The sequence below is a fragment of the Cylas formicarius genome, unplaced genomic scaffold, assembly GCF_029955315.1.
Source record: "Cylas formicarius isolate icCylForm1 unplaced genomic scaffold, icCylForm1.1 PGA_scaffold_4__25_contigs__length_36172078, whole genome shotgun sequence".
NCBI classification, from domain to species: Eukaryota; Metazoa; Arthropoda; class Insecta; order Coleoptera; family Brentidae; genus Cylas; species Cylas formicarius.
The window spans coordinates 27,557,327-27,623,366 of NW_026844334.1; the positions used below are offsets into that span (position 1 = coordinate 27,557,327).

The window sequence follows — 66,040 nt, forward strand, 5'->3', positions numbered from 1 at the left end:
TATAGTACGCAACACTTTTGATAAACTTTTTAAGTCATTCGGGCATTAAGCGCTCGTTCCTTTCGCGCCAAATAAACTCGTGACTCACATGCCGTTACCACACTTGTTGCATAATATACTATTAACTAATTCTGGTGGTAAAAATTTCTTCAATTCAATTACATATGGAGGTCATGTAGGTTCATGAAAACGATATATTTCAAACATCACTATATGATGTTAATGTTAATATAATATCGTGGACTTTCTATATTAATCCGGACCATTTTTTAAATAATTACGTTTTGGTTATTTATTGCGAAGAGACTCGAAACTATCAAACTGCGGCAACGCTGCGTGTAAGGTGGCCGCTGACCGGAAGTGATAAGAACTACTTATTACTCACCCTCTGAGCTTAACCGAGCGAGTTCCGCTGCCCGACACAGTTCATCTTTGTTAAAACGTTTTAATTTGATATGTAGATGCCTTCCGACTGGGAAATTTATTGCCCCGATATTAATTTTGGTTTGTTTGCAAGGACGAAACTGTTTAATATTCGGGGAGTTACCGCGACGGTCAATATTAATGGATTGTCTAATGGGTTTATAAGCGGATAAATTGGGCCATTCCTATGGGTCGGTTAGTACGGAAGGACGACAACAGAGAGAATAAGCTTAGATATTAAGTTTGTATGAGGATTTTCTTCGTGTGTTCTAGTAAATCGCACGAAGTCCAGAGAAGCTTCTAAGCAAAACCCCAGCCGGGATCTAACACCAACAGACCCGCCAAACCCTTGATATAATATTCTAAATGCACATCACTACCACTGGCGTATGTTACTACGATGCGTAAACATTTTCCACCATATGAGGAGATGTCTTTTGGATATTTGACATTTTGAATTTAAATGCCTAATTTGGTTGTTTGCTGTGTGTAAATGCGCCATTTTTCCAAATAATTATTAACAATTTGTTTAAAATTATTTTGCGCTATGTAGTGTGGAGTACTCAGTTACTCTTTCACATGACCAAATGTAAAACTTCATTTATTCTTCTTGTTGTATCACTGTCATCATTCTGAACAATTCGGCTGACGTTTTGGCGGTTCATTGTTTTAAGTTTTTGAAGCATGACATGCAACGTCTTCTGGGTCCTCTCCTTCCGTTTATTTTACCTTGTATAATCAGTTTTAGCATGTGATATTTGAAATTTCTCATATGACCGTTTTAAAAAACTATTGATTGTCTTCTTCTATTCAATACCTCTTCGTTTATAACACAATATGGCCAGAATTTTGTATGTTTAAGCGGACATTACGCACGATATTTTTCGTATGGAAGAAAATACTGCTCGCTTTCTCAATACAAACTCGAATTTCGTGATTTTCTGAACCAAATCAACGAAAAGATGTTCTACTGCGAATGCTAGTTTTGTAGTTGCAGTTTCGACTGATTTTATGAATTTATTGTCGTGTCTGCTTTGGATAATTTATTTGGACATAATTTCCAAAACAGCTAGAGCAATTTGGTGACACTCTTTAACATTTAGTGCAAAGTGCGAAGGAATGATATTGAAGAAAAAAGAAAATTTTAAGTTTTCCAAGGGGTAATAAAGGTAGATAAGCTAAATGTCAATATCACGCATTATTCATTGCTTCTATTGGCCCTGTTTAGTAAATATGTACCCAAAACTAACGCTTTTTAAGATAGAGTAATGTTGCTGATTTTCTGATATTTGCGAGGTTATAAAATGATACCACATAGGAATATCCGAAATCGTAGATAGTATATACAAAATCTCTACCATTCGAGTACAGAGTGTTAAAAAATAAATTTTCAATTTGTTTTGTTTTGTGGTTGTTTTTCTTTTGAGTGTCAAATTGAATTTTTGAATTTTTTAATTCTTCATTAGAAATGCTCTTCAAATATGATGCGTACAACATGTTTATATTTAGTCATAATTTAAAACAATATGTCCTCTATATCACTCAAATAAATTCTTTATTTATTTACTTACAGCAGCTTCGTTTTAATGGTTTTTAGTAAAGAACCTAATTAGTAATTCAAAAGGGAAAGGAAAAACTAAAACAATATAAGCAAATAACTGAAGAACAAATCGCGCGCAAATTCCGAGATTTGCTCGGGCGCATATTGAATATACGTCCTCAACATTTTTTGATACTGTTTACAAATTATGCTGATTCCTCTTGTGGCGGTTGTTGATTAATAGAACATGTTGATGTTTTTTCAATCATCTCGTTGCCTTCTTCAGGTCTTAAATGAAACTGGTTTGCATTCTCAAATAGAATTTGAGAAAGGCGTAGCTAAAGAAGGGACATGAACATTGTGTCGGATGATTGATTCCCATATTGGTAAAATGTGTCGATTTAAGTCGCTGCTACGATTTTTGTAACAAAAATCTGAAAACCCATAGAAATCTCTAATTAACTAAACGATGTTAACCGCGGTTAAAAAAATATTATACGAGATAATCTGCACTCTTCTTCTTCCAGTGCCTTCTCTCTTTCATTGGAGGTTGGCGACCACTACTCCAAACGCTTCTCTATCCCTCGCAACATGAAACAATTCCCCCACATTCAACCCTGTCCAGTCCCTGACATTTCTTAGCCAGGATTTCTTTTTTCTTCCGATACCCCTTCTTCCATCCAGTCTTCGCTGCATAATAGTTTGTAGTAGACGGTATTTATCATTTCTTAAGATGTGCCCCAGATATGCGGCTTTGCGTCTTTTTATTCAAGTTATTAATTTTCTACCGCGGCCAGTTCTTCGTAAGACCTCTTCGTTTGAGATTCTATCCGTCCAGGGAATTTTTAGTATCCTTCTATACAGCCACATCTCGAAGGCTTCCAGTTTTTTGATGATCTGTGCTTTTAGTGTCCAGGTTTCTACCCCATATAATAATTGTGACCTTATATAGCATTCGACGAACCTCAATCGCAAACTGAGACACAAGTTTTTATTACAGAGTATCTTCCTGTAACCAAGAAATGATTGTCTTGCTATTTCGATTCTGACCTTTATTTCTTGATCTTGATCTAGGCCAGAGGTGATGTGCACTCCCAAATATTTGTATTTTTCGACTTGTTCAACAGCTCGTTCTTCTATGTATAACTGATGTTGCCTGGCCGGGTTCTTTGAGACAACCATAAATTTAGTTTTTTCTATGTTAATTGTGAGCCCCATTGCATGACTTTCGTTGTAAACTCTATCCACCAGCAATATTGTTGATAATTTCTCCTTCAATCCTAACTCCCTTTTCTCTGTTCGAAAGAGCCTATTGAAAGATTACCTGAGAGTATAAATTAAAGAGTGCCGGTGAGAGTACACATCCCTGTCTAACGCCTCGCTGGATTCGTACCTCATCCATCTCCAAGTTGTTGACCATTACTTTGGCTGTCTGGTGCCAATATATACTTTTAATTATGTTTATATCATTTTGGTCTAGTTGCACCTTATCGAACGCTTTTTGGTAATCTATAAATAATCTATATATATATATATATATATATATATATATATATATATATATATATATATATATATATATATATATATATATATATATATATATATATATACTTTTGTTGTATTCTCGGCTCTTCTGGAGAAATACTGTCATTGCAAACAACGCTTCTCTTGTCCCCATTCCTCCTCTAAAGCCAAATTGCGAGTTGTCCAGCTGTTCTTCGCATTTCTTATAAATTCTGTTCTGGACAATCTTCAGCAAGACCTTCAAAGGGTGGCACATGAGGCTGATAAGTCTGTAATCATGGCCTGACATTGGGTTGTTCTTTTTAGGTAATGGAACAAAAGTTGATTTTAGTCATTCTGTTGGGATGTTTCCGGAATTGTACACATCATTAAAAATTTGTGTTAGCTTGATTATGTTCTCTTCATCGAGTGCTTTCAGGAGTTCGATTGGCATCCTGTCATGGCCTGCGGCTTTTTTATTATTACTGTTTTTTAGAACATACTTGAGTTCGGAAGGAAGTATTTCAAGACAGTCGTTTCGCTGGTTTGCTGTTGTTATTTCTATGTTGTCTCGGTCGTCGTGGAATAGTTGTCGAATGTAATTCTCCCATTAGTGCTTTATTTCCTCCTCGTCTAATATTATATGACCTTGCTCATTCCTTGTTATGCAAGTTGTGTTATTCCTAGTTTTCCTAGATAGTTCTTTTAGTTTCCTGTGTAAATTATATGTGTCGTGTTTGGTCTGAAGTTCTTCCAATTCGTGGCACTCGCGTGTCAGCCAATCTTCTTTAGCTCTCTTGATGTCGCGTTTTATTTGTCTATTTATGTTGTTATATCTTTTTCTGTCTTTATTCTTATGCTTCCTTCTATGTTCCATAAATATAAGAATTTCGGGGGTCATCCATTCTTTTTTTGGTTTCACTGGGATGTTTCCGAGGACTTCTTCCCCAGCTTTTAATATTGCATTTTTCATATCGTTCCAGTTACTCCCTTCGTGTAGTGTTTCATGGAGGTTCTTGTTGAATAATTGTTTATATTGTTCGGTTCGAAGTTTTTCTACGTTTAGCTTGAGTGGCGGTTTATATTTACTTTGCTTCTTTAGGCGGAATTTTATATTGGCTAGCAAAAGGTTATGATCTGTGTTGCCGTCTGCGCTTGGATATGTTTTTACGCTTTATATTCCATTTATAAAACGTTTATTAATCATTATAAATTCGATCTGATTTCTTATTCGTCTAAGATCATTATCGCCCGGCGCCGTCCAAGTATACAATCTTCTAGGGTGTAGCTTATAGAATGTATTTGTGAATGTTGGGTTTTTCTCCTGACAATACTCCACCAATCTGTCTCCACGTTCATTTCTCGCACCCAATCCGAAATTACCAACACAGTCTTGAACCTTACCATTTCCAATCTTTGCATTGAAGTCGCCCATTATAATCAGCACTTCCTCTTTCTTAATATTTATTGTTAGTTCTTCTAGATCTGAGTAGAACTTTTCTATGTCCGCTTCGCTACTCCCACTTGTAGGCGCGTAGATCTGTACCAGATTTGTATTTAAGGGATGTGCTCTAATTTGTAGTAGCATCATGCGGTTGTTATAGGGGATGAAATTTATCACTGAGTGTCTTAGTTCTTTCCTTAGGATTATGCCGACTCCATTACTGTGATCACCATTGTCTGCACCAGAATAGTAGAAGATTGCTTCATCTTGATAGCAAATGCCTGAGCCAGGCCAGCGTACTTCCGATAGTCCCAGTATCTGTATCTGTAGTCTTTGCATTTCTCCTATTGTTGTTGCACGCTTTCCGGTCTGAAACAGGGTTCTAATATTCCATGTTGCGATACGCTTTAATACAGTTTTTGACTTCCGCCCGGGGATTCTTCGCACCCCTGTCCCATCTAAGGGACGCTGGGGACTCGGGGCCGTTTCTTGACTAGTACTTATATCCATAGTGGCTATTCTTGAGAACATAATGCAGTGGTTTCTCCTTGCCTTCTGCATCGCAGTTTAATATCCGATACTGTCGATTATTTGACAGTCGCACATTAATATCCAGTAGCAAATCGTACCGAAGTATCTCTTCCCCGCTTTACCCTGGTGTTGGAGTTGCTGCTGCCCAACTCCAGTCTGCCTTCATTCTACCCCCTGAGGGCTGGGGTGCTACCTACGCCGGATCCACCTTTCTTCTCCGCCTTCACCGCTGGTGTGGTTTTCGCCCGTATCCCCGGGCAAGGGGACAGCGTTATACCCCGCTATACTGGGTCCCCAGCAGAACTTAGCCACCGACTCATACGCGTGTCGGGCCCACCCCCGCGACGTGGACGCGCCTGCTGAGAGTTGCCTGAGTGAATTCAAAGAAGACAGCTCTGGTTTTCATCAGGCCGGGTTAATGCTCATGTATGTATCCATGAGCAAGGGCACAATCTGCAGAGTAGGGCGGAAACCATTTTTAGTTAAGCCCTGAAGAAGTTAAATGAATGGCGAAACATCAGCAAGTTTGATTTGACACACCGATTGCTCTTCTATAACAGTCAGGAAGTGCAAAACCCTTTTATTTTTATTTATTAACTACCACGTGTATTGCGATATGAGGTTAGGCAATAAACAGTCTAATTTTATCACGTTGGCAATATGAACTACTACATTGTGGTTGCAATGTGAAATGATTTTGATGAAGAGTTTGTCGAAAATGCTACAAAACGATTTGATGATTTGAAGCGCCCATTTTACTAGTTATTTTCAGAACAACCTTTTGAAGAAAACTGCAAAAAATGGACCAGGAACATTTCAGCGGCTACTTCTACGAGTTGGATATACTATATACCTACATACTATATACCAAACATTGCAAAATTGGGTTTTTGAAAACATCACTATCAAAAAAGGAGTATAGAAACTAATAGAGATAGACAGAAATAAGTTATGCAGTACAAAAATTGTTATCAAAATAAAAAAAGCAAGCGAAGACACAAGATACCCGACCGACATTTAAAAAGTGCACACTTTCGCATATGCAGGTTTATGAAATTCGGTACACCCCTTTTGCTCAAAATGCATTTTCTGCTGTAATTATTTTTTTAAAATCTACGGCAGAGGCGTTGGTGTTAAGAAAATAATCAATTTGCATAAAAAGAATGTCGAAGAGAAAAAGATCTTTCACAATAAATGTTCTGCCAAATGAGCCCAATGCATAGGCATGATTAATGTTTTTTAACGGATTTTTTTAATGTATAAGTAAAATTTTAATTTTTATTACAAATGAAAAAAGAACGTCTCACTCAGAGTAACTTGGTGAGAAGTATAAACAATAAAATTTTGGTCCTGCCTAACATTATCAACAATTGTATGTGTTCCTCGTTTTGGAAAGTCAGCTAATAAAAAGTATCCTCCTTGGTTTAATTCAAATAAAAAAGAAATCTGGATGTCACAAAAGGTTCAGAAGTATGGGTAGCCTTAGGTCAAACATAAAATCTGAAATTAGCAACTCTTATAAAAACTATCTACTGAAAATTGAATGACATTAAAAAAGATGTACGGCAAGATATACTCAACTGTAATGCACTGTGGTATAGATCGTTATTTTTTAAATTCGGTTCTTTCAACAAGTTCAGAATTTCTTTTTTCGAACATGAGGTAGAAAAATTGGGGCTATTCCATTATTATTGCAATTTCTATAAAGTTTCTATAAAGAAGTGCTCCAACCAAATAGTCCCTCAACAACATGAATTTAATAAAGGGAGATCCCCCATTAACAATTTAACTACTATGTGTCAGTATATTTCCAGTATTTAGACGATTGTTTCTCTCCAGAGTAGTGTGGAGCAAATCAACAATTGGTTTCTAAATAATAACTTAAAGCTCAATACAGCCAAGTAGTAAGAGTAGCTGTTAAATATGACTATTATCTTTTTGATAAAACTCCCTCCCGTTCTAACACTTTTTGTTACTTGGCAGTAACATTCGACTCGAAATTATCCTTTGTTCCTCATGTTAATGAGGTACTGGCATATCCCTGAAAAAGTTAAGGATTTATTGTACGTTGTACTAGAAATTTTAAAAATACAGAATTAATAAAAATATATAACTCATAAGTCAAGTCAAAGTTAGAGTATGCATCAGTAGTTTGGTCCTCTAGGTACGATTGTAACATTAATAGCCTCGAACAAATTCAGCGTAAATTTGTGAAATATATATGGTTTAAATTGGACGGAGTATATTTGACATGTGCTCCATATATTAGAGTTAATGCTTATGTTAGGTTAGATTGTAGGTTAAGCTTTGTGATGTAATTATCCCATCCAATCCATCCAACCTACCTGTTAGTTGGGCATCATGCCTGTTAGGTAGGCTTAAAAAAAGAAATGGATGAATAAGAAGCTATAAGTCAATTTGTGTTTGCACATTAATGTATAAGTGGAAGTTTTAGTTTTGTTGCCAATTAAAAGTAGTACGCTACTTTGCTTTAATTGCAAGTGATCGCTTTGGGAGATTGCATTGCATTTTACTGCAGTGCAATTTCTAAACAAGTACGAAGCCATTGGAAATGTGCCTGTTAAAATTTCTTTAAAAAATTAACACTTCTTATGTTTGTTACGAAAGTGCTTGTATTATCAACATATAAAGGTCTCCATAAATCTATAGCACACAAATTACATCTGACGTGAACTAAGTTGAAACTTCTATAGATCCTGGTCATCATACTATGAAAAACATAGTTGTTTTGGCGCATCTGCACGTAAACTTATTTTGATGTCTTGAACTTTGTGCAAAAGTCCAATAGGCTTAGTAAAAACACATTTGTTGTGATGAGTGATTCCAAAGTTCTGTTGGCCCAGAATTATTCAATCGAACACTATACGTGTAATATTTTCATGGACTAACGTAGGTGAGGTAAGTTAGTCCTAGGCTGTCGTTAAAAATAAACTTCTGCTGATAGGTCCCCCGGTTATGGTACTTAACAATGGGTATGAAAATTTTCACCCATCGATTTTTTTACGTTGTTCTTAAAGTTCGCGTGAAGTAGATTCTCCAAAATAAAATTTTCTATTAAAATATTCGTTTTGGCCGATCTTTAAGCCATTGTACGGCATACGCCAGATAGTCACTCTTCCTCCTTCGCAATACAAGCAATTTTGCAGCATGTGAATAAATTTTCTGTGGTCGCTTTAATTTAAAACCGCCTTTACATTAAAATACATCATTTTCCTAACCCGAACGGGGGCCTCATTTTATTTTGCTCTGCGGGCCTTTGGCGACCTTAGTTCGCCACTGCTGAGAGGGTCTATTTTTTTATAGGTTGCGCTATTCGTGTACGGCATGACAATATGTTTTTACGATTTTTTTTATATCTTCTCAAGAGTTTATTTCATAGAAAGATCTTCATGCAGTGAAAGTAGTTTCTAACTTCCTTATTTTAAACTGAACACCCGGAATATTATTTTGTTTTTTAATTATATAGCAGGTTCCTTCAAAAATATTTTAACTCGTGGTTAATCATTTGTATAGTAAATAGTTTTATAGCTTGCAGGGTGCGGAAGATTACCAATTACATCATTCTTGGTTGGTTAGTCAAATACGATACCCTGTATGTGCAATGGATATTTCTACATTGATTGGCTTTGCCCTCTACGCATTTTCAACGATTTTCATGCTATTTCGTATTTTCTAACGTAAGTACATTCAAACCCAAAGTTTTTTCAAGTTGGCATTGGTGTTGGCATGATTTCTTTTTATGTACTTCAAAAGAGTTAATGAACTCCGAAATTGGCTATCCAGATCACCCATTTTCTAGAACTCGGATTCTCTACTTCATGTATAAACGAACTAGTGCACTCTTTTCAGGTCTTTACAAACTAAAACTAAAGAGAAATTATTGAATTTTCTTTTTTCTTTACTCATTTCGATCCACCCACTTAACAAGAACACTATAATTTATTAAATATCGTCATATGGAAGCATTTATTGTAATGAATTCGTGGTCCTCCATTTTGTTTTCCTTGGTTCTTTCGTTCTAAACATTTTATGTTTGTAATCCATTATTACTTTGTAAATTTAATTTTATCGTTGATGGTGGTGTAAGGACATTGTTCCACTGGCCACGGATTTAGGTTTAATACGGAAAACAATTGCACAATAGCCTGTTCAATTAATCCAAACCACTTATGAATTGTTTTTTTGATATTTTTTAAAGATTTTGAGATACAGTATCATCTTACTCTGTACAAATAATGGTAAAAAAAGAAGGGTTCATAGAAAATAAAACCAAGAGAGGGTAAAAAATTGGGACTTTTATTCACACTGTTAAGGCATGGTTATATGAAAGTTCGTGATTAATTCGAAAAGAAACCAACGCAAAAAAAATCCTTAAGTAATTACCAAGTATGGGAAATAAAATAATTATTATTTACCGTTACTAAAGAAGTTAAACCAAAAAATAACAAAATGGACAAATGTATACAGAACAGATATTCGCACCAATTAAATTTTACCAGTATCTAAAATGTAAGATTTGCAATTAGCAATTTCTTAATATTGGAAGAAAAGGTAAGTTTTCAAATTTTATTTAGTCCATTATTTCAGAAACTAAAGATTCTATTCGATTCTAAAGCTACAAAGTTTATAGTTTCTGGTATTTGTTGCGTTAGGCGATTGTAAATGAATTTTGTCGACACTTTTGATGTTTATCGCGGCGCAAGTAATAAGAAATTCAGAGGATTCCAAAACGAAGAAAGTACTCGTCCCGAATGTGTCACGAAATGGAATCAGAAAAATAGATTGAGTTGGCGAGGAATAATCAATTTAAAATTTATACATTTGTTATCTTCAAAGTGATGGATAGCATCTGGAATTCGATTCCCTCAATCGTCTAGACGCCGGATTTGATTTTTTACCGGATTGATGATACGGAAATTCTTGACTTGTGCAGTCTGGTGGACGATCTTATCGTGTTGGCATAATGTGGTAGCATCATCGGAATTTTTAGTGGTGTACAACAAGAAAATTTAATTTTAGGTTGATTTTGAATCATCAAATAATTATGAACTTCATAACCTTAAGTTTTAGTGTTCATTGATATTTTGTTGTTTCAGTTTTTTCGAAGAAGTTGTGTTGCAATTTAGTTGCAGTTATTTGTTAAATAGTCCACGATGACGGAGTTGAATAAATTAACGTTTATTAGTGATTATACCGATGTGTTTCGATAATCTAAAATGAACATCATTAAGCTGTTCGTTTGAACAATCACTACCTCTTATATACATTACACTTCCCGCTAATAAATTTTGTTTAAAAATACGCCTTTTTATCTTAGATTTGCAGCAGTTAAGCCTCGGACGCTCTAATCCCTTTTACTCTGTAAGCATCCTGCTACATTTATTCAAATACACGCAAAGATCTTTGGCTAACAACTTCTAATATTGAGACCTCACCGGTTTGTTTTTAATAATACTGTCATATTTGGCGGCTGCTGATATATGTTGTTCAGATGATATCTAAGCAACATATATCACGAGGTTCAAACTGAAGAAGACTCCTCTCAGATTCTTCAAAAATATTTGTAAAGGTTTTATGCACATTTTTTGTACAATTTTTTGGAACTGGGAAATTTTTTAAATTGTCAACATTATTTGATTTTTTTTATTTATTGGCTTAAAAGTTTTCTTACTGACCGAAAACAAAGAGTAGTCATTAGGAAAGATGGCCAGAGTTACTTGCCTAGTTATGAAAATGCGATTCGCGGAGTTCCAGAAAACAATTACGTTGGTCTGTTTGCTAGTGATACTGTAGCAGTCTCTTGTGGTTCTTACTCGAATGCGTTAAGCTTTAAAGCTAAAGCTGTCGTTAAAAATGTAGCCGATTACTGTGAGATAAATAGATTGATTTTATCACGACAAAACGGACCTCATATATTTCTCTCAGAGACTCAAACCATAGTTTGATAGTGCATCTCTAACAAAAATCTCCTGAAACAAAACTTTCTTTAAGTTTTAGGGTAGTAGACTGCAGTGGTCAAATTAAGACGACAATGTGCTAAAGAAACTGGCTAATCACTGTTTTGTTCTATGACAGCTAAGACATAAAGTCGATTTGCCTCGGTTACGGCTTACTGTACTTACACCCAGTGTCAGCTTAAGGTATGAGGTAATTGCTCTAGAATCATAGAAATATTTGTCCAACAAAAAGAAAATAATAAGGACCATATTATTCACACTCATAAGTATTCCTGCGGGATCTCTTTATTCAGTAGGATCTGCAGACATTTCCTTGACTTTTTATTCTAAACAGCATACTAAGCTCATAACCTAGGACCTAATCTTAATATTAATATACCACCCCATCAACTAACCACTGTAGTCAATACCGCACTTGTTTTACCCTTCGAACTTCACAACAAGTTAAATGTCAAGCAAATATCAAAAATCAATGAATTCAAGTATACAGTCTGCAATAAACCTTTTTATTCAATTGACGAGTATTTAAATTCAAATTTAAATTTTTAAATTATGTTATAATCTGTGTTCCGGTTTATTATTAATGGTATATTAATGTAATATGTTTTTTACGTTCCATACACTTTTTATAATGTTGTTTGTCCAAGATAATTCGTACACAATATTCTCAATTTTCAATAGATGCAGACGAGCTTACTATCACTGACAAATTCGTTTTAAATCTAAAAAAAGTATAAAAAGCGAAACACTCAAGACTTATCTTGATCAAATCGGCTAACCTCTTTGTTATCCTGTGACAAGGCAGTACCAACCCGTAGCAGGTCGTTTGTCTTTGAAGTGACCAATCTTGTAATAATTGTGGTCAATTAGCATCTTGGTAATTAATATGTTCAATTGATACCTATTTTCAAAATTTAGTTCAATCATTACCAATCTAGTCGTTTGCTATGGCACATATATGCAACGTGTTGGTTAGCCTTGTGAATTGGTTTATTTCCATTTTTAGAAATTCTCTTGTTCTCATTTTATTATTTAATTAGTTAAGGGTTCCCTTAGAACGTTAACTCGAGGAACACCGAATAAATTTCATCATCAGGTCGTTTGTTTCAGGTGATTTTTTACTGTCGCTTGTATAAAATTTATGCGATTTATGCTGAAAGTGGCAAAGACGCTGTTAACAACAACGTCTTCGTCAAATATTATTAATGATTAAGACTTGTCCATCTATTGAAGTTCACATACTTTAACCTCAATGAAGTGATTATTATTTTTTCAAAGAAATTTCCACAGGCTACTGTAATAATTTTTATAAAACATCTTCGATCCATCACAGGCAAAATTCCATTTGAGATGCTAGGAGTTTGCAGCATTCCACGGCAAAGAATACATTGGAGAGAGCGGACGAAAAATATCAACTAGGCTCAAAAAACATGAAATACCTTCAAGACTAAGATAAATAAACTCATCAGCAGTTGCCGAATACAACGATGAAACCGGACATAAAATTTTATTCGATAAAAATAAAATTCTTGCATGTAATTCATTCTTCTACCAACAAAAAATCCGAGAGTCTATAGAAATGTATAAGCAATCTAACAATCTTAACGGCGACTCAGGTCTTTACGTGTCACCAATATGGGACGAGACGGCGTTTATGCTCCTAATACACCTCCGCCCCCCTCAAACAATATATCAGCAGGTACAAAGTAAAATGGCAGCCAGTCAGCCAGTTTCAATGAAACTCTGATGAAACCAACAGTTTTATAAAAATAAATGATTGTTATACCTTACATAGAACTGTTTGGTATTTAATAGTAGTTTGTTCGAGCTATCTTAGCTTATCGTTATAATTGATAGCATTCATCATTTTCTTCGGATGATTGGTGTTTTTGGTTAATGTATCTCGCTTTTGTTTAATGTATTTGACTGCTTCTTTTAAGGAGCACAGTTTCGATGAGCTTACTTTCTGTGGGTTTTATGAAATTTATGGTATTAGTTAAAGCAGATGTTAATGTTAAAAAAAAAGTTAAAATAATGGGAACATCGCACCAATGTTGGCGTCCTAGCGAAACGCTGTAGTCTAGTATATAAGCCTAGTAGCCTCAGAGTTAAAATTATTCTGCACTTGATAAAGGGTAGATAAAGTTCGACAATCTCTTAGTATTTCTACTGAATCATTGTTTATCAACTTCAAGCAAATCTATGTTCATTACCCACCTGAAATTTTGCCTAAATTATATAATTTTTGGCACTTAAACTTGGGCGTACTGTGTGCCACGTTTTATTATTCTGCAACATTTAGAAGCAGACTTTAGTAAGTCAGAGTGAGGGTGAAGGACAATATGCATGTCAGGTATCGTAAAATGAATAATAATAAAAATAGAAACTAGGGCCCGGTTCTGATGGCGAGCCAGTCAACATAGGGTTGGACTTCTGGGACATATACATATAACACAGTGCTTACATAAAATGAATAATCTAATCACTTAATTGATTATGAAAGTGGATCCAACGATCCGCGACCCTGTAGATCAACTACGAAATAGTCAATCAAAAACAAACTATAGGAGCTACTCAGAATCCGACCCAACGAGTGCTTCTATCAACTGTTTAGGCTAGACCGATAAATAATGCGAGTCAAAAATAAACATTAAACCAACCAAAATAAAATATGAGAGAGTATCCGACCACATAAAACTGACTAGTGCACTTCCTCGGGCACCCGGTGGTCATTCAGATCTCGGATAGCTTTACTTTCACACGTCTATCCTGACTAACCAAAAAAAAAAAATGCTATGCAATTCTCCGTTATTGTTATTATTATCATTAAGCAATATACACATCTTCACTAAGACTCTTCTTACTGGATAATATAAATTAGGCAACACTACGCCTCTACTTTGGCGACACACGCCCGTGCAATAACACAATGTTTATCGGGCGATATACTCCTCTCCAATCCACATCGGCGACACACGCCATATATGGTACACCGTTTACCTTCATGTAAACCAAACCAGGCAACAACACATCTCCAAATTTGAAACACGTACTTTTGCACTTACTTGTGGTTAAATGACTTGACAAAGGTAATTTTTTAAAACTGCAGCAATTTTAATTGGAGCTCGGCATTTTAAGATATGCGAAATAGCCCCCTGAAAAGGTTTTTACAATAGCTTTTTTCTACTTTTCTTTTATTTTCGCTTTTTTTTAACCCATTGCAACTTCCCAAATCTCAGAGTCAACAACAACAAAAAAAACAAAATACTTCACGGCTAGCAACCGGTGCTCCCAAAGGGAATTCGTACCAATCAATATAGAAAGAATATAAAAAAGCATACAATTTTAGACGCTATCCACGCATCTTCGGTCTACTCGCTGCGCTACGAGATGGCGTTAGGATGGCAAAAAGAAAAAAAAAGGAAACGTACGGGGACCTTTGGTTTGAATAAAAGGAAAATACAAATGATTTTTGGGTAGGCGCTTACGAACAAAGGGAACAAAAGAAAATAATGGCAGCATTTAGTGTACTAATTTGCGACAGAGGAGTGTGTGTACACGAGGAGTTCACAAATATTAGGCGTAATTAAACCTTCAATTATTTTATATTATCTGCTGCGCGCGTTAAAAAAAAGAACAGTACTTATAGATTAAGCGCACTCTTTTCTACAGTACAGTTCCGTATTCACTGAACCAAAGGCTATCCCAAAAGATCGGCACTTACGGTACGGTTGATAACCGATCTAAAGTTTAATAAATTATAATACATTAGAAAGAAAAGAAAACAACACAGAAACACTTAAAATTAAACGAATGGCTTATCTGCTCTCCTTGCGTTGGAGACCTCACAGGTAGGCGAGATGCAGGTCTCTGCCGGTACAAAGTCATGCCGGTGCGGGATCCGAGCAGATTATTCGGCGCTCGCCACCAAGGCAGAACAGGAACACGAGCAGTAAGAACAAGAAGATGGCGAAGAAGAAGGAACACAAAAAAAACCGTGCGAACATTAAATAACCACTTAAATAAGAGCCAAAAATTACCTAGAATACATTACCTCCAATCCGGAGGGTTCTTCAAAAATAAATGGTCGAAGGTAAAGTTAGCGGAAACGTGCTTCAACAAAATCCCACAAAAATGGGCTAGGAAACTAAATACGGACACCACAATCTACTCAGCCACATCCAGATCTCTAATTTATTATTTCCCAGGAAAAACAGATCACCAACAAGAGTAAATTTCTTCCCTGGAAAACCAAAAGCACGAAGACTTCCGCTCGCTCACTATACACGCGCCATCTGACAAGGGAGGACATTCCATCCACTCCTTTTTTACACTCAATACGTCCCATGCACACCAGCCAAAAAACTACGAGAATCATCATTATAGTATATAAACAAAACATCGGGCAGCACTGCTTAATGAAGTCTTGTATCGTGTGTGCTAGGCTTAAGAAGTTCAGAAGGGTTCGCAAGGTCACAAGGTTCTTCATTGCTTTACCTCAGAAGCGAATTGTTACGGCAGGTCAAGGATGTGACGTCATCATCCAGAATTTATTCAAAATTCAAAAGTTTGATGTGCGAACGGAAAGGCAGTAAATTTCAATTCAAGTTAAAGAGTGTAATACATTACAAATAAATATTTCATGAAGATAGTGATTTTCGAAGTGCAACCGCACTTGGAACCTGAGATAAAGACGTTGCGCACGCCTATGATGATTTCCGGAACCCTGTTGCCCGCAGGCTCCACGTGTCACTTCCTCTTAATAAATAACAAAACGGACGTTCGGGCGCGCTACACCGTGTTTACATTTGTTAAATAATAAAATATATATTTGAGTAACGAAGTAACTTTCGATCATATGAACTGCAAATCCCAAGAATACTGAACGGAAAGTAGATAGAGTTGTAAACCTTGGGGTTAAAAAGTAATCAATAATTGATGATTTTATCTACTAATCCACGGCTTTGGTTATAGATCTGATAACTCCGACCAACGGTTTTAGGGCCCTTCTAGGGACACACAGATACACACACAGGAAGGACACCCCTCTCTTAGCCCTTCACTGGTCCTAGAACGATAACAATGGCGGTACCAAACTTTGATTTTTTTTTAGACAACTAATCACACGGAGATTTCTCGGACATATTAGAAGAATGCACAAAACAATGATCAAAATGAATGAATAATCTAATCACTTAATTGATTATGAAAGGGAATCCAACAATCCGCGATCCGCTAGATCAACTACAAAATAATTAATCAAAAATAAACTATCGAAGTTACTCAAAATCTGACCTAACCAGTGCTTCTAAAAATCCAGACTATCTATGCCGGCTAGCGTTGCGTTCACTTCGAAAAAATACCAAAATACTATTAAAACAACCAAAACGAAATATGAAAGAGCATCGACCACTTAAAGCTTCGTGCATAATTAAATGATGAATAAGATTTAGGAAAATCACTTTAATTTTCAACGAACGAAACATTCTAGTATTTTTTTGTTTTTTTTAAATATCCTGAATTATCTCAACGCAACGTGAGTGAGACACTCTAATGTATGCATCGTATTATTCAGCTTTAACGATATGATTTATGTAAGGCTTTTGAATTGACCGGGTTAAAGTATAGCCCATGTCCCTCCCGATGCAGGTCTCAAATAGAGCACTATCAACTTCGCATCGGTTCTCATTGTGTAGTCAACACGCGATTTTGTCATACAATGACTGTCATACACTTCTCGGTGGAATATTGTGATCGAAGTCACCGGCCGCCTACGGAATGGGACTCGAATGTATGCAAGTAGCGAGCTCATTGTCAGGCGATCCATTATTGAGCGGCCATATTGGGTTTACATTGTGCCAGGTATACAGTTTGAAGAATCACTACTTTATTTTTTACGGCTAACGCAGGAATGGCATTGTTCAGAAGAATTCTAGCAATTTATTATGCTTTATACTAGAAATTTTCTATAAATAACAATATCTATTGTTTCTATTACTAAGGATACAGATGTTTAACTATAGGCTGTTCTATCTCAATGTCGGTGTCGACTATTTTTTTGTTAAAACTATTTTTGGTGAGACTTTAATGATAGAGAAATGAATAGATACTTACGGAAGCGCCTTCCTAAGTATTTTTGTTTAGCTTAGGCCATCAGTCGTATAACATAAGTAATAAAATGGCTACATCCGCACCAACAAAACATATTTCAATAATTCTCAAGTGAGTGAAATATGTATTATTTTGAAAGCGAACGAGTTTAAACGTGGCCTTACATCCACAAAAGATGAGTGCAGTTCCGAATGTCCTGTGGTAGTGTCTACTCCCGAAATGACAAAATTCATGCGAAATTGTTGAGGTCACAGACTTGTCGTAACGTACAGTGCCTTCAATTTTGGTTGTGAAAAAAAAATCTCGGGAATGTGGGTGTCCCGTTTGCTTAGAACAGTTTTAACGCTTTTCCGTCGCAATCCTGATGAATTTCTGCGTCTGTTTCTACGTGTTGATAATATACGGATACATTGCTACACGCACAGGATACAAAAGAATGGTAAAGACAGTGGATTTTTGATTGCGAATGGGCTAAAAAAAAAGGTCAAGCCGGCTGGGATGTTAGTGGATTACTTGAGAAAGGGAACATCGGCTACAGGAGAGTATTATGCGTCATCAATGAGCAAATCAAGAAAAAGAAAACGATCCTGATTCATCAAGAAAATGGCCTGGGCAATTGCCATCGCCAAAATTATAGAATTGTAGTTACATTTATTATTATATCCTCCGTATTTACCAGATTTGTCTCCCAGTCACTATTTATTGTTTTTTGTTCCAAGGACAAATGCCTAAAGAGGAAATAATCGACCAAACAAATGCCTAATTTGATGAGCTCTCAAAATTTCACAAGCTCTCAAAAAGGCTGGGAAAAATATATAGAATTAAAAGAAGTTTATGTTGAAAACTAAAAGAAAATTATTGAACGACGCTCCAAAGGAATAAAAATAGACCATATTGGAAGTGAAGAGGGATTTTTGTTTCAGTCGTGCCATACAATAGATGGCCATTAATACAGATGTTTTTGAAGGTTGTTTTAGTGAAATGATAAAATATCTTCCGGCAGATTGATTTAGTAATAATAAATAAAAAAATAAAATAATAATTAAAATAAATAAAATAATAAACGATTAATAACAATAAAATTGACAAAATTATATCTCGAATTAAAATTTGGTAGCAAAGGGCTAAGAAAGTCGGGCATCAGATAATGTTACAGCCCAAAATTTAGCAATCCTCACCTCACCGAAAATGCAATTATAAAATTGTTTTTCAGTGAAAATACCGTCCAAGAAAAGTCTATTAAGAAGATATTTATTATTCATATTTTAAAATATGGTACAAGAAAGACCTTTTCAAACCGTCCGAAATCTAGTTTTGTTGTACAGATAAGGCAACTCAATACGGTTTTCAACATGCTAAAAATACAATGACCGGCAGCATTGATAGAAGTGATGGACGTAGGAGGGTGCCCTGCTTGTATTTATTGTGAACTCAGTAGGGCTTTTCGTCCCTTAGGTCGTTTGCAGTGGTTGGAAAGCCCTTGGAATGGATTAAATCTTCTCAACAAAATAGTATGTAACTATAAAAAATAACGACTATCAAAATAACATACAAAATTAGGTTCCGTTATCTCTCCAATTCTATTTTTTTTGTATATATACAGACTGGATGAAGTAGAGCAAGCTGTGTTTTTTGCAAAGTTCGCAGATGACTGCATGTCTCTCATCCGAGATACGGGCGATGTGGATTTGCAAAACATTTGTAACATATTTATGGAGAAGCTAAATACTTGGTTCTCTAACTATAGCTTGTAACTCAATCCCTCAAAATCGGTAGCTTTCAGATTCTATCACCTACAAAAATATGCACAAAAGTAGAAAGTAAATAACATCATCACAACTACTGAAAAAATTAAATTTCCAATTCTTATCTTCGATCATAACCCAAACTTCAAATATAACTGCCATCATCTAGTCTCAAAATTACATTCAGCAGCCTTTTGAAAAAGTTAAGTTAAAACATATATTTAACCAAAAAAAAAATTCGAAACTTACCAATCTAATGTAGAATCTAGAATATGATACGCAGTGCCTTTTTGAGTGAAAGTGCCAAGTCACTGGGAAGGTGTCCTCAAGAGGCAGCTGCAAACCTTATTTTAAAAAATTTAAAATTCTGAGCCTGCCATGTCTGTATATCTTAGATGTATGTTTCTGTGTTCCAAAATAAAAACTCACTCTAGAGAAACTCAGACTAAATTTAACGTCTGTGTAAATATTAGTAGGTGGAACGTTTCATCTCGTTTTGTGATAATTCCTACACAAATTGTAAATTTGTTTTATGGAAATAAACTGAACTGAACTGATTTTGAAATAGAATGCATATCGATTGAACATATTTAATAAGCCTAACCTAACCAGATATGGTGAAATATGAGTTCTGCACTTTTAGACTGGGGTTAAGAACTTTTTGAATAATATGTTAGTTAGACATGACATGAATAGGTCTCTGAAATTAATTTGAGATTATTGTAAGCAATCTCTAACTTTATTTTAATGTGATCTCAAAATTTTAGACGAGAATCTAGAGTGTCTCACAAAAAAAGTACAGTTTAGAAACCTAAAATACTGCCCTGGTTAACAGCCAAAGGTCTGATTCGTTAAGTATTACTTTTTGTATTCAGTCATTTACAAGACACTACATTGAATCCTATATAGCCAAGAATTGAATTGTGGATGTCATGATTTATCCTGTTAAAGGCTTTGATAAAATCAAGTAAAACCTGGGCAGTAATTTTGTTATCATAAGCCTATTGCATATGCAAGAGTACTTTTAAAATGATAACCATACCTAAAAACCTGATTGTTTGGGGACAAAATACTATAAATATTGAAAAATGCTTTTATTTAGAGTACATACGCAGAATATAAATTGAACTCTACTTGTGCTTATGGCTGTTTCTACAGTACAGGAAAATAAGAAGACAAAATACATTCATTAGTTGTTTCGTAGTATGAACTCTGGTAGTTTAATACAGGGTGACACTTATTTATTTTGGAATAGGAGGTAAAATTTGTAAAGCATAGTTTAATTTCAACAAGTTTATTGAAATCCCTCCGTATATATAGGTTTTGTTTGTCAATTATCAAATAGGGTTAGATCGTTGCGTGGGTTTTGGAGTCCCAATCCATTTTATTTCACATGCTTCGGACTGAATTGATCAACTTTTATGGTTGGGGAACTTGGAGGAAATAAATTCAATCACGGCTTCAAAGGCAGGGAGCGCCACTTGGAAAGTTTGTAAAGGAATTTGAGTTTTTCACGTATTTGCACTTATTGTACTTCGGAATATAGAAAAACGGCAAAAATATGTAGTTACCTTTCTTTTTTAATTTTTCAAAGAAACTTCCACAGACTACTTTAATACTATTTACAAAAGTTCAGGATTCCTCCTGCGTCGGTTTTTGCTGAGACGGACTTGCTCGTTCGAACAGCAAATTCGACTCAGCAAAAACGACGCACGAGGAATCCAGAAGTTTTGTAAAAAATTATTTTTCCCATATCATACCCTAATCTATAGGGGTAAACTTGTCTTTCGAAATAGCCATTTTCTGATACAGTTTTTTTCCTTTTTTCTTTAGTACCGCCGTAAACGTGTATCGATTGTGATGTTCCAAATGTGTTTCAAGTAGTCCTCGTTACGATTTGTTGCCTTAATCAACAGTATTTTGCTTTCTTCGTTTAGATTTCTTAAATTTTATTGATTTCCCCTATATTATGCTCATTTTTTTTATACAAGTTTTGATCTAGAAAATATTTTATTTTCATTATTGATTTTGTCCCTCTTTCTAGCTGCTGACGCCTACTTATATGTTTGTCTTTTTCTCTCCATATTTTTGTTAATTCCGCTTAGTAAAAAAAAAACAATCTTAATAACTCTTATCAGTATTGTATCTGCATTTGAATATAGACAATTACTACCTATACTGTGCGCGCTTTATGAATACTGGAGGTTACTGAAAGCTACTAGCCTTCAACACGAAAATACACATATAAGTTTAGTTATAATAATATATAATATAGTATAATATAATTTTATATTATTATAAAAGTTAATTATTTTAATATCTAAAGACCGACGCTTGTTTGTACAGGGTGGTCGTAATTGGAGTGTTTTAACAGGAAAAACCTATTTCTGAACTAGATATAGCAAAATCGACTTACATGTCAAGGGCCCAATTTTTGAGAAACATTTAACGGTTAAAATCGTATGGCGATATCTTCACTGCCAATCGAGATATAGGGCGTTTTTCAAATTTCGACCTTTTTGAAAATTGCCAAAAAATCTGAGTACGCCACTCATGCCTAAAAATGTTTTTAACAAATCATAGTTTTCATAAATAAAAAAGAAATGTGACTTAATAATATAATTACGTTAGGTAGGTAATAATATTAATCTTAAGATATTAACATCTCTTAAATCTACCATACATTACAACATAACAACATTTGTAACAGTATATTGTGCGACAAGTTTGATAAACGTCACGTTAGTCATATGTTTGATTAGTTTTGGTTAGTTTTAGTTAGTTTGTACCATACAAGCGGAGCACAGCTAACCAACTTGTAAAAATTTGCTGTTGTTTCTGCAGATTATATTTAATTTTGCTTTTACAATTTTAGTTTTTAAATATTCGTGTTTTGTTTTTCGCAAATTTGACGGTTCTTGTATATCCTCAAAACAGTCCTCACGACTAAAAAGAACTATATCTTTTTACAAATGAAAAAATTAAATTAACACCCCAAAAATGTTTTATAGTTGAGATAAATATAAAAAATTCGATTTCCATTCTTAGGTGGTACTAATTTTAATCTCAGGCTCCGTCATTTCTTTCTTATGAATCAAAAATAAATTTGAGTAACATGGCTATATATTTTTTAATTTTATAACATAAACCTAAAAAATTTTATAATTGTTTTTTATCCGCATCGTTAGTGCAGCAATTGATATAGTTTTCTACAGTATACATGCCGTTGTTTTACAATGATATATTGACAACGTAGAACGTTTGATTCGAATTGGCCGTAAAACTTGAACTGTCCGCGGCAAACCTCACCTCAAAACGTCACAAAGGATCAAACCCCGTCCATATTGGACGGTTTCCAACATCATCCCCGTCCGGATAGTAAAGTTTCCGAACAGAGGATTGTGTATGTGAGTTTACGAGACTATTTTGGCCCCCTTTCATACTACCCGATTCATCACATCCTTAGATAATGCCAAGTATAAATTTAAAATTGATTATACGTCTGCAACAAAAGACGCTGCATTTTGTCCAGGTTTACGATCTTGCTACGAAAAAGCCTTTTTGTTAAAGTTTTATTTTTATGCATTCTAACGTGTATCACAAACAACGATAAAATCCTTCGCCAAAAATAAAATATGGATGGGGATGTTCGTCTGCCTTATTTCATTCGTTCCCTTTTTACACACCCTCTGCTTTCGTCTGCTATAGAATTCCTAAGATCGTAAATATACCAAGAATCGGATTAATCCGCTCAGGTTAAAAATTTCAACATTACAGTGACAGCAAACTAATTGGAAACGATAGCTTACAATAATTTTTATTATTGGTACTAAGAAATTTGATCCAGATATTTTAAATATTATATCATTGTTTCTCTTGCCAGCATTTATATTTATTATTTTCCCATTAAGCTTAATCATAAATTTAAACAACGATTTTATTCGCTAGTTTATTAAAACAAAAGCTCTATTTTTAAAAGGCAAACCAGTTGGAAACGTATTTTTAGTCAGCATTTTATAACAACACATAAGGTTTTGTCTCAATTTAAGACCTAACATGTAGTTGGGCATCCATTCCCTTCAATTACTTTCAAACACGTCCTAGGCACTGTATTAGATGTCTGTATATCCCTAGTGGAATGTTGGTTCAAGTTTTTCTCGGATAGTTCTTCGAAATATTCGAACATTCTTTTGTTTATATTTCTTCTGCCTATGGTGGCACGACAGTATTTCTAATATATTCATATCGACAGTTATTCTCCACACCATTCCAGGAGAAACAGACTCATACCATGATTCAACCGATATAGCTACTAGAGATATAGAGGCCCTGTGTATGCCGATAGTATAGGAACTTTTGAAGCAAGTGTGATTTTTTTTGAGAAGGTTCATTCAATATGTGCATGCTCGAGATTTAAGATCTTGTTGTAGCCAATGACCTATGTCATTTCAACAACCATTCTGGCCCCTGACAGATGACCAATAAGTTTGAATGTGGCATTTTTAAAGCAGTATTTTCTCAAAAGAGCTAAGCTTGTGAAACTCGCTGTTTAGAAAGAAAATGGAGAAAAGTGCAGGTTAGTGGGCGGAATGTAGAGGTATGCGTGGAAAATAATTCTTTAGCTATATGATACAATCACCTCCAAATTTCGGTGTCATTGGACGTTTCCAAGTAAGATGATACCTATCAAATTCCCAACATCTTCTTCGATTCGCTTCTTCCTTGGTAACCCTGCCAAAGAGTTGTGTCTAGTGGTTAATAGCTTTTTTGGAACGACTAAACATTTTTGAAATATATTGATAGAAATATGAAGAATAATACAAATTTGCAGATAAATATATAATAATATAATAATAATAAATTACTTGGAACTGCAAAAATTCGAAGGCAGATTAACAATCAATTATTGATAGGACTGGAAGTTGACAATCCGCCAAATCTCTGGGGTAACGATATTCAATCTCATAATAAGCCTACTGTAGCGCTGTCAATTAGTTTGTCGTTTAACAATGTAATCTTATAAAATAGATTATGATTGTGCTCAATGTGAATAATAAATATTCACCCTAGCAATAGTAATTAAGATATAATTTTATAAATTTGTTGAACAAATTTCTTAGTACCAACGACTAAAATTATCGTAAGCGGTTGTATATATCTTGAGAAACTATCATCGTCAATGTTAAACTCCCTAACAGCTATTAAAAGTGGAGGTAAAGTGAAATTTTGATTCTCAACATTGTGTTACATAAAATTAAATTTCAACCGCTTGGTTTGAATATCGGTTTTCTAAGTAGAAATAATTTTTTTTTCTAAAAAAAAAGTCCTAACTTCCAACGTATTCTGGATTGAGAGTGTCAAAGTTTTAACAAAATGTTTTTTATTTCATTAATTATTTAAAAGCGTTTTGACCAATTTTCATTAAATTTTGCAAGTTTATTTAATCACTCACTCAATTTAGAGGACGTTTTAATGTAATATTTGAACGCCACTGTTTTTTGTGCCTATTTCATTTTTTTAGCAATTCAAGAGACAATTTTTTGTCTTTTGGGGTTTCTGGCCATATCAATTTATTGAGGACAAAATTAAAAACCATCGCATCTCCTTGCAAACTAGAGATTTCTGGAACCAGAATGTCACTGAAAACAAACGAGCCCCTTGCTACAGCGAATAAGTGTACCAAATCAGACAAAATAGTCACGGATAAAGGAAGCTACTATTCACGATTCATGGAGAAAACTCCCACTTTATAATGGAGAAAACAAGAAATAATCGGGTGATTAACTACCAAAAATATTGAATTTGAGAATAATTTGCCAAAGAAGGAACTAATATATATAGCAATTTTACACAAATACCATTTTTTGAAATACGAGGTGGAATATATTGCAGAAAATTATAGTGTCTAAATAGCGAACTAAGGCCTATAAAAGTTTTATGGGTTCAAGGAAATAAAGTTGTAGGGCGGCGCTTACAAGGATTTAGTTAGTCAAGCATGTCAAGAAGAGAAAAACCTGTGGGATCTTGACTAGGTGGATTTGACAGTCGACACCAAAACTGATGATGATTATATTATTATTTCTTATAATTTAGTTTCTGAATAGTGTGTTTTATGTAGGTATATTGTTCAATAAAAATGAGGGTACCTAATAATATGCATATATTGTCAAATAATGTGGCTTAGGTATGCGTTGTAGTCCCTTGGCATACTTGATGAGGTTTGATCATAGTTATCTCCATAGGAACTCGGATTCTTAATAATAAAGATAAAAGTGGATTCATGTTTGATGGTTGTTGTTGTTAGCACTGTGGCGCATCAAACTTGTGTTATTTTAAGCCTAGCACTAGAAAAAGACACAAAATACCTAAATTATTAGCCGAAAACTTGACGTTCCCTGAATTGTTTAACTTTTTTCAACACGGGCTGATGCGGATAGATTTTGAAAGCCCTTAAACTACTTTACAACTTCAAGAGAGGGTAGGAATGTAAAGCTCTCAACTTTTTGTTTTTCAAAGTCTTTCGCGCATTTCAGCATCGACGTAGGTTTCGAATGCTTTGAATGAAAAGCCGATTGAAAAAACTGGAATATATTTCGGGTTTTTCGAATATTTGCATTCTATTCCCGCTTTACGTTGCGGCGAATATTTTATCGATCGAGCTCAATAGAGGTGTATTCTACCATCTATGACGCCATTAAACTGAAACCCCTTTAGCGAACTACAAATGAAAGTATAGGTATGGTTTTAGGGATATGTATGTACGAATCTTGTTCGGTTTCTATGTTTTCTTCCATTAAGCTGTACAGTCTGTTCGAAGTGCGTTGTCATTGCGGGATATATTATGATTAAAACTCGAGGCTTGCGGTTTGCAGGTCATTGTGCAATTTTTTTGTAAAACGTAAAATGCCGTCAACAGAATTTTCTTAAACCATTACGGTTCTGAGCTACAGGGAGATTTAAAAAAAATCGCGATTAGCAGCTCTACTCGTATGTCCGTTGATATTTAAGATCTCAAAAAAATTAAAATAAGTCTATAGAGATTTTTTTACGTAGAATCCATTGCACTAGCTAGTATTTTTGGATTTTTTTTTTATTATGACATAGAGTTGTGACTTTTTAAGTGGCACATACATCATTGTATTGTATTCGCTATAGGCTTTAACTTAAGAGGTTCTTCAAGAAGTATTGTTAAATAATAATAATTTAATTAAATAATACAGTTATCAAATAAAATATTTAGTGCTGATAATAATAATATTAATAATTTATTTGCATTTAATAGCGTATTATAAGAAGTGTACATATATATATATATATATATATATATATATATATATATATATATATATATATATATATATATATATATATATATATATATATATTCACGGACGGAAAAATGTGATGACATATATATTCGTATTGTGACAGCCTTTAGTGGATGCAATACAAAGACGTAAAATCATTTACGATTTAAAAATATACTTTATAATTCCAAAAATAAAAACTGAAAAATACTATAATACTACAAATACTATAAATAAATACTATAAATAAAAAATATTTCATAGGAAATTTTCAAAATCACCCTATAGCTTAGAAACTCAATGGGATAAGGAAAGTCTGTCGACGACATCTTTCGTTTCACAATATTTGCACAATGACCTAAAAATGAATGTGTTGTAATGAGGCTAAATAATACCAGAAATTGAGATGAAGTAGCGTAATTAATTATAAGAATTTCAAAAGCTAACAAGTTATGTTGAAGTTAGCACTAAAAATAGTCCATTCTCTCCAAACCGGAACTAAAGTGCTGCTGTCAAATTTGAAATAACATTATTAACAAATTTGCACCATCGACTTTACTGCAAGCACTAATTTCGATTTTGATTCTCAGTTCGCCACTGCAATACTTCCCTTTAAAGTGTCACCAATCATATACCCTAAAAATAAAACATCAACACCAGATTTCCTTTTTTGAAATAAATCTAAGGGATTTTCCTAATACTTATTTATACACGCCACTAAAATTAATCAGCCCTCGATGTGAACTCTCTTTTTTATTTGAAAATTCATGCTTATCCTATGTTCTTCAATTTGAATTTCACGATAACTCTTCAGTATAGTTAACTCCACCGATTGGCAAGTTATAATAGATTCATATGTTCCATTCTTATAATTTATAACTTGTAAATACACTGTTTGCAATATTTTACGAATAAAACAACTCATCAAACTGGTGTTTGCATAACAACTTTGCCGCCAATATGTTGCGAATGTGGAACATCTACAATTTCTGCTCTAAAAGAAGATCAGTACATAATTCGGGTCGTTATATTGCCCTTAAGTATCGATTTTTATTCCACAAAATTGCACATTAGAGATTTTTACCAGAGGAGGAACATTTCCTGAAATTTATATTACGGGTAAAATTTTCCCTATTAATTTCGCGCCAACAGGCAGCGGGGGTGTTCATTGTTACGGCTTTCGGCATTAAGCCGAACAAATACGAAAACTTCGCCAGCAGCAGGCGGTAAATATTGTAATCTGGATATTAATCAAGGCATGACAAGACCAAAAGAAAAAATTCAGATCATAACAAGACAATGAGAACGCCTGGTGTTAAAGTTCAGGAGCGCAGGTGATTTATCCGTTTGAGGCAAAAAATTAATCTTAACGTAATTCGATTATAATATTGATACCATGACCCCTAACAGAGGCATGGAGTGATAATTTTGGTTACTGATAGAACAGTGACTCAATAAAAAACCTAGCAGCATAATCGGATATAACTTCGCGACGTTTTCAGATTACTGAAAACACATGAAATGAATATTACAGCAGACGACTTTAATGCGAAAGAAAGTATTAAAAAACCGAAGGTGTCACTGGTTCTCATGGATCGGCCGACCGTAGTGATAGAGGAAATACGATAATACAGTTTTGTAAAGAAGAGGCTTTAGTCATTAAGAATAGTTTTTTCGACCAACGAGACAGACGACCTGGAAGTTTCCACCCCCTAACAAACAGCGCACAGTAAGAAACCAAATAGATTATATACTTATCAACAGAAGATGTCAGAATAAATCAGAATAATATAACAGTAGTAGCTGCTAATCTTTAAATGAAATGAAATCCTAAAATCAGGTAAAGAAATACCAAAAACGTCGTGGATGACGATGATGAAATGATTTTCTACGTAATGGAAAAAGGAAGACAAGCGAATATTAGAAATGACCATGACTGTATAACGGGCCGGTGTAAAGAGATCAAACACTTACACCACGTACAGGACTCACACCACTCCCATAAACGATATTCCGTTCCGAATCTTATACTTACCAGATAGAAGCTAGACGATGGGCTGGAAGGAAACAACAATCCTCATCAAAATGAAATCATGAAATTCTGCGCTCTTATTATAGTTTGCCCACTGGCATCCAAGCAATGTTGCTGACTACCCAAAACTAACTTAACTTCTTTTTCTTTTTGTTCCACACACGCTGCACAGCGTGTAGGAAATCAGCCACTGATGACAATTTACTATGGCGATCCCGCACCATTTTGGTTTGTTTCTCATCCACGAGTGTTGTTTTCTTCCAATATATTTTTGTGGCATATAATTTAAGAGAAACGTTCACAACATTTGTATCTGCTAAATTGCTTCATTGCATTGTCAAGCAAGTTGTTGAGAACCTGCAGCAGATGATTGTGATATTTTTATTACAAAACTGTGACTCGCAGTTAGTGCAATTTCATTTTTTTCTTTATTGATTTATTGCGTCCAGATATGTGGTGGTACCCAAAATATTGAAAACAAATTGTAGCTCGTAAAAGGAGCTATTTGAATTTGTGATATAGAACCTGCACCACCCAGTAAATATTATAAAAAAATGTCGGAATTTAAAATTTTCGTTAGGCTATATCCTTGAGATGACAAAAAACTATATTAATACCTACAGTATACGGCTGTATACGATGTGGTAAATGGTAGCTGTAAGTCGGTAACAGATTATTTTGATGTGTTGCGTTGTCGAGCTAAATAAATAAGAGACAGTAATTTTCGAGTGTATTTAAATCAGCAGGATGTACATTCATTGGACATTCCACCCGCTGCAGTTTCAAATAATCCTGATTGAAGATTCTTCTTTCTAGCGTTCTCGAAATAGAATTTGCTGAGGCGTGATTGGAAGCTGCTTCAGTGTCTAGGAAAGTGGCCGTGACTATCTGTTTGTCTTATATTGCCTTGAAAAGCAGCCTGTTTAGGTCATCCAAAGGTTGCTGATTTTATCGATTGGTAAGCATATGGACACATACTTTGTGCACCAACCCTTCACCATTAATGCAGATAGCCTTGTGGTGGATGGACTTTGGGGTGTGGCCCGACATTCTGCTTACTTCTGGCTAACCTGGTTCCTGGTTTTTTGTTACAACTTATTCATTTCTAAAAACTGATAGTCTCTCAAGTTATTCTTTTGTGGTGCTAATTAGAATACGATTTTACAAATTTTACATATTAAGTTTCAGTTTTAAACATTGCGGATACTTTCTAAATCTGCAGAAATGTTTCCGCTGTAATATTAATATTTATTTGAGATCCGCACACATTCCCCTTCAATAAAATATTTGCTTCCGCTACTGATAAGAAAATAGAACAATAAAAGAGAGCGGCGCGCAGAAAAAAACAACCGCTCAGACATTGAAGAATAGTTTTCAAGACGGAGGCAGAATAAAATGGTGGCCTGTCTGCCAGCTCTCTTGTGCATACGAAAAACTTAAATAAGAAATGCACCTAATATTTTATAAGGACCAATGGGTCAGACAAGCTGGGTATACGATAGCGTGGCAGTTTCGGCGCCTATTGCGGGGTATCTATGTTATTTTTATAGATAGAAAGTTGCGGTTTTCATATTGGACATCAGCATTTAACTTAACATTTAATGATATGTCATTTAATTAAAGTTTTTCAAAATGTTACATAATAACTTATAAAATAAATTATGAAGAGATAAGCTATTTTTTAAAATTAGATTTTTCTACTCTCTACTGTAAAATACCTAATTATACGCTAGCGTCACTTTACCACGAGATTTTCTTATCCCACTTAATTGAGTCAATTCGGAAATTTCCGGAATATTACCGCACGGATTTGGGAACAATCGGAAACTTTTTAAGTCACTCGTTTATTAAATAAACACTCGGCCAGCTGCGCTCTGCTTGTGTCACAAACTCGTGACTCAAATAAATGCCGTTTACCGCATTTGTTGCACAGTATACTATTAAATGTGTTAAATGTTCTAGGTATCTGTAACTTCAGAAACAAAATAGTTTTTATTTTTGGTTAATTTGTTATAATCTAATGAATACACGTAAAATATTAGCTATAATTATTATAACATGAAACTGATAAATAATCAGCCAAATGTTATAGTATACAATTGAAATTAAATAACTAAAAATAATTTCAAATTACGTTCAGCCGATTTACTAAACTACATATCCCGCGATAATTCAATTTCCTTTGAAATGATGTATACCTAAGTGGTGAAATTTTGGAAATAATCGCCATAATTCGTAATTATTGTTTCAACCCGGAAGCCAAAGTTTTATGGGGTTTTAATTCATATTTATTTAAAAATAAATTAAAATGGAGCAAAATAATAAATGATAAATCTTCTTATTACCTTTTTAAGCTTAAGCTTAAGTTTTAAATTCTAATAGAGCGTGTAATATCCGGGAATAATTTTTATGTTACAATGTTCCCGAAAAAGCAATGAAATATATCACTATTTGGAAAACATTAAAGAATCTCTTTCTAGCTCTCGGTCTCGTTAAACAACAGATTACTCACCAGAAATACCAAATTTGTAGGGCATACAATATGGTTCTTAAAAACTCCAGAGATTGAAAAATATAACAAGGAGGAAGAGAATTAGGGCAGCGATAAGTGTGGAATATAAAACTTACTTCAATCAATTGTTTTTATTCTGGGGAAAATGTTTGAGGTAGTTATGAGAGGAGCCATTTTTTAAACATTTTTGTGAAACGCAAGATGGTTTTCATGGGGTACGTGTTGGAAGATATACTTGACAATAAGCAAACCTACGAATGACTGTGGTTGCTGAAACTAAACAGGAAGGCATACTTCATTGACTAGATTCTCGCGGATGTTTTTTCTTCTGTTTATATATGTAATGTTACACGTCATAGATTATTTACGCTTACTGGTTTTCATTGCTCTTGAACGTGAACCGCGCTCTGTCTACAGGTTATAACCCCAGGCACTCCTCAGAATTAATCAGGAGTATAAAAGCATCTAATAAGTTGAAAGTTGATGATTTTTATCGTATTTCCAAAATGTCGACAAGTTTGGAGCATAATGAGAAGTTACGCGGTCGTGAGAATTTTGTCAACTAGAAATTCGCAGTCAAGAGTTATTTAGAGCATGAAGAGCTATGGAATTGTGTTTTGGGGACCGAAACGGAAGAGAAGAAAGTCACAAAGGCCGAAGTAAGATAATTCTACTGATAGAACCGATCAACTATGTACAAGATGCTGGAGATGATGGCAAAGCAGTGTGGAAGTTACTACACAAAGCTTTTGAAGATAAAGGTCCCACTCGCTAAGAGTACTGATAAAAACTAGATTAGAAGATTCGAATTATAGGCACCGCGCAGAAACTATCTAATGTCGGATCCAAACTAAGTGAAAAATGGGTCGGAACAACCACCCAGACACTTGGCAACTCTGGTAAATTTTTTTGAACCTTAGACAGTCAAAGAAGCTTTAAGCAGACCAGACAGTGACAAGTGGCGCGACGCCATGAATGAGGAATACAATCCACTCACTGAAAATCCTACTTGGGATTTAGTAAAATATGAAAAAAAAACCTTTAAAATGTAAATGGGTACTTATTCAAAATTAAGAAATATTCGCAAAGTAAGATTTTAAAGTACAAGGCAATACTTGTGATTAAAGGATGTAGCCAGAAACGAGGTGTAGATTATGAAGAGACATACTGTAGTGAGGTATACAAGTATCAGGTATTTACTAGAATTAGCTGCAGAATTTGATCTAGATATTGAACAGCTAGATGCTGTAACACCTTTTTTCAAGGGGAACTTTGTGAAGACATCTACATGTTACAACCTGAGGGATTTGAAAAATCCAACAAGATATGCAATCTCAGAAAATCAATTTATAAGTTTAACCAAGCAAGCAGAGTCTAGAAATTGAAATTAGATAAATGCCTTAACAAGAATAATGGATTGACACAATCAGGGACTGATAGCTGCATGTATTTCAAGATAATCGATTCACAAATTATCATTGTTGCTGTTTTCTGTTGCTGTTGATGATATGCTTATTTTAACTAATAATACTTCAGGTAAAATAGAACTGAAAAAACAGTTAATGTGTAAATTTAAGATGAAAGGCATGATTTGTACCTGGCACGCAACTAATACGAGATAAGAAAAAATAAGATATGGTTAGATCAAGAAATATACATACAGGTTATCCTATCAAGAGATCGTAGGAAGTTAATGATTTCCAGCTAAGTATGAAAACCCGCTATATCCTACGCAGTACATAATAATGGCATTCGCAAGCGTTTTTTTGAACATGGAAAAACGACAAATTTTATAGTATCCGACACTTTTTTGAAAATGAAAATGCGGAAATATAAATATCTGTTTTTAAAAATTTTACGTATTTTTGAGACCAAAACAAAAACACGATGTGTGGAATCAATTTAAATTTTTCTTTTTGTTAATAAACGAAAAAAAATCAATTATTTTTGTATATGTATTTCGTGCGAAGAAAAGGTATCACAGACACACTTGTACTGATTTATTATTGCATTACTGATATTAGATTTTTTATGTAAAAAACTTTATTATCATTTGCATTTTTGGTCCCCGTATTTGGGCTAGTTTCACTTTTATTGTAATTGCTTTCGGTTGTTCTAAAACTGGCTAAACGATTTTTTCTCAGACAGAAAAAAGGAGAAGAAGATATTATCTACATCTTTTTCATTCCAGATGCAAATCTAGTAAAAGATTTATGAAATTTTAGTAAGACATACGGAAAAATGTTCCCGAGAGTAATAACATGGCTTTAACATTACCAATACTTCTCTTTTTCATTTCTATCACTATACTTTGTAACCCTTCTCCCAAATGCCTATAATCTCTTGGATGCCTTAAATAAATTTGTCCATATCGAACGTTTTTTTATGGAATGTATTGACATCCCGTAAGTATAAACGCCCCGTTCAAAACAGTGTGTTACTGATCTGATCCTTTTTTTTTTTGCTCAGGGTGAATTTTGAATTTCATGACGCTACCACAATTATTATATTGGTATCTTTGACCACAGGCCGCACAGGGTACAGGAGACGCATTATCCAGGCTTTTTTGTTATATATGATTGTATACTATTTCTGAATAATATATTATTCATCAACTTTAATAAACGCCACTTTATTCACGACTTGTTCAGACATACGTAAACCTATGTTGGTTCTATGAGGAGCTGACATTTCCTTTTTTTGGTTTGGTTTGCTTAACTATAATATAGGTTTCGGTTGAAAACAATATCCAGGCACTTTTGGTAGGTCAGACATTGCATGAAAGTGACTTCCTACATTAATAATTGTGATGTTTATAGAAGTGCATTATTATTGCTTGATCAGCCTTAATGGAAGAATCAAATTTTTTACTTTTTACAAAACTTCTAGAATCCTCCTGCGTCGGTTTTAGCTGAGTCGAACTTGCTGACGTTTCGAGAATCATCTTGTTGGCTTCTTCAGAGCTTGACTAAAACTATTTCAGGATGATTGGCGGAACGTCAGTAAGTTCGACTCAGCAAAAACAAACGCAGAAGTTTTGTAAAAAAAGTATTACAGTAGCCTGAGGAAGTTTCTTTGAAAAAAAAATCAAATATTTTATTTGCAAATTCTCATATACTGAATGAATTTTCAGAATATTTTGAATTATGGTGTTCTAAAATTTTCAATCCGATAAGATATGGAAATTGGATCTATCAAATATTCTTTTGATTTTATGGCAACTGCTACGAAAAGAAATGTTGTGTCAAATATCCGCATAAGAAATAATTTTTGACGCCTTTATGAATTATGGGATGTATTTGAATGAAAAAAACTGACCGGTTGAGTGCAAATCTGTTCATGTTGCAAGGTCCGAAATGGAGTGCGTTGAGGCAAAAATTAACTCCAATTTTTACATCCGGTGCGTTTTAGTTTTAGCTGAATAATGATGTAGAATGTTAATATACAGGGAAAATCAATATGATGTATCATACATTGCTGACTTGCGCATCGGGTTTGGGTAATATTATGAAAAATCTTTTAATATCTGACGAACCGGTTGAAATGGAAGACGTGCTTGCGGGATTTACCACGGAATAATAGGTAGTTGCTCGTATGGAACCGATTGCAACAATTTACTTTCATTCAGAGGATAAAAGGGTTATTAATGATGCTTCTTCCAAACGCAGTCATTACTGCGGTTGATCTGAAAGGTATGGAAGATTGTTGAAGGTTTTTTCGTCAACGTTGTCAAGAGTAATCTAGAATACAGAGAGAAAAACAATGTGGTTCACAAAGACTTCTGGCAACTACTACTTCAAATGAAAAACCAAGAACAAGTAAAAAACGATGACGATTTATCTGTAAAAAAACCGAACAGTATCTTATGTTAATTGCGTAGGCTTTCACGGCCGGCGTCATAATCTGTGATATTTTCCGGACTGTTAGGCCGTGGTTCATTCGTTTTGCTACCATTGGAACACGGCCTAACAGCCAGGAAAATATCACAGATTAGTACTTTCCGATCTTCGTCGGAGGGTTTGGAACTTCTTCGGACGGGATAACACGCTTTGTCTGAACTATCTTCAAATAAAGATGTGTAAGTTAAAATTAGACAGAATTATTTGTAAAATACAATAACAAATGACATATGAAGCTATTCAAGAAGTCACAGACCTGGAAAACTTTGTTAATTTATAGAAACGATGAGAAAATACCCGATTGCTCCAGTTCTGCCTAGGTGTTGTACCAAAACGTATAAAGTTCCAGAACCTGATTTGGTAATAGAAAAGGGTACAAAAGTGTGGGTGCCACTAACTGGTTGTCATTCAGAATTCTATCCAAATCCTGAGAAATTTAATCCTGATCGATTTAATGAAGATAGTAAGGAGAGATGTTTTCGATTTCCGGGGTTTCACTTGTATTTTTTATTTAAATATTTTTTTAGGTCTGAGGTTTGGTTTACTGCAGATCAAAGTGGGATTGGCTATCATATTAAAGGATTGCAAATTCAGTCTGAATGACAAAACTGATATTGGAAATAAGCTGTTATATCCCAATGTTTCGAAAGTTTGACCTACACAAGAAACATTATATGTTAAATAAAAATAAGTTGATAAAATTTATTTCTCAGATTTCTAAACTTTAAGTTTAAGTTTAATTTATCTTTTAAGCAGGTGCTGTATAAATGGTATTTTTTATAAACTAGGAAACTTTTAGAATTGGTTTGTTTATAAATTAGTGGGAGATGGGTAATCATGTGTAAAAATATTGTAGATTAGTTAAGATCTAACAATATAAGGCGTATTTTATTTAAAAAAAAATGTATTACTGGATATCAACACGATTCGGCTTTTGCCCCAAGATCCAAATCGATTGTGTACAATTAACTAGGAAAACTTAATGTTTTATTTTTGCCATTAAGTGATGGCACGAGGCAACGCTGTGGTAAAAATTAATTTGATTCCGTGGACAATAAATGCAATAAAAATTATTGTAGTTTACGGGACGGAGGTTTGATATAATGCAGAGTAAATTTGGATTCGATACCATAATTAACAATTTCAAGTTCATGTCATATCTCCATGTAACAAAAACTTGATTATTTCTCTTGTTGAGTAAATATTATTGTAGTTTACGGGACGGAGGTTTGAATTATTAGCAGAGTAAATTTGGATTCGATACCATAATTAACAATTTCAAGTTCATCTCATATCTCCATGTAACAAAAACTTGATTATTTCTCTTGTTGAGTAAATATTACACATTATTTGAAATGTGTTTTGCCAATACTTTGAATACGCTATATTTAACTTGAAACTATTTTTCGCAAAATAATTTTTACATTTTTTATTTTGTCTACAGCATTCCATTGAATTTAAATGGAAATATAGATTATCAAAAGCTTATGCGCTGAAGTCATATAAGGTAATATGATAGTACATAAAAAACAATGACTTTTAAATAATGGAAAATGGTTAATGTAATTATTCTTTTTTTTTGCTAAATTCTAAAAAGTCATAAGAATAACAATAATTACGTCTATTTTTGAATTTCAATGATACAACAATTTATATGTTCAGTTTCAGTCAAGCTCTGAAGAAGCCAACAGGATGATTGGCGAAACGTTAGCTAGTTCGAGTCAACAAAAACCGACGTAGGAGGAATCCAGAAATTTTATTAAAAGTAATTTATATGTAATAAGATATGAAGTTTCATACATGGATTACTACGTTTGAGTAAAAAAAACTATACAGCAAACAGAACGAATGATAAACCTACAGATATCTAGGGAAGCAGTAAAATACTTATGAGTGAACTCACTAGTCATAAATATTTTAGCAAATTGGCTTTAAAGTCACACACAATATAATGAGATTACGGGAGTAATGAATACTATTTATGAATGTGTTTAGAGTTGTGGAATTGACCGGTGAAATTTTTTTTTTGACCAAAATATTTTTTTTAAATATAATGAAATGTATATATATTTATATTGTGCGCAGTCAGGTCGTTCTGAGAACTAAATGGAGTGGATATTTTTATTGTGATTAGCGACATCCCAAACGCATAATTATTTATTATAAAATGCTTATTAGTATTAAATAATGATAGATAACACTCTACAATTGCAAGATATTATTTAACACATTTTGATCGAATTTCACTAGTCAATTAAGATGTGATCAACTGTTCTCGAAAAATTAAATATTTCCTTTCCTTTCTTTTCCGAGAACTACTATAACTTTATCTAATTCGCCATTTGAATTAACAGGTAGATGAAAATTTTGTCGCAGTTTGCGAGAGATTAGATATTAGATATATCTAGATAAATTTATCCCATATTTATTACATTGCTTTCCAAGGCCAACTAAGAAATATGTGTGTATTATAAAGAAAATTGATTGAATTTTAAATTATACCCATTATCCCATTAGATAAATAAAGTTTTGCCCATTTTTGTTTATTATGGTAAAAATCTTTTATTTTAAATGACAAATACACAAGGATGTAATTCAGCCTTTTGTGAGATCAAATGTAATTGCAAGTTACAGTTGTATTGATATCATATTTTGGAGAAACAAAAAAGAAAAAAAATATTCCGAAAGCTGCAATTAATCGTTTATTGGAAAATATTAAACAAAGAAAGCTTAAACTAAAATTTAGTAAAATATAGGTGATAAGTTCAACAAAATCAGTTTTGACATGTTGATTTTAAATACTTCAAATGGATAATGTCATTAGGAATTTGGTGATCAATTTTTATTATCTAGTGAGGTTTTGAAATAATAATTAATTTCCTTTTTTTCCCAAAATATGGATACTAAAACTATATCTGAGACCACAAAAAAAAACGAAGTTTGTGTTGTAGTTTGAGAAAGCTTCCTATAACAGAGAGGTTCAAAATTATTGATTCTGACGGAACGTACAAGATCTATCACCAAAACTGTAGGACATATCATTTAACCTATTATTTAATAAAATATCATTTAATTTAAGTTTTTCAAATTTGACATAACTTACAGAATAAATTATGAAGAGAAAAACAATTTTTTGAAATTTTATTTAAATGTTTTAAATGTGGAAGGTGTCTGTAACTTCAGAAACAAAACAGTTTTTTATTGATTTTTAAGCTACAATCATTATAATATCAAACTGATAAATAATCGCCCAGATTATATAGTACACAATTGAAATTAAATAACTAAAAATCATTTCCAAATGCGTTCAGAGTATTAATCAATGTACATATCCCACGTTAATTAAATTTCCTTTAAAATGTTGTATTCCTAAGTGGTGAAATTTTGGAAATAGTCGCCATAATTCGTAAAAGTAATATTATCTTGAAATATTTCTATTACTTATATTAGCTATAAATTAAAATGGAGCAAAATAATTACTTATACGCAATTTTGATAAATGTTATTATGGACAATTTCTAAATTTTCCAAGAAGGAATAATTTTTAATCACATCGCGTAAGTTTAAAAAGAATGTGAATGTGAAATAATACAATGTACCCTTTTTGGAGAAAATTAAGAAAAGAAAGTTAAGTTAAAGTTCAGATGTGGAAAAGCATTAAACGAAAATAATCAGATGCAAGCAGTAAAGTAGTGAAACCAGACTCAAATATCCAAGAACACAAGTTTTCAGAAATTATCTCTTTCTGGTTATTGGTCCAACATCATCCGTTACACGATCGACTACCCTTCAAAAATAACAGATTGTAGGGCATACTTTGGGTTTGCTGTATATTATTTTAATACACAATTTGGTGCACAGTTTACAGATTTTTGGTATGGTTCTTAGAAAGTCCAAGGATGGAAAAAATATAACAATCCTATCCTATCCTATCCACTTTTTCTGAACTGAGGAAGAAAATCAGCTTTTTTGCTAGTGTTTATGAGTCTGCTACAATTCTTTCTATCTCGTTCAAAATGCTTGAGACAGTTATAACAGAGGAGCTATTTTTTAAACTTCTTCGTGAAACCAACATGGCTTTTTTAGGGGTCCCTACTAATCATCTCTCAGGATGTGTCTGAGAGTACATCATCCTACAATGGTAGTATAACTTTTTGGTGTGCATGTGCACGACTCTCTTCAATCATACATTAGTTCTAGAACTCAGTATGTATAGTTAAATTAATTACTAATATCAATCTACTAATACTATCACGACTGGCATACCTTAGTTTTGCAGAAAGCAACAAAGTATTATCTACCCAACTAACTTCAGAGGCCGCATGTAGGGTGATAATTCGTTTGCCCCGCGAAATTTCCCGGGTCACACCGGGATCCGGGGCCATGAGGCAGCGGACCCCTTAGCCAGGGAGGGCTCCTCGCATAAGCATAGGCAGAACCCCGCTTGGGGATTGCCCTGTGTGTGAGGCGGGGAGCTCTCGAAACCTGGATGGGCCCGCCCTACTTGCAGGCTTAGGAGGCATCTTTGCTTGCTAGGCATTAGATCTGCTGACCTTGTGCCCTGATTTGACTTGGGCAAGATTGGAGATGGAGCCTTCGGAACGGCCCTGATCGATCCGGACTCAGTGCACGGTATTGGGCTAAAAGAGTTGCTGACCTTCTATAGGAAGGTCGGCACTCTGGACCCCCTCTGGTGGCCTAAGTGTTTGGACGCCCGCGGGGCGCCCCCCTTTACTACCAATACCAATACCCCGCGAAACTGGCACATCCAAAGAAACTTTCCTGCTGTTACCATTATTCTATTCCTTTTTGGGATTATCGTGTCTATCAAAGCAGGTCTCATCTCGTGGGCACTTTTTAGCACGCATCTCTTGGATTTCCCTCAAATATCTTATCCTCCACTCTGAAATTCTTCTTGAATCCATCAAAATTTGTCTCATATTAACCGTCTCACTATTCCGGCATATCAAGTATACTTTTTGGGACCCCACGATCTTTTCGCGTTTTTCTTTCTTTTACACCATTCACAATTATGTCAAGTACTGTGGCATACGGTGTTTTAGTAATCTCGGACGTTTAATTTTATGGCTCCAATTTCTACAGATGTCGATTTTAGAAAAAGAAACACATTTAAAATCATAATTACGTTATCGACCACAATCTCATCTTCTGCGTCGCTGGACATAGCAAGTAACTGACAAAATTGAATAATGGTAGTATTTAGTAAGAAATAAATTATAATTGAATGTATACGGTACCTCAATAAAAACGAAACACTGAGTCTTGAAAAACAATTGAATAACAGTAAGTTTGTAATTACTAATTACAGACACAAGACAGAATGGAAATAACTCCAAAGCTTCGACGGCTAAGAAAATACTAACCAATAGCATACTGGGAACATATCCATTAAAAATCAATTATTACATAATATTTTGTATTGCTTTCCTAGGAAAATATTTTAGAGTCATTATGTTAAAACCTTAAACTGGAAATCAGTTCGAGCTTTCTAATGTGTTTTTAATATATATAAGCACACTAATATGAATTAATATAACTGTTTAATCAAAGAAAATTTCTCTACTCTTAAAAAACAACAGCCCGCACGGCACAGATCCTATCGGCTAACATCTTAAACACGGCCCTGGCTTGTGGTCCACCTGCTGAAAAGAATGGTCCATTCCGCTTTACAACGGCGGATCTTAAACTCATTCCGAAGTCAAAACCATAAAAGGTTGTAAAACGGTTTATCGTTTGGAGAACTCTACCTTTCAAAATTTTCAGGGTCCATTGAATCATGGTAGGCCCTCGATTTGCAGCCCGATTAAAAAATAAGAATTGCAAACCCCACAAAGTCATTTTTAGAGCCAGCATGTAAAATTATATAGCAAATTTCTCCACCAAATTTTTTTCCAAACTGTTTGTAGAGAATCGTCTTCCCAGTTTTATCTAGATGTTCCTTTACTCAGTATTCAAGTCTCGTCCAACAACACTGGATTGAATCAAAGGCTATCATTTTGGTTTTGCATGTATTCTCCCAAATACGTTAGTCGGTTATGACCAATGCATGATTATTCCATCAAATATTTCCGTGTTAAAATACTACATTTTTTCCAAAAAACTTTCAACCTTTTTAATCCATCAATTAATGAAAAATATCAATACTATCCATTTCGTGTAAATTTTTATGTAGCGATTCTACTGCGATATGTTCTCCTATAAATTCTTTCGATCGAAAAACCACGAAAAATTATATAGATTTACGATTTATCGATAAAGAAGCAGTGCTAGAAATTATATTATTCATTTGGAAAAAGGGAAAATTTCAATTTTTTTTCATACCTCCTGCGCATAGAGCATAAATTCTTCATGTTCTTTATAAATGAGTGTTCCGTGTGTTGCAATATGGCTGCCTCCAGAAACAACCTTATCCATCGATCTTAGAGAAAAATTTAATGCATCGACAACAAGACCTACAATACAATAACTACAATAAGACATAATAAGTACCTACCTAATTAACATACATTAGAAATTTCATTTATAAAAATGATATGGTTTCAAGTATGGAAAGAGTACATTGTGTACAGCGTTTTCCACTCTTTTTTTTCGAGTTTTAAAATAAGGGCTTGCTTTTTTTCACCAAATTGTTGGGGCATTTTGAAACGATTTAATTATCCGCTGAATTAAAAAATTTTGATCTTGTCACGGCTTTTTACACGGATTTCAAAACTGACAAACAAAAATCTTGTGTCAATGTATGTCAAGTGATGAACTAGATGAAGATGTCATGCTATGACGTTGAACAATTTCTCTGACTGGACTTTAAATGTGCGTTTATAATGGATTGTAACAGCTTAAAAGATCAAAATTCCGACTTTTGGTTGTACGGACGCAGTTTGACGGAACGAACATTCGGGCAGCAGCTAAAGCGCTGTGCAAAGCAAATGATGGTTGCGATCGGTTAGAAAGGCATGGATCACGATGTTGAAGATTTTTTCTTGAAGGTGGTTGTGGTGCGCGATTAAAATGTGAAGTGCCGCAAGAGGGGATATTTGCGATCCCCATTTAAAAAGTCGGTTCGTGGGATAGACGGGCGGAAGACGTGCCACAGGACGGTGTTCCTGGGGATAAAGAAAGTTCCGCGTTTATTATTGTTTCTTTTTGTAGTGTTACTTTCAGTAAAGCTTTGGTAGTTTGCATATTTTGTGCCTTATTTACCTCCGTAAAACCCACGTCACACTCTCGGAGGTCCGAGAGCATCTCATGGTCAATGGTAATATGGAATACAGAGAAAAACCAACGTGATTCGTAAAGATTTTTTGCAACTACTGCTTCAATTAAAAAACCTATTTCAAATTGAGAATGACGAGGATCTATCTATCTGCCATGAGTTTTATTGACCTAGCTTCAGAATTCTTCATGTTCTTTTTTGGGTTTGGAACTTCTACCGATATCATGCCGCACGCTAAAGGCTTGGCAAAATATAATAACTTAATTTTGTATGAAGATATTGAAGAAATTACAGATCTGGAATGTGATTGACAGAAGCTATGAGAAAGTACCCGATAGCTCCAGTTCTTTCGATGCGTTGTAATTTGGTAATTGCAAAGGGTACAAAAAAGTGGATTCCGTTGCAATCTAGAACTCTATACCGATCGTGCAAAATTTAATATTGATCGATTTTACGAGAATAATCCCAATTACAGACCTCAACTTTTATTTTTACCATTTGGAGATGGTTCCAGACAATACATTGGTAAGAACTGAGTGATAGTTTCTACTACCATGGCTTGGTTTGTTTTTAATTTAATTATTTTCCAGACCAGAGATTTGGTTTACTGTAGATTAAAGTAGGATTGGCCACCATCTTAGGGAATGTTTGAACGATAAACGTAATATTGACAGAAAATTGGTATATGTAAATATTTCAAAAGTCCGATTCATAGTGGAATAGTATATTATGCAACATGTGCGGTAAACGGCATAAAGTTTTTAAGGAAACATTTTCAAAATTTTTTTTCTACATTCTGGCCTTATTTGGAACAAATATGGGTCTTATTTGGAACATATGTTGGCTTTATTTGAGCCAATAGTTCCAAATAACGCCCTCCGATAATTATTTATTATACTTATTTTTTAGTCAATTTGGTTAATATATCGATATTGCAGGTGGTTCTGTTAAAGACTCAGGCCTCAAAGAATGCTGTCACGACACGAAAAGGTGAAAATAGTTTTTTGGGGGCCTAAATTAGATAGGCCTTAATAAGGGCACTTACTTTACAACATAAACCAAAAACTTCTACTACCGCCACTGCTCTAAAAATAACAAAAAAAAACACAATTTCTGTCATTGTTAATGACGAAAAACAATGGACCCTATAAATAATCCTCGTGATTTGATTTACGACGGGATGCTGCTGGCAAACATCCCCTCAAGAGGCGTAGAATGGTTTCCAAGACTGCGCCGCTTAGAAGAAAATTATTGCCCGCCTTTGTGCTCAGTTCGCGCATACGAAAAACTTGACATAAATAAGAAACGACTCATTTTATTAAAATCACTGTTTCAGACAAGCCAAGACCGACACAATCGTGCCAGAAATGGCGGGATTATACATGGACCTTTGTTCTCGGAATTCTGAGTAATAGAAAGAAAATTTCGCATGATAGTTTTAAGTTAGGCGGCAATACGAATTCGCTTTGCTCAAATCTACTGCAACTATGTGACCGATATCTTCGATTAACTCTATTACTTAAAATGTCAATATTTCATCAGTACAAATGCTCTCTAATATCACAACTTTGTTGAAATAGAGATACACCATTTCCTTTGACCAAACTTGGTAGGAACTGAAATTTGATCTGCCATCGCTTTCAAAAGTAGTAGTAGTGAAACCCCATTTTGAATTACATTTTCGGATGTTTTGTTGCTATATTAATAATAATCATTTTTAAACCTAAACTATTATTGACTTACTCAAGGATAATGAACTAAAAAGTTTTTTATTTAATACTCAAAAATCCTACATATTTCTACATATAAAATTCGCATCAAGAATACCTAAGCACCAAAGCAAGCTATACCCAATACCAATACTAATATATATATATATATATATATATATATATATATATATATATATATATATATATATATATATATAAGGATATAAGATTTAAAATTTCATTGTCAAGTTTTACGCGTGTATACAGCTTGAGAACAATTTTAATCATTAGCATTTTTAAAAAATGCCTTTTAAAACGCTCTTTATCATTCCTTTCGATGTTTAAAGAATACGAAAACAATTAATAACGATAAGGTTTTATAACGATAACATAATACCTTTATTGTCAATTTTAATACGACTCGTCAATTCAAACAATTTACGACAATCTAGAGTACAGCGCTAGTACCTGCTTTCAAATCGGTTTGGTTTATTAATTAATAAAAAGATGTACATCTTATTATTCCTTTTTCTATACTACTTTCCTTTTTCTTTAGCAATAATAATAGGAAGTTTTATAAAATTCAATTGACTATATGGCCTAATAAGGCGTGAAATTTCAATAATTAATAACAAAACTAAATGCAAATTAAAATTAAGGAAGGCTAGAAAATGCATCCGTATCGAGGTTAGCACCCCGTCATGTCAGTTCTTATATTTATTTTCCGATGTTTATAAATATCTATTTGTGAAATAAAATAAAAAAGTTGTTTTGGGTACTGCAGTTTTGCAAATGTTTCGAAAAGCAATTCATGATGTACTGCGAAACGGAAGAGAAAATGGTTTGCTGCCTCAAGAGAAAGCTTACAAATACAAACTAAGTTATTTTGCAGCTCGAATGAGGCCTCATGTAGTTCCACATATTGTCACTAGCATACGGGCAAAAAATAAAAAAAAAACAGTAATAATCACTGTAATTTTGAACTGTAATGGATAAGCTGGCAAGTATAATTTTTGCGTCTAATTCTGAACCTGCAAATAGAGTAGCAATCAGCGACATGTTAGGCCAGTGCAGCATATCATTGTTTAAAGCAATTCAGAAAGAATCAAAGGAGGACATAGGAAGTGTTTCATCATCGAGTTTTAGTTCAGGACCACATTTTGTGCCTCGAGGCCAGCAGAGTGGCCCTTAGAATGAAGTTTCTGGAAAATTGAAAAGTTGATAGGAATCATGCTACCTTATGGTTCCATGTATCATATAAAGTGAAGATTTCTATAAAGGACGACTGACTGTGCGCGAGAAAATATTATTATGCTTCATGGTATAGTGTGGTAAATGGACGGGTCCAAAAGATACACTGGAACTGGACAATTTACCGATTGCTTAAAGGTGTCTTTGTTTCTGTTTAGTTTTGACACCTAAAAAAATCTTGTCGAGAAAAAATAAATTAAAATCTACCCATACTCGTAAAATTTAAGTAATTTTAGATATATTAAATTTATATGTACAACAGAATTACCTAATTAAACAAAAATTAAACAAAAAGAATAAATTCCTTATCTACACGTTTTACGAAACAATGAACTGTTGATAAGACTTTTGAATATAAAACATCTCGATTAGTAATTTTTGGTAATTTTGTCAGTAATGTTTGTTTTATTTGATTTTAGATACCTTAAACGATATGTTCGCAATCTTAGCCATCTAAACGATCACTATAATAGTGATCTATCATAAATGGGAGAGACTTTATATTTTTTCCATCCTTGGACTTTCTAAGAACCATACCAAAAATCTGAAAACTGTGCACCAAATTGTGTATTAAAATAATATACAGCAAACCCAAAGTATGCCCTACAATCTGTTATTTTTGGAGGGTAGTCGATCGTGTAACCGATGATGATGGACCGATAACCAGAAAGAGATAATTTTTGAAAATTTGTGTGCTTGGTTATTTGAGTCTGTTTTCACTACTTTACTGCTTTCATCTGATTATTTTTGTTTAATACTTTTCCACATCTGAACTTTAACTTAACTTTCTTTTCTTAATTTTCTCCAAAAAGGGTACATTTCATTATTTCACATTCATATTGTTGTTAAACCTACGCGATGTGATTAAAAATTATTCCGGGATGTTATCCCTTCTATAGAAAATTAAAAAATTGTCCATAATAACATTTATCAAAATTGCGTAGAAGTAATTATTTTGCTCCATTTTAATTTATGTTTATGTAAATATGAACTAGAGAATCATAAACCTTTAGCTTCCGTTTTAAAACAAACTGCTAAACATACATTAATGCCATTATTAACTAATAGAAATATTTCAAGATAATATTACTTTTACGAATTCTGGCGATTATTTCCAAAATTTCACCACTTAGGTATACCAACATTTTAAAAACTGTTTTGTTTCTGAAGTTACAGACACCTTCCACATTTAAAACATTTAAATAAAATTTTAAAAAATTGTTTTTCTCTTCATAATATATTCTGTAAGTTATGTCAAATTTGAAAAACTTAAATTAAATGATATTTCATTAAGTGATAGGTTAAATGATATGTCTTACAGTTATGGTGATAAATCTTGTAGTTTTTTGGCAATATGAAAGAGTTATTGTTACACGTATTTCAAAAGCAAAAACGTAAAATATGGCTGATTTTATTCCCACTCGGTAAGTGTATTATTCGTTACGGATCCACAGTTGGCCAAAACCATATTAATTAAAGATTTCGAGTCTTTTATAAATCGCGGGATGTATTTTAATGAAGAGCTCGATCCATTAAAGGGGTAATTACGATGATTCTGCCGAAGGGCTGAAATCAATGGACCAGGATGTTGAAGATTTTTTCTTGATTGTAGTGAAAAGCAACGTGGATTACAGAGAGAAAAACAATGTGATTCGCAAGGATTTCTTGCAACTACTACTCCATTTCAAAAACCAAGGTCAAGTTATCGCTTTTTCCTCAAAGTGTTCCATAAATAAGTTGGCTATAACCGGGCTTAGTGGGCTTCCCATTGCCACTCCGTCCACCTGTTCGTAGAAGTTTCCCTTCCACACAAAATAGCTACCGGTCAGACAGACTTCAAAAAGTTTGCAAATATCGACAGGAAATATCCTGTTCACCAGGTCCAAGCAACTCTTCAGAGGTACTTTGGTAAACAGTGAGACGACGTCGAAGCTCACAAGGATGTCGTTTTGTTCAATATTGATGCCTTGAATCTTGCGCCAAGTGTTTAGCCAAGTAATACTTGGCTAAACACTTGGCATCGCTGCTCCAACCACACGTAGGACACGGCACCAGTTACATCAAGGACTCCACCGACTTCGTGGGCAAGATTCAAGGCATCAATATTGAACAAAACGACATCCTTGTGAGCTTCGACGTCGTCTCACTGTTTACCAAAGTACCTCTGAAGAGTTGCTTGGACCTGGTGAACAGGATATTTCCTGTCGATATTTGCAAACTTTTTGAAGTCTGTCTGACCGGTAGCTATTTTGTGTGGAAGGGAAACTTCTACGAACAGGTGGACGGAGTGGCAATGGGAAGCCCACTAAGCCCGGTTATAGCCAACTTATTCATGGAACACTTTGAGGAAAAAGCGATCGAGACCTCAGAGTACAAGCCAGCAACGTGGTTCCGGTACGTGGATGACACCTTCGTGATTTGGAAACATGGTATGGACAAGCTCAACAACTTTCTGCAGCATCTCAACAGTCAGCATTCCAGCATCCAGTTTACTATGGAGACTGAAAATGACCAACAACTTGCATTCTAGGACGTACTAGTGAGGAAGCGAGGTAAGAAGCTGGGCCACACAGTTTACAGAAAACCAACCCATACGGACAGATACCTGCATGCTCTATCCAACCATCACCCAAGTCAAAAGTATGGGGTTATCAGAACCCTGACTGAACGAGGCCGAAGGATTTGCGAACCGGAGAGCCTCCAGATGGAACTTGAACACTTAAAAACTGCGTTCGAGGCAAATGGCTACAGCAAGAGGGAGATTGAGAGATCAATGAACTCAAGATCATCAAGATCACGGGATACCGAACAACGACCCTCCACCTCCCACGCATATCTGCCGTATATTCCGAGTGTCACCGACAGGATTGGCAGAGTATTGAAAAGACACGACATCAAAACAATCTTTAAGCCTACAAAGAAGATCCAGCAGACCATCAGGTCAGCGAAGGACAAGAGGGGCTCACTTTCAGCTGCAGGAGTCTACCGCATTCCGTGTTCATGCGGAAAGGTCTACATCGGGACTACCAAGAGATCAATGGGAACGAGACTTAAGGAGCATAAAGCAAGCTGCAGGCTAGGACATACAGAGAAGTCTGCAGTAGCTGAACACGCACTGGGCAGCGGGGAACACAGGATACACTTTGAGAGCTGTAAGTTACTAGCATCGGTCAACGGCTATCACAACAGACTAGTCAGGGAAGCCATTGAGATACAAAAACACCCACACAATTTCAACCGAAAGGAGGAGACCCTTAGACTCAACCAAATCTGGAACCCGATCCTTAGGAACGCCCGAGCAGTACCGATCGATATCCCGAGACCAACCGAAGCGGAACAAGTCCCGCCCACCACCAATCGGCATAAATACAACCTGCGCAGGAGAAATCGTCAGTCTACGTCCAACATCGGAGATGGAAGGACCTCTGAAGAAGCTCGCCACTCATGCTAGCGAAACGTTAGGAAGTAATTCCAATCGACGACGGCCTTTAAACCCGAACCAAGATAATAGCTTATCAACGGGCCGCGAAAGCCTTAACCAATTTATCACTAACAGGATTCCATTACGATCCAGAATTCTATCCCAATCCCGAGAAATTTAATCCTGATTGATTTAATGGAGACAATTCCGATTACCGGCCAGATGTTTTATTTTTGCCTTTTGGAGAAGGGCCTAGGCAATGCATTTATGGAATTAGTGATGTTTTCCATTATCAGGATTTGTTTAATTATTTTTTAGGTCTGAGGTTTGGTATACTGCAGAGCAAAGTGGGACTGGTAACGATATTAAAGAATTACAAAGTAAGTTTCAACGATCAAACTGTCATTGCCACAAAGTTGTTATATCTCAATATTACGAAAGTTTGATTTATAGCAAACTATTGTGGGCGGCTAGACATTTTATTGATCTCTGTCTAATTTTAAAATTACGATTAATAAAGAGTTTATCAGGCTTGGTTGTATAGTTTCGCTGATAATTAATTATATAAATTTTAATTAAAATAGTAAGAATAGTGACTGTTAAATTCAGTTGGTTCCATTTATAAAATGTTGTAAAATACCTCTAGTACATCGGGAACGATAAGCATTCTTAACTTAAATAAATCCGATAAAGCAAGATACTTATAAATTTATTATTGCTATGTGTATTGTATTGTATGTCTATATTTTTATAACTAATACAAACTAACACGACACAATTAAAAACTATGTGAACTGACTCGTGACCGTGAGTAGGAAGCAGAGAAAATTTTTATGTTGGTTATTTTGCGGTTTTAAATAGACAGCTTGTAATCGATTCTTTATTTCCCTGCGAAAATGAACTTTTAAAAACGTAAATTACGGAGTTTTGAGAAACTTCATTCTAAATCTGACAGAGATAATTATCTAAAATGACCAATAATGTCATGATTCTCACTAACCATCATCTTCCTACTCCAACACCGCCGCCCAATAGTAAATAATAATGGCAATTTTGCCAAATGCTTTATTTTTCTAACCTATATTCAATGGCAACATTTAAAGAAAAAACAGTATTATCCATACCTAGCTGTAAAATAGTAATGAATCCTGACATTCTAAGTTTATGGCTCGGCAGAGATATTTTACCCAATAATTTCGTCCTATCTACTTATAACTCAGAATTTTATGAATCAGACAATTAAATTGGTTATTTATAAAGAGTCACATGTTTGTGTAGTTTTCAGGGGTATTTTCGTATCGACTTATAGGACAATACGCAGGTACGGCTGCTGGCTGAATACGGGATTCTTAAACAACGAAATTTTTGCGGGCCAGCAGCTTGTTCAGCAAAGCATCACATAGTTAATTACGATACACTCTTTTGAATTATATTACCTATAATGTTTGAAATTTTTCAACAACATTATCGCATACTTGTCTTTCACTTATTATTATGACATGAAATATGTTTGAAAAATTAAAAATTGATCAAAACTAGCTCTCGAGATTTCAACTCATTACATTATACTAACATAAAAGTTTTGTTTGATCGAGTTCGGATTCATAGTCAGGTGGCCCTTCTGCAACTCTCGTATTCAGGATTTAGAAAAACTTCAAAGAAAACTTTCAAAATATATGTGATCCCTAGATATTGGGTTTCCGCGTTTGTTTGTTTGTTTGGTGATCACCACGCATACGATATGACGCGTTCAAGTTTACCTTTTAAACGACACGGTCAGCGCCACCGATTTAGCGCTTCACCGTGATTTCAAGTGAAGCCTGCGCCTAAGGGCGTGGGCGGATACGGCATTCCAGTTAAGCTCAAGAAAGAGACACCAGAAAAGTAGACACCAGTCGCAGTGCGAACCTTGACCACTCTGACAATGCCATCAGGGCCAGGGTAGACCTCGGCTATACGCGCAAGACGCCAGTCAAGACCTGGAGTGTTTTCCTCTTTTATGACTACCAGTGTGCCCAGATCAAGATTGGGGCGATTGTCGCACCATTTATTTTGTTGGTTTAGGCTTGTGAGATATTCATTGTGCCATCGGCGCCAAAAGTGCTGCTGCATTTGCAAGAAGAAGTCATGCTCATGTCATTGCGATCGTTAATAACAGAGCGTATGAGTCTCGAGTTAACAATTGATTCTATTTGAACAAAAACTTTATTGAGTTCTTCATAGGTCATGATGTGGTCACCTACGACACGAACTAGGTGTTTTTGGCGCTTTTCCCACAAACCACCGAAGTGCGGACTAGGGGGAGGATTAAATGACTAAGAAATTTGCTCTTCTATAGCTGCATCTGAGATGATATTGGCTATGAATTTTGACAATCGCTGTGGAGAGCAGAAAGTTTTTCTCGGCGCGTTATGATGATTCGCAACGCATCAGTTGATAAATCAGAAACTATCTCAAGGTGGATAGCACGAACTGAACAGCAGATAAAAAGACAAAGATATGCTTTTAGAGCCTTAGCACCTCGTAGTTTTGACATGGTAATTTGAAAAGGACCTGCCATATCGACACCAACACACTAAAATGGCTTGACTTGTGAGATGCGATAAGAGGGCAGATTTCCCATACGTGGAATATACGGTTTGGGGTTTGCTCGAAAACAGCAGCAACACTGAGACAAATTCCGTCCTATAACTCGTTTCGAAACAAAAATCCAAAAATTTTGTAACAACATATATGATAGAGTTTGAAAACCTGGATGCAGGTATTTATTGTGATAACAACAACGGTAAGAGAGCAGAGATTTTTTGGTCATATGGAAGCATGGATGTAATAAGTCTTCCGCCCACCCTGAGAATACCCTGTGTCCATTACAAGACACAACTTGCGCATAGGCCGAAAACATTGCTGTTGAATGATTCGAACAAAGACGAATAATTAGAAATGTAATGCAATTTCAGTCATCACTGATACATCAACAGACTGACGTTTTATTTTCAGATCTAAGAAACGCAAAACATAAGCGATAATATGAAGAATTTTTGGAAAAGAAGAAAATCTGTCAAATAAATCTGAGAAGGAAAAGAATTTTTGTGGAAAGGTCGTAGCGTAAACATGCGAACGACGTAGCCACTCTTGACCGTGAAACCCCATTGAGTTATTCAATAGCTCTTCCGGCAGCATACAACGCGATGCAATATGACCTGGGTTGAATTGTGATGAGACAAACCTCCAAGAAAATGGAGGAAGAATAATTTTAATGTGAGACATTCGATTTGCGATGTAGGTTTTCCATTTATTTGGAGGCGCTCTTATCCAACCCAGAGCTACCATGGAGTCAGACCATGTATTCAAAACCAAGACCAGAATAGCTGACTTTGGCGAAAGAAATTAAATTAGCGACCAAAACTGAAGTCGATAGTTTGAGGCGAGGAAGGGAGGACTTTTTAGTGGCGCAACTTTGGTCTTGGGTATAGAGCTGAACAACCTGAAGTTTTACAAATTTTCCTGTGCTCCAATTCCAAAAGTCCTCTTCTCCTAAATCGCTTACAGAATTCTAAATTTGAGGTTCGTTTGACACCTGTCTTCTCAATACAATACAGGCTCCTTTACTGCGAGAAAACTAGAATCTGAGTACCCATATGTAAGAGTATTTAAATCATAAATAAAAATGGAAAAGACCCCTTCCAATGATTAAATAAATTTTACCCGATTTTTTAGTAGATGGATATGCAAAATTATATTAACCGGGATCATTAACCTAGTTCTATATACCGGAATAACTGGAATACTACTAGTGATTTGCGACATTACTAAACAATACAAGCATTTTGACAACCATTTAAATTTTACAATTTATTACATAGCTATAAAGTTATATAAGACGATTGACTCCCAGGATCCAATAATGTCCGCGCAGTGTGACACAAACCGTTCTTGCATTGCACCTCTACCATTGCAGTAGACAAATATAAAATATTATTCCAATTTGAAGACACGTGAGAAACCGTTTCTTCATTACCCTGTTTCAGATGCTGCGGCTGTATCAATTTCCGAGAAGTGAACCCCTTGTTCTTGGTATCGTAATCTAAAGACAAAAAAACATTATGCCCACCTTTAGATTCTAATTTGGTACAACATTTATTAAAATTTGCAAACTGGTCAAGCAAAGTATTAGTGACTTTCCCTTTTGAATTCGATCATTCATTGGACAACAAACAAACAAACGGGACATTTTGTTTGATTTGAAACTTCTAAAAGTTTGTTTTTATCATAGTGATGTACAATTTTTACGCTAAATGGTTTCCAACAAGTCTGACCTCGATTGTAGATAGAATTGTAGGCTTGTTGCCTTTAAACTTTTTGCATTCACCTCCTGTATTTCTGTCAAGTTTAGTGCTAACTAAATTTTTCTAAATTATTTTCTAAATCTAAATCAAATAATGATTTCGTGATTACTGCCGTATCTCTAGCACAAAGTTGTTTAAAAGTTTTAATAATTAGCTGCGCAAAATTCCGAAGATGATTTAATAACTACTGCCGTTGAGTCGTGTAAACAACCTCCGAGATAGTGAAATTTTTGAACGGGCACTAATCTACTGCTTGAATGAATTAAACTTACAAATAAATCTCTAAACTCTAACCATGAATTCAGATTTGTAAATTGTTGTTGACAATTTTAAAATAGTAGATTTTTTTTTTCAATATTTAGGTAAAATCAAAATGATGTACCAGACAATGGTAGCGTGCTCCTCTGGTCTAGATTCTATTATGAACAATCATTCAAAAACTGCTGAACCGGTTGAAATGCGAGATGTGCTTGCGAGATTTACTACGGACATAATAGGCAGTTGCGCGTTTGGAATCGATTGCAACAGCTTGAAAGATCCCAATTCCGACTTCCGGGTGTACGGCCGGAGATTGGCCGAGCAAACTTTCGCTCAACAGATAAAGGGGGTAATGATGATGATTCTGCCGAAGGCAGTGATTGATGTGATTCGGCTGAAAGCTATAGACCAGGACGTTGAAGATTTTTTCGTGAACGTGGTGAGGAGCAACGTGGATTACAGAGAGAAAAACAATGTGATTCGCAAAGATTTCTTACAACTGCTGCTTCAATTGAAAAACCAAGGGCAAGTTAAGGAAGACGACGATTTATCCGTGAAAAAAACCGATCATTCTGCCATGACCTTCATGGAGTTAGCGGCTCAATGCTTTGTCTTCTTTATTGGAGGGTTTGGAACATCTTCTGATGTCATGACGCACGCGTTGTACGAATTATCTATACATCAAGATATACAAGCTAAACTAAGGAAAAGCATTGTCGAAGGCTTGGAAAAGTATAATAACGAAATGTCGTATCAAGCTATTCAGGAAATTACAGACTTGGAAAACGTTGTCAATGGTGAGTGACTGGAGGATATTTCCAGTTTCCCATTTCCAACGTTATATCGATTTACAGAAACAATGAGAAAGTACCCGATAGCTCCAGTTCTTCCTAGGCGTTGTACAAAGACATATACAGTTCCGGAATCTGATTTGGTTATTGAAAAGGGCACAAAAGTGTGGCTACCAGTAACAGGATTCCATTACGATCCAGAATTCTATCCCAATCCAGAGAAATTTAATCCTGATCGATTTAACATAGACCATCCCGATTACCGACCAGATGTTTTATTCTTGCCTTTTGGAGACGGGCCTAGGCAATGCATTGGTAATCGCTCCTTGATGCTTTCCATTACCCAAGTTTGATTAATTATTTTTTAGGTCTGAGGTTTGGTTTACTGCAGAGCAAAGTAGGACTGGCAACGATATTAAAGAATTACAAAGTCAGTTTGAACGATCAAACTGACATTGCCAAAAAGTTGTTATATCTCAATATTACGAAAGTTTGATTTATAGCAAAATATTGTGTTTATTAGGCTTGGTTGTATAGCTTCACTATATAATTAATAAAATTTTGTTTCATTTATAAAATGTTTATTTACAAATAAAAGAATTCGGCAAAATATTTTCAAATATTTTGTGTGATAGAACTCAATTAACAGGAAGGAGTATTGTTGTGTTATAAAATACCTATAGTATATCGAGAACGATAGGCATTCTTAAGTGAAGAATAAAGAAATAAATCCTATAAAGCAAGATACCTATAACTTTATTATTCTTAGGTGTATTGTATTGTATGTCTATATCTTTACAACTAATACAAACACACAATTAAAAACAATGTTTGAACTGCCTCGTGGCCATGGGTAACCAAGCTGACGTCTTAAAGGGACACTTTCCGCAAGTTTGTTCTGTGCATGGTTAGGCACTTTAGAGTTGGAAGCAGAGAAAAATATTGTTATGGTTATTTTGCGGTTGTAAATAGAGAGCTTGTAAATTAAAACAAATTTATTATTTTTAGCTGCGAAAATTAGCTTTCAAAAACGTAAATTACAGTTTCTTTTAGGAACTTGGTTCTAAATCTGGCAGAGATTATAATCTAAAAAGACCCGTAATGTCATCTTTCCCAAAAACGGTCGTCTTTCTACTTCAACACCTCAGGCCAATATTAAATAACAACAGCAATTTTGCCAAATGCTTTATTTTTCTAACCAATAATCACTAGTAAAATTTAAAGAAAAACCGCATTATTTATGCCTAACTGCGGGTGTAATACTAATACTAATACTAGGTGAAATACTAATAAATGTTTATGTTTATGGCTGAACTCAGAACACATAATTTCTTCCTATCTACTTATAACCCAGTTAGAAAAGGCACACGTGGAATAATTATAATTATAATTGCCAATTACTGGCAATGACTGGGTGAATAGTGTTCAGGGCTATTTTCTTATTGACGTATACGACAATATGTAGGAGTACACTCTACTGGCATGGGAGAGTAGAAAGAAGGCGGCTGGCCGGATTCAGCAACCGAATTTTTGCGGACCAGGAGCTTGTTCACCAAAGCATAACCTAGTTAATTACGATCCATTCCTTTGAATTATATTACTAATTATAATAATAATTATAATAGGAAACCCTGTTTGGAATTATTTAACCTACATGCCTTTTACTTATTATTATGACAAGAGTAATACTATATAATAATATGAAAGTTATATAAAAGTTTGGTTTCGTTGAGTTTGACTTCATAGTGAGATGGCTCTACTGCAGCTCGTGTATTCAGGATTTAGAAAAGTTCAAAGAAAACTTTCAAAATATATGTGATCCCTAGATATTGGGTATCCGACCAGAGTGATGTTGGAATAATTTTCTGCGTAGTCTTTTGCAGCAGTGTAGTAAAACAGCTGAATTAATTCGCATTTATATTTATATTATTTATATTAATAAACGAGATTTATTGTAGGTCACAGACGTCTAACAAAAATCACAAAAATCAAAACTCAAAATCACAAAAAAAATGGGGTGAGGAGTGTTCTCGCAATATAATTGGTTGCTATTGTAATCATGTAAAGTGCTAGAAATTAATTCCGGAGAGGAGAAGGACAATCAATAATTGGCGGATATTTCAATGCATCAAATAAAAATTTTCATAAATTTATAGTAAAAGTAAAGTTAAACAAATAGTAAAGTTAAACAAATTTAACAAACTTTTACAGCTAATGCAAACCATGTCCGGTGTTTTTGAGCTATCATAACAAATCTACATAAATAATAATATACACAAATACACAAAACAGGAAAATAACACGTATTCGTTTTCTCTAAATACATTTGAAATTACGCTATACAAACTGCCGTGTGCTTTCTTCTTCTAGGACTCACTTCATAGGACTGCGACATTTTTACTTAATAATTTCTTTGTAATAGCAATATCCAAAAATACCTGTTCACATTGCAGTAAACGTTTATCCCCTTTATCCGTTTTAACTTGGTTATAATAAAAAAAGCCATTTCTTATGGCTATTCTTAAACATTGCGCTATTTGGTTGGTGGACACGTTATCATATGAGTTCAATTTCTGGAGTACATAAAATTATTATTCTTTGTACAGCACTGGCAACATTGTTCCTGTCCGTTAAGATATTGGCATCGCATTAAAATGTAAATAATGCTATATCCCTTGATTAAATATCTATGTGGACATATATCCTTCTGGATTTCTAAAGCGTCAATTTCTGGCTGGTCTTGTTGAAAGAAACCTAGAAGGGACGTACCTAAAATTTTCGCAGCCTACAAGCTTCTTAAAAAAAAAATAATGACATTCATTCTTCCTAACTTCTTAACTTCAAACAGTTATGGAGTCTATTGTGGTACCAGCATTTTATCCTAACGGGTTTAGAACAGACATAGTCAAATTTTTCGCAATCAACATATTGTTCATGTCAAATATAACGTATCTAATTCTAGTCCACAAAATTTAAAAATAAATTGAACTTGCTGACGTTTAGCCAATCATTCTACTTGATGGAGGTGGAGCTTGAGGAACAGGCTACCTAACATTCACAAAACTGGACCAAATCTTCGATCTATTGTCAGCATCATTGGTTCTCTAACATATTCTATAGCAAAATATCTAGTTTCTATATTAAAACCCCTTACAGGGAAAACGGATAGTTTCGTGCTTATTTTCTTTCAATTCATTGAACAATTAAAAACCATTACATTAGATAAACGGGTCATTCTGGTTAGTTTCAATTAGGAACTAATAATGATCTTCCATTCTTCATATTCATATTCTTATCAATAGAAAATCAGATCCAACATGTGGTCATTCTGTTTACAGAGAATCTACGTATACAGACGGATATCTTATCAACTTTCTGTTTTCAGAGTCGAAAATCAATCTCAACCTGAGTCACTAAAGCCAGAATTAAAACACCTTACTTCTGCTCTTCTCTCTAATAATTTTCACATTACAGATATTAAGCGTTGCGTCACAAAATACACTCCACCACAAAATTTCAAAGACAATAAGTCCGAAAGCAACCCCACACCTGCTACTGTTGTCCTTCCGTACATTGGGATACCAATAGTTTACAGCATTCGGTGTATATGCGACTAAGAATACATTGGAGAGATGGGACGCAAAATATCAACTAGACTCAAAGAACATGAAATAGCCTTAAAAATAAGACAAATAAACTGATCAGAAGTTCCCGAAGATAATCATGAAACCGGACCTAAAATTTTATTAGATAAAACTAGAAAATTTTAAATGCAATCAATTCTTCTACCAACGAAAAAAAATTATAAACATCCAAACAATCTTAACCACGACTCAGCCAGACCTGCCACCAACAAACCAAAATGTTCATGCTCGTCCTTCAGTTTCACGCCCATCAAGCAATATATAAACAGGTATAAAGTTAAATGGGAGCCAGGTTCGGTTAAGCTCTGACGAAGCCAACAGGATGATTGGCGAAACGATAGCAATTTCGAGTCATCAACAATGGACGCAGGAGAAATCCAGAAAATTTGTAAATAGTATTGCAGTAGCCTGTGGACGTTTCTTTGAAAAATTAATCCCTGAGTCTCCGCCGCTAACTGTTGTTCGCCCACGTTTTCCGTTAGCGCTTACGAAAAGAATAATATGAATCACAAACGACTATCACATTTATTATAATCACTGTTTCAGACGTGCCAAGATTTTAACAATCTTACCAGAAATGGTAACTGTGACTGCGTAAAATTTCGATATTTCGTCAGTACCGATGCTCTCGCAAAATTGCAACTTTGTTCCAATAGATCCTTCGGTTACCAAACTTGAGGGAATTGATATATTTTGATTGGCCAACTCTTTGAAAAGCAGTGCCCTTTCGAAATGAAACCCCAGTCTTATCAACCCTTTCAAAATTAGGTTGTTACCTATATTATTTTTGAGGAATTGAAATTCAGATTTTCTTTGGGGCCGCACTAATTCAGCTAAAGATTTTGCCCTCTCTTTCACATATTCGCTCAAAAAGTATTCTTATTTCTTGATGTGATGGACATAAGCAGAAAGGAGCAGATCTGGTGAGATTTCTCGGAAATTACTTTGAAACGAGGTGGGAAAATAGTTAAATCTACTCCGTGGAACTAATTGAACTCCTCATTTTCTTGTTGATCAATTATCAGCTGGGAGCTTCTCGGTGATCTTCTACTATTTTTGGTCCGTTTTGGAATAGGAGTGTCTATTATCCCTTTTTTCGCCGGTTCGCAAGAGAAGTCGCCCACGTATATTGTAGGCCTTGGTGACACTTTCATTACTTCTAAAAGTTCCGTTAATAATATAAAATTTATTATTAATTTTTTTAACAACTTCTAGTCTAAAAATTTCATTGATAGGCCACAACAAGGATTTTATGGAGATGACCATCTTATTTCTTAACATATTAGAAGCCATTTATTCGTTAGTTGAACCGCAATCATTAAATTTAAAATCATGGTTAGTAAACCGATTTTTTAGACATTTTTGAGGTAACAAAAAATTATATGAAAATTTCTAATGATATCAGAACTAATGCCATCTCGCAGTAACATTTTGAGACTTCGATCGTATGATTCACAAACCACTTAAATATTTTAATAAACAACTCGTTCGACGCTATTTCTGATTGGTATACCGGATGAGCTACGCATCTGTAGATTATTTCTAAAATAATTATTTTTTTTTTCAGATGTAGAGTCTGTGTTGCTGTTGAACAAATCTCACAAAAAATTTGATAAACCCGAGTGATACGAATATTATCCTCTGCTTTTAGGTAATTTCGAGCGATTTTCTTTTGAGGGTTTCCTTGATCTAGAATGTAAACACAAATTGTAACTATAACTGAAGTTGACATCTGCTAGCACCAATATTTATGACTTTATTTAATACCTCCTTTTCCACGGACAAATCAAAGAGCGTATGTCTTATTTCCGGAATACAAAAACATCTATCAATAGCAACATATATTTTAGCGGATAAGTTTTGTAACCCACATTCACAGTTCCAACCGTTTGATGGACTTTACGAAGTATCCAGCGTAATTCGTCAGTACTCATAACAATTGTGCAATATCGGACGGTCTTTTGAATGAAACTCCTGTCTTTATTCATTCATGACGATTTTTAGCAAGTTCTCTACGAGCTGAAGAGACTGAAATGCTTTTGGAATGCAATGCCTGAATCGTTTTTGCTTCAAATGGACGACGACAGCGCTTAAGTCCAATATACGTAAAGGTTTCAAACAAGCAGAACCCGATAAAATGGAATCAGAAATATAAGGATATCAGAATTCCGAATACAATAACTAAGAAATAGATTGAAATTTGGACAATACTTTTAATTTGTGCGGCAATACCTATTCGCTTCTCTCGAACCTACCAGCGTCAATTGTCCTATATTCTCCATTAAATCGACTACGTAAAATTTCAATATTTCATCAATACCGATGCTCTCGACAATCGCTACTTCGTTCCAATAGATCCTACCGGTTCCTTTGACTAAACATGAGGGAATTGATATTTGATCCGCCAGGGTTTTGAAAAGTAGCGCCCTTTCGCAGTGAAACCCCACTCTTAGGTATCCTATGGGAATTACGTTGTTGCCTATTTTATTTTTGAGGAATTGCAGGTGTAGTTTATATTCGTGGATTTTCTGCGCCAAATTCAGATTTTCGGTCTGACCGCAGAGTAGCGTGTTAACATATTCCGCTAAATGTTTTATCCTCTCTTTCATACGTCCGCTCAGAAACTGTTCATATTTCTTGATGTGACGGATATAAAGGGAAAGAAATGGATCGGGTGATATTTTTCCGAAATTAATTTGAAATGCGGTGGGAAAATAGATAAGCGACTCCCCAGAAACAATTGAACTTCTGGAGCTCATTTTCTTCGGAGTTGAGGTGGATTCTTTTTTGAAGTTAGTTAGCGAGTCCGAGCTTCTAGATGACCTTCTAATAATTTTGGTGCGTTTTGGAGTCGGAGTGTCTACTATCTCTTCTTTCGCCAGTTCACAAGAAAAATCCACCAAGTATATGGTAGGCCTTGGTGAGACTTTCATAACTTCTAGAACTTCCAAAAACGGGAAGGGACCGTACCATTCCCCGTTAATAACATAAAATTTATTATCAATTTTTTCAAAAACTTCTAGTCTATTGGTTTCGAAAAATTTCATCTGTAGGCAACAATTGTAAGTTAAGTGCAATACTGTCTTTATCAAGGAACTTTTTTCTATAGTGTGTTGAGGTAAGGATTTTATGGACATAACTATCCCATTTCTTAAAAGATCAGAAGCAATTTCCTCGTATGTTAAACCGCAAAACATGAAATTTAAAATCATGGTTAGCAAATCTTCATTTTCACAGGAGCGCAGACTCTCCAACAGAGTTCTTGACATTTTTGCGGTAACAAAAAATTGTCTGAAAATTTCTAACGATATTAGAAGCGATGCCAGCTCGCAACAAAGTTTTGAGACTTCGATCGTATGAGTCACAAACCACTTAAATATTCTAATAAACAACTCGTTCGACGCTATTTCTGATTGGTATACCGGATGAGCCACGCATCGGTAGGTGATTTCTAAAATAATTAGTAGTTTTTCTTCAGACACAGAGTCGTGTTGCTGGTGAATACATTTCATAAAAAATTTTAGAAACCCGGCAGATACAAATATATCAAGTGCCTTTACATATCTTCTGATAAAATTCAAAATAGTTTTAAGAGCGATTTCCTTTAGAGGATCTTCTTGATCTAGGAAGTCAACAAGAATTTTCGCTACAACTGGAGTTAACATCTTCTGGCAGCAATACTTATGACTTGTCATATTCGACACTGCCTGACACGTTTTATTTAATACTTCCTTTTCGTTGCTCCTGAAAAAATATAGGATCGATTCTTCCACGGACAAATCAAACAGCATCTGTTTTATTTCCGGAATAGCTGTCAAAACTACAAAAACCTCTATCAATGCCAAAAGATATGTTAGTGCACAAGTTTTGGCCCACTGGCATAGTTCCAAAAATTCGATGGACTCTAAGAAGTACCAGCACGTTTCGTCAGCCTTCAAACAATTGTGCAATATCAGAAGCGCTTTCGAGTGATACTCCTGCCTTTCTTCATTCATGATGATTTTAAGCATGTTCTCTACGAGCTGAAGGGACTTAAATGCTTCTTGAATGACAGGGATGTTCTTATTTGTAAGTTCTTCAATTATATCGAATGCCAAATTGACAGTTCCTGAATCATTGTTATTTAAATGGGCGACCACAGCGTTTAAGTGCCACATTGGAAACTCCCAGGAAGCAAGTTCGTTCGAAGTTTGTGCGATATTTAAAAGCAACTTTAGCGTGTGGTGAACTAGAAGATCGTTTCCCGATATTTTCAAATTTGCAAAGATTGCTGCTAGCAGACCTGAATCATCAACTAAAGTTTTGATCCTTTGGGACCACACCACTTTGGATAATATATTTGCACAGAATTGCGTTATATGCGCATCTTTAGGATGGACGTACATGTCCAAAATTCGTCTTAACGTTTGGTCGTATTTCTCTTGATGTATTTCGTGTGTAGCTTCTTCTAGATCAAGAAGGACGCTTAAAAGTCGTAACGACACACGAAGAATGCAAATATTGGCGTCGCACTGTACTAGTCTCTGTATTAAACCGTTCGATATTAAAAATTTTGCATTTTCTGTGCTGATATCTGCGTATTTGGATAAGAAAAGTAGTGCTTCCAAAACGACATCGGGTTCTGGGCTAGCAAGGATGGCAATAGAAGTCTCTACTTGTTTCGTATTATAAGTTTTTTCATTGATAATAATTGTCTGCCCTTTTTCCGTCGATTTCCCCAATCTGAATTTTTCATCGAGTCCTGACATGATAAATATTTGTTTATACTGACATGTAACGTCATCGAACCTAGACAAATGGTATCAAACAAAACAAACAAAATTTTAATGAAGGTCAATGCATTTATTTTAGCCCTATTCTAATGTGAAGAGTTGTTGGGTTATTATAATTATAGTTATTTTTAAGTCTGTATCATTTGTTCTAAAAATTTATTAAAGATCAAGACATAAGAAAAATAACGCTCGTTACAGTACCCGGACACTGATGATTAGAAATGACCGTTCTCTTAGAATAGTATAGATTTTTGGAATATATGTACTGAATCAACGATAGTTGATTACCTCATTAGTTTCAAATGTCATAAGAAAATGGTAAATACAAATGTTGTAAAGAGGTGCTCAAAAAAGCGTGGTCAAAAAAACATATATTTTTAAAAATGGAACAAACATTCTATTTTTAAATTTTGTTTCGAATTCGTTCTGAAATTCTTTAACATTTTTTATTAATAATAATACATACCTAAACCTAAAAGTTTTTTTCAATATTTTAATTTTTCTTAGAAAATACTACTTTTCACGTACGCCATATTTGATGTTAGCGTTACTCGAAGATGACGAATATATTTACTTAAATAGCACATCATATACATTATTTTTTCTGAAAGATCTTACAAAAACCTGCAACTTATATTAAGTATACCATATACTTATTTTTAATATACTGACATTGATTTTAACTTTTCCAAAATTTAGCCCTCTTTCTGTCTAAGACCATTACTATTATATTATTAGCCAAATATAAAAAAATGAACAGTAGAAAGAATTTTATTGGAGCCGTAGATAAAGCAAAACAGAGTTATTAGCAATTTTGATTAGTTTGGTTAGCCAAATTTTACATCTACAGAAGAAGTAAATAATATTAAATACCTATTACTATAAATTAGCTGTTCTCATTTTTAATTATTTTTATAGTGCAATAAATATTCAGCAACATGTTCTTGTACTTATATACACATGTATAATCTTTTTCGTATTTTTCTTGGATTTTCCTTAGCATAAACGGTGTTGTACTGCTGCACGCTTCCCGAATTCTATTTTCCATAACTTTTCCTGTTGTACGGGGATTCACATAAACATTATATTTAACATATCCCCACAAAAATAAATCTAGTGGTATTAAGTCACATGATCGAGGGGCCATCCAATGAATCCACCTTTATTAATCCGTTTCGGCGAGTATGGCTAATGATTTTTTAAAAATTCTCGAACTTCTCGATGCCAATGCGGAGGAGCTCCATCCTGCTTAAAACACATTTGTTGAATCTCAATGTTATCAACTTCTTGAAAGAGTTAAGGTAAATCATTCTGTAAAAAGTTTAAATGTCTAGGTCGATTAAGTAGTTCGCGAAATAAAATGGTCCAATAAATTTATAGCGTTTTATTTCAGAAAACACATAACGTGACCAATGATTTTGACTTTGCACTTCTCGTGTCCAGAATGGAATACTTCATTAACTGCACCATTATTACGAAAAGTAGCTTCATAGGAAAACAATATTTTAGACAAAAAAATTGTATTTTGTTCAAAATCACGGTCTAGAAGTTCTTGGTGTAGAAAGGGATGCTATTTGTGTTTTCTTGTGGTGTGATTAACAGTAGATTTTGGTGTATCACAAACTGGGGATCTGAGGATTATCTTGAACTTGAAGTAAAATTTCCAATTCTGTGTCCTCATTGATGGCATTCCAGTTTACCACTCTCCGTTTGTAATGTTCAATACTATTACTACTATGAAACCGTTTCATTAAACACTGAAGAGATTGTCTAATTGGTATACGAGTACGTCTATTAGAGTACTTGGCCTTATAAAGTATTTCCGCCAATAAAGTTTTTTCTTCTGCCTTACCCAGTGTACAAATTATATCAATTACTCCACCTTTAGGAAAATGTTTTTTTTGGTTATTTACTGACATCACAATAAATGTTATGAATTTATTTACTCAGTTGTCATGTAAAAGCTTCACAACGTCAGTTTGTAATGACCAACTAAGTAGAAAAGTTCAAATAAATCTTAAAGTATTAAAAATAAATATATTAATAAAAGTTGTAGGTTATATAATAATATGGTGTGCCATTTAAGAAAATCGGGATTTTTCAATTAAAAATGATCGAAATTTATTGCTTTATTTTGAACACCCTGTAGCATCTAACTCAAATTCAGTATATATGTAAATCTTTTACGTCATCTTCGAACGCTAATATCAAATATTGATCTACCTTCAAAAATAATGGGGTTATCGTATTTTTTTTGCAAGTGTGAAAACTATTATTTTTCTGGAAAAAATAAAACCTTGGATAAATAAGTTAAGGTAATCTTTACAACTTTTGAATTTAGCACTTTCTTATAACTTTTGAAACCGATCGGATATTGAGAACTATTGAGATATTGAATTTTACTGTATTGTTGACTCACCCTGTACTGTTACTGTACAGTTTCGTAATAGTGTCAGAAAAATTGATCGTGTAGTCCACTAGTAGAAAACCTAAACTAATAATTGTGTTTGTATTGTACTGCTGTGCCTGATGACGTAGACAAAACCGATACAGGAAGAAGTGAGATCACAATGTTTTGGAAAATTTTGCTGGACTTTATTACAAAGATTTAGATGGTTTTGGATGTATTTTCTAAGAGGCACTCTACTTTGTTTAAATGATAAAATATTATCTTGCATATACACGCAAATTCCAAATAACTTAGCTATTTTAATAAGTATACCAATCCAAAAATATACCACTTAACACAAGAGAACTTACAGGACCTCACATTTCATGCCAATGTGTATTACTAGCATTACTAGTTGATATGAATTAAACCCACCCAAACTAGCGAGTTCGGGTATACCTACACCCTATTTATAGTGTCATTCCAATTTCATTGCCGCAGGTTCTTCACGCTATATCAGGGATTGCATCATGAAGTTTGCAACAGATCAGTGGATTGTGATACTGGTTGAAGAATAGTCATTTATTTCCTTACATTTACATACTTATATACTTTGTAACTTTTACGGTACTTGATTTAAGTATTTAAGTATACCTCGTATCTAACTATATGTTAAACTATCAATATCTAATAAATGTAATATAATCTTGAATATATTTTTTTTCTCAGATAAATTAAAACTTAATTTTATTATTCTTGCCCAGCCCCAAAAAATTATCAAAAATCCTAACAACCGCGCCACAGGTTTCTATTTCTGGTGCATTCAGAGCAATGGTCACTCGGTTGCAGACAGCGCTCCGTCATTACCCGACGCAGTAGAAAATCAGAAATATTTGACTTGAGCAGTGGTATTTCTATAGTTTTATTTATCAGTTAATCAGTTTGTGAACAGTTGTGCTAAAGTATGTATTGATTTATTTTCTTGAAACGTTTGTTCTTAATAATGGTATATTGTAAGTAATTTCTTCTTTTTGTGCCTATTATTTGGTGTCTGTAATTAATAAATATTAAATATGCATATGCATGCATATAAATGTTGGATGAGACATATCTTCTTTTATTACACGTATTTTTCCTTCTACGGACGTTGGTAGTAAATTTCGCCATCAGTACTCTGGGCAATTTTTCGAAGGA

General features: G+C 34.5%; 2 protein-coding genes across 2 annotated transcripts; one reads left to right on the forward strand and one right to left on the reverse strand.

The window, feature by feature from the left end:
- Positions 1-15,282: 15,282 nt before the first annotated feature.
- On the forward strand, positions 15,283-54,573 carry LOC132701428 (cytochrome P450 6A1-like). The gene is made up of 6 exons (XM_060669308.1): positions 15,283-15,374; positions 46,655-46,765; positions 48,965-49,026; positions 53,355-54,047; positions 54,105-54,356; positions 54,410-54,573. The coding sequence occupies exons 1-6, from the start codon at positions 15,283-15,285 to the stop codon at positions 54,535-54,537; spliced, it is 1,338 nt and encodes a 445-aa protein (XP_060525291.1). The 3' UTR covers positions 54,538-54,573.
- Positions 54,574-59,457: 4,884 nt separating this feature from the next.
- LOC132701073 (armadillo repeat-containing protein 3) lies at positions 59,458-62,437 on the reverse strand. Its single transcript, XM_060668734.1, has one exon. It carries the CDS (start codon positions 62,431-62,433, stop codon positions 59,899-59,901), a length of 2,535 nt encoding a protein of 844 aa, XP_060524717.1. The 5' UTR covers positions 62,434-62,437; the 3' UTR covers positions 59,458-59,898.
- Between the last annotated feature and the right edge of the window lie 3,603 nt (positions 62,438-66,040).

What these genes read in the sequence shown, in the direction of transcription:
- LOC132701428 (XM_060669308.1), top strand. Translation starts at nt 15,283, where the DNA reads ATGCAGGTCTCTGCCGGTACAAAGTCATGCCGGTGCGGGATCCGAGCA. An exon ending in GAGCTCGATCCATTAAAGGG is followed by an intron (nt 46,766 to 48,964) that starts GTAATTACGATG and finishes ATTATTTTTTAG; the next exon opens with GTCTGAGGTTTGGTATACTG. An exon ending in CGATATTAAAGAATTACAAA is followed by an intron (nt 49,027 to 53,354) that starts GTAAGTTTCAAC and finishes TTCAATATTTAG; the next exon opens with GTAAAATCAAAATGATGTAC.
- LOC132701073 (XM_060668734.1), bottom strand. Translation starts at nt 62,433, where the DNA reads ATGTCAGGACTCGATGAAAAATTCAGATTGGGGAAATCGACGGAAAAA.